We start from the raw sequence: 72,089 nt of genomic DNA, 5'->3' as shown, positions 1-72,089 counted from the left end.
CTGTTCGTTAAAAGACTATTTATAAATTTGTTGCATAAAGAAGATCCTACAATTACACTATTTACTCAGTCTCTATGTAAATTAAGTTTAATTAGTTTGTTTTTTTCAATGAAATACAAAAGGTATAAAAAGATAGTTATACAAATCTAAAGAATATTTCAGTTCCTGATCTTTGTGATTCAACCCTTTCTTATTACATTAATAATTAAAGACTATTTATAAATTTGTTGCATAAAGAAGATCCTACAATTACACTATTTACTCAGTCTCCAGCTTATCACTTACATGCATAAAATGATGATACATTTTATGTATGGATGTTATCATACCCCCTACCAGTGACATTTCAGGAGAAGGTATAAGGTCTTCATGTGTCTATAGAAATGTTGGGAACTTTACCATTTGTGTGTGATGATAGTAATATCATATTGATAACACACAATATTGATAAGTTAATATGAAAATATTTAAATGTTTGGTGATATTAATTTGGTTATATATGCCTGTTATCAAGCGTAAAATGAATAAATCTATTTTTGGAATTATATTTTAAAAATGAGTTTTTCAGTATTTTTAGGGATTTTTCTGACCACTAATTCTGAAATAAAATATTATTTGAGTCATAATGTGATTCTTCCTGGATTTTTCAACATTATTTTCTGGGTTATATTTAATTTAATTTAAATTTGAAGACATGTGCCATGTGTCACCGTTTGATTGGTCGAACAATGACCAATATTAATTATTGTTAATGATTGGGAACATCCAATCATCAAACAGATAACTGTTATGGCATTGTGATTAGAAATACCATAATGGCATTTAATGCGAGTGATTCTCTTTCATGCTTTTTTAATTGTAAAGGCGATATGGCCCAATAAAGAAAAAGAACATTTTTTTGCAATAAATGCAATGTAGAGACTAAGGTGAATGGAATCAAATATATATATAGTTATCATTTTACTGATCAACAAAAGCAGTGTGTATGGTGTGTCACGCCACACGTGGCACACCCATATCCTATTTTAATTGGCATTTTATAAACCAAGTGTTGATGCGGTATGCTCTGATGCGTCGCCATGTCACACACACATTGACTTTATTATATGAATATTATAATTATAATATTAAACCATTATACTTTTGTTTTATCTTTTCCTAGACGTGACATATGGCATGACATGAGCAGTCAATCAAGGATGACGTGGGGCAATGATTGAATTGAATACTATAATAGTGATGATAAGGATAAGGTGAGAGAAATCTTTGGATTAAATTGATGGCTAGGAATTGTCCAACTTTAGGGCTAGATATCTGATGATCCATAATTTTGATTGAGCTGAAATTTTGGGGGTAGCATATTATTTCTGTTCTCTATCCATCCGTATGGTTGGATCTATAAATTGAGTTGCATTTTGATGTAACACAATGAGCGCCGGGATCGGACGGCTCGTGTTACAACATAGATTAACGATCAATGAATGAAATGATTACAAAGTATGCAACCTTTTGAGCAAAATCAACGAGAACTGTCATTACAATCTGCTGATTAGTTTGTCAATCAACTTAAGTATCAAGAGTGGACCGGCTCAGCCAGACTCCCAATGACCCGATAGGATCAACTTGATGTCTACGTAGTGAGGGACACGACGTGTCCAGAGGCGTCCATGACCTTCATTGATAGGTGACCTAACAGTTATCACAAGAAAATTCCTATCCCTCGACAAGTAGGTGGCTAGTCCTATATCTCAATGTTAATACTGGACAGAGGAGCATGTAGCGGAAGACATCACTGAAAGAAGTAATAATACCACAATTTTAAAAGGGGGAATGACGGTACCTGATGGGTCGAAACCCGGAAGTCCGTGGTAAGGAGTTGTCTAACATGTGATATCCAACATCGTTGGTGGAGGATCAGATGTGGGCAACGGAGCACGTGGAGCGTGCGCGGGTCGACGCTTGGACAGCGACTACAATGGCCGCGGCCAACAAAAGACAGTGGTGATTCTGTGCGCAGGCACACACAGGGGGCTTGCAGGGGCGCGCGAGGCACGGGGGCGCGCGGGGCACCAGGGCACGCGGGGGGGAAGGGGGGTGGGGTGCGGCAAGCGCGGGGCAAGGGCGCAGGAGGCCCGCGGGTGCATGGCATGTGTGGGAGTGGCAACCAAGCGGGGTACGCCAGTGTGGGTGCGCACGGGCGCACAGGCGCGACATGGAAGCGCGCGGACGCGGAGGGCTGGGCGATGGCGGTGGCGTTTGCGGCGGTAGCAAGGACCACTGCCAAGGCGACGATGGTGGTCTTAAGAACAGTCGAAGAGGAGGGTTATTGGCTCTTCTTGAGTCAGATCCCAATCAAGAAACTGAACTTCTTGATGCATACCTTCAAGAATAGCTACGGGACGCGGCGGTGATGGTTCCTCCACGGAATTCTCGACGTGGGAAGGATGTTGTGGCAGGCAATCCCCATAATCTATGCCAGGCTAGAAAATGATAAAAGATAACTTCCAAATGGGAGGAGGCGGGAGCCCAATCGAAGATGAACTTTCACTTTTTTTCAATTAAACTCCAATTGGCTCCTTGGGCATGCCTCCCTTTATATAGTGGAGGGAGGATGCGCAAGTGGGGCCGAAATAGGGGAAAACTGTCTCGTGACGTGGTTTCCCCCTAAAATGTACATCAAATCGATATGAAACAACGAAAGAGCCCAAACACGGCCGCCCAATCCGAATCGTGCAGAAAATATAAATACAAGAAAACAAATGCATAACTCACAATCATTGACGATGTCCAGTACCTGAGCAAGGGTTGCTGACATTGGCTCGAGCTGCGCGACGAGGTCTGCTGGCGTTCCGTGGCTTGGTCAGTGTGATGGTCCCCCATCACATATATTTGTAAAAAATATATGTAAGCTCACTACCTCCTTTACAGGTAGATTGAAAGAAAGTGAAGTTTGAAGGTGCATTAAGAGTATTCTTGGTGTTTTGAGTGCTTGGAGAAGGTCAACATTGAAGTAGGTGACAATCGAAATTAACATGTTAGTTTTCATTGGAATTTCATGCACTTTATGAGTTTATTCTCCTTGAAATTATGCAGAATAAATGTTGTGAAAGCTTAAAATGATTTCTTTCACTGTTATGATGAATTTTCAATTTTTATTTATTTTATGGTATTTTAACATAATATTATGAGATTAATTTCACAAATCAAATAATTTCAAAAGTCAGAAAATATTTATTCATATTTATTTAAATATTTAAAGGTTTTTATAATATTTTTAGTACGATGTTATGAATTGTTTAGTACTTTTATGGAATATTCTAAAGTTAAACTCATAAAGAAAATAATTGTATAATTTCAGAAGATATAAATTTGTATTTATTCAAATATTTTTAATGAATTAACTGATTTTTCCTCTCATAAAGGATTTTCCCATGCTAGAAATTGGCCATAAAATTCAGAGGAGAGAGAAAATTGGATGATTCATATCACTCCAAACTGAAATGATTATATCTAATGATCTAGAAGGAGCTTTAAGCTGAAATTGTGAGGGTAGTTCCACATTTCCATCCTCTATCCATCCACCATCTTTGCTATAAATAGAACCCCCCATCGTTGTAAAAAAATACCCTTGGAGTGTGTTCCTAATTATGATGAGTAGAGTGATTTGCTCATTCAAAATCTCATTTGGGCCGTTCTTGTACTCCAAGAGCGAAGGATTGAAGGAGTTATTTTCAGATCAAGACACGAATAAAAAACACCACTTGGCCCATTGGACATGTAACATCGAGATTAGTGTAATCATCATCTTTTTCCAACTCACGCACACTGCCTTCAACTTTGTCACTTGTCGGTGCGTATCCGCCCCAATCTCCATCCCACCAAGGGTGGTAAAATTGTCATTACATGTACCCCCTCCATCATTCATCATAAACAACACGTTATTGCTTTCATCCACTCAATTGACATCCATCTCTTTCTACTGTCACCCCATGCTCCCAAACTGTCAGCGCTCAAAATTAGCATTAATAAGTATTTTTACCATACAGGCATATTAATATTCTCAAAATTATTCTATAAAATCTGAATAAATTAGGTTAAATTGGAACAATAGTTTCTGACCCTCCTATGATTATTTTAAATTGTGTTTCACTAGTTTGATGCTGTTAAATTATATTTTTTCCTAAAATCAGTATAAAATACTAAAAAAGAGAAATCAAATATGAAATTCACTTATTCAATACTTTCTCTCTTTGGATTGTACTTGTACTCGATCTATGCTTGTGAGGAAATTATAAATATTGTTGTATAAATCAGAAGCCTTAAATGACATATTTAGCCCTAATTTTTTATTCATCAATATAGAAGATCATTTGCATCAGGAAGATTCCTTGATTCCTGTGTAACATAGGGATCTAAGGTTAGTATCTTGCTTTACATTGATCATTCTCAACACATTCACTCAGATAGGTAATATTCATCATCACTATCCACCATAATCCATCACCCATCACCATCTTTTGTCATCGACCATCAACATGTCACATATCATCTACTCTGTCACGGTCTCATCGTGTGCTCCCCGTTATATTAGGGTAAGGAAACCTAAACCACTATCTTCATCTCATTCATCATTCAAATCCTACTTCCACCCCCTTCATCACCACATCTCATCTCGCCATAGCTATCACATCTTGCCTTCAATCCCTCCTTTCTTCTATCAAAGCCTAATTTATTAAAATCTAAATCTGATATATCCTATTATCGTTTCCCCTAAGTTCTCTTCTCATCTTATCATCACCTCTTCACATCTTCCTTCGTCCTACTCTCTCGTTTTTAGTCTCTTTGTTCACAATCCATTATCTACCACTCTTTTAATACTCATCTTATTCTTATTAAATAGGTGATATACCTATATGTATTCCTTCTCGCCCTCTCAAATTTACCCCATGGAGAAAGCTGTTTCCATAAGATATGTTCCTTGTGGAGACAATCCATCCGTATCACTAACTAAAATTATTCATGAGTTAATGTTTAAATTTTTTAGTGATTAAACTCAAATCACAATGACGTAATTTTACCCTAATTTTGAGTTTATCAATTACCTAAAGTGATTCAGGGCCTCTACAAAGGACATATTATTGCGTTCATAAAATATTAATTATGATCTAAGCAACAAGGTTTATTATATTTTCCTTATTGTCACAGAATGAGGTTTAAACCCCAGAAAGCATGTAATAAATTAGTAAAATTTCAATGAAAATATTATTATATTCTTAAAAGTGTTTAAAATTTTTTTAGTTCTAAAAAATGTTATTCTAATTAAAATAAATAGAATGAAGGCAAATGGAGAATTTAGATCAAGATAAATATTTGTTTCCTATAGTTCCAACTACCTCCAAGACCAATGAAAACACCACATCATACAAGAAGTCATATAATCCTAACAAGTGGATGAGAAACATGTAATAAAGGGGTCAAAGATAATAAATCTCTAGGATAAAGTGAAAGAAATAGATGAAATGAAGATCACAAAGTACATATACATGCACCTTTCTTGGAATATCATAAAATGTTATCATGTAACTTGATAAACAAGAAACTATGCTTAACTATGTTTTTTAAGTTTTGTGATTTACAAAAAAAATTCATAATTTTCCTTATGAACACATAGTAAGGCTTCATTTGAAATGTCCAGTTGTTTTAGTCATGGAAGATGGTGAAAAATCTAGGCTATCCTCAAGGATTATACCATACGAAAAAGGAATGAGAAATAAACCTGAAAAAGACAATATTATACTATCCTCATCGTCCCATTCCTAATGGGCTGAGAGGGGCTTTGTCTTCACAAGTCTTGATCAAAACACCTCTCCTTTTAATTATTCACTCTCAAAATGCAAGAACATTCACAAAAAAACATTTCGAATGAGTAATTCACTATACCAATTGTAATTAAGAAAATACTTATGCATAGAGGAGATAAAGACATAACTACCCTTAAATTTTGAGCCCAAAACTCATCATAGATAGTTGGATATGATGTTTGAAGTTGGAGAAATTTGAGCTGTTGATTTATTCTCTCTCCTTTTTGATCATCATATCAAATCGTGAGTGTGGTGAATAGTAATTGTATTTCCTATACTTTCTGCATCAAAATCTGTTTAAATATTGTCCGCATAAAAAAATTAGGTGCATTCATTTTGAAAACAACGCTCTTTTTTCTATTGGATATACACTGTATTATCTAAGAATTAATAATAAATATATTTAAAATATGTCATACTCCTTGGGCAGGATGTATGATTGGCCAATCCAAATCATTCACCAGAGTAAATGTTTGGCCAATTCCAAACATTGAACACAACCCAAATGAATCAGATTGCGACATATGGCAGAGTGGAATAATTCGAATGTTTTTTTTTAGAATTTAGACACATACTGGAAGGAGCCTCGTAAGGTACATCAAATATAGCGTTGACCTTGGTCCATGCTATGGAAGAGCAGCGGGAGAACCAGAGCTAATCGGCTATTGTGCTACTGACCATCAAAGAGACCTTAATGACAGAAAGAGAACAACTGGTATGATATTCATTTTGGTCCAAATCTTATAATTTGGCCCTTGTATAAGCAAAAACTTGTGGTTCTTTGTTCGTTCAAGGTTGAGTATATATCCATGTCAGGGAACTTGGTTGGCCAGAGTGATTTTAGAGAGGATGGGAGAAAGTACAAAGCCTACATGAGTTATAATGGGCTGAAATTCTGTGACTACCCTTGAGAATAATCCTATCTATCACAGTTTCCCAAACACATCTGCAAGACTTTTATTTTCATTAGGGCATGTCTTGAAGGTCCACCAGTTTTGTGTCAGCTTAGAAGATCAGCTGATTAACATACTTACAAAGACTCTAGGAAGGCTGAAGTTCTTCAAGCTGCATATCAAGCTCTGAGTTAGAACTATTAATGGATAATGTCAAGATCATGGGGGAGGTTATCTAGGTGATTTGAAAGTACTGTCATCTCATATTGCTTTTCCTTGTTATATCTCCATCGTTAAAGTGTTAGCTCTTGGTATAAGTCACACATCTCTGTGATCTGGTTTTTAGACACTTTCCTCAATGTTTTCTTCATCATTTTTATTCTCCCCCTCATTCACCGACTTCGTTCCTCTGCATTACCATGGAGAGGCCACTTGGATTCCATGGCAATGCTTGCTGTAATCTATGAAGTGAGTCAAGATATATGAATGAGTTGCCTTCATAGTTCACTTCAGCAATTGCCAGCATAGAGAAACTATCCATTTATAATAGAATCAAAGATATCCTAAATATTTATCCAAATAGAAAAACCTAAAATGAGAGAAAATTTACAATTTATTATGTAGTTTAATTTTGATACAGAGTAAAATGCAAGGATTAGTTTAATTTTAATCACAATGAATGAGACACGACAACAATCTGCTCCTGTCTTCTCTTTGATCGATGGGAAATGAAGACCATTAAATATTCCTCATTGTGGTCCATGGCACCATACAGAGATATTTGTATGTAGTACTTGATGGCCCACATTCTCCCTCTCCCTTTGTGTCTCCCACCCTATCTTTATCTCTCCCTCCCTCATTCTTTCTTGCTAGAACGAGAGGAGTATAGTGCAAATTATGAAAGATGATAGGCATGAGGAAACAAACATAAAAATACATCTATTAATCTCAAAACATTGAAATAGGAATGAGTCTTAATAGATGTATATTTTAGGAAATCTATTAATCTTAAAACATTGGAAATGAGTCTTCTAAGAAATGTTTATGAAATGTTGTTTAAGGCTTCTGGTTTATGAAATAAGATTTATGAAACAGCACATGATGAGCAAGGGTTGTATTTATCTTTAATTTATATTTTTTGGATTGTATATTTATTTTAGGAATTAAATCTAATTTAATTAAATATAAATATTTAATTCAAAATAATTCTACGAAGTTCAAAAAATATTAATCATATTTAATCTAGTTGATTCAAATTTTATAGAAGATTTTTGAGAACTTAGTCCAATTTGTTAGTATAAAATTATTAATAAATATAATTTAAAGACCTTAGCCAGCGCATCGGGCGTGTTGGGGAATGGTTAACGGCAATGGACATGAGTGGAGTTGAGTGGAGGAAAGAGAACTGCCGCTGATTGAGGCAAAGATGAAGGCCAACCCAAAGGTGCCTTTTCATAAGGATGCGGGGTGTATATGTATAGATCCAAGATGATGGATGGATGAAGGGGAGAGAGACTAATCTAATATAAAAAATTCAGCCTGAAACTCATTCTAGATCAACAAATGTTGCCTTTTGAATTTGGATCAATGTCGACCCTTTGTTTTCTCTCTCCTCATCGTGTATCACCAGCATGGCCGAAAATCCTTGGATTTTCCAAAGATTATGTGTTGTAATCTGCATTTTAAAATTCCTTCTGCTGACAAGTGCCTCATTTTTTCAAAAAAGCGTTTATTATTGGCATGATTATTCTTATTTTAGCTGATGGGCCCAGTCAAAAACTGCCATGTGTACCTGAAAAAAGGAGAAAAGTAATGGCACATCAAATGCGCCTTTTTCACCACTAATTTTTTTTTCTGCTATATGTCAGTGCATTTACTGTAAAAAAGGCCTCCTTTTTTCTATTAGCTGGGATTTATTGATTGGATAAAATTGGAACCATTGATTAACCGACACAATCATATGATGAAATATGAAAAAAAGAGATTGTGAAACCTGGATAGCAGAACAAATCAAATAACTAATATGTGTCAATGCATTTACTGTAAAAAATACCTCCTTTTTTCTATTAGCAAGATTTTTTGATTAGGTGAAATAGGAATCAGCGATTAACTGATTGCTATATGTTGCCATCTGAATAAATCAGATCATGAAACTTGGCAGGACAGAATAAACCATACACGTAATATTTCAAATACTGAAAAAATATAAATTATTCAGAATAAAATATTTTCCTTAGGATTTTAATGCCAGAAATTTCTGCAAACATACCAGAATAAAGGATTGACAGCATTTAAATAATTCCACATATCAGAAATAAGATTAATATTCTAAAAATATAATAAAGGCTTGAAAGTATTTAAATAACTCCACAGATATATTTATTCTGACTAATCAAATTATTTCCTTTATGAAACTAATCTCAGAAAATTCTATTAAAGTACCTTAAAATAAAAAAATACAGAACTTCATTATAAGAATGAAATAATTATTTTAATCTTTAACAACATGGATTTATATTTATTTTAATGAAAATAAGCACATAAAATACATAAAATTACTAGTAAAAATAGAAGAATCTCTAGAAGAGGAACATCGTGGAGGAGGATCGACCGCTAAGCTGGACTGGCTGAGAATTCAAGTTTAATTTATTTTAAGTTAGAGCATATTCAAAAGTAAAATGATTTCCCCTTTATCCCAAACTTAAAGGACATTGTATAACTATTCCATCGGGGGTTTCTTGGGAACCTCATGAATGAAAAAACCCTCATATTCCTTTCTTGAACGGGAATGAACTTCTTGCTTCATGGTGTGGATCTAGCCCCTTCAATCTTCTGTGGATATTCATTTCAGAAGAGATCAAACATCTTTCCTCTACGGAGTCAAGATAAGTGATTCTTCAGTCTTTGCAAACCTTCAGAGCAACTGAAACTTATAGCTTGATTGCGATTATGGGCTTAATACAAATGGGATAAACTTCAACTCTAAACATAAACAATCCCCAGACTAATTGAAATGTAATAATCCCGTAATATAATAATTAAAACACTTCAATTGGGCTTAAATGATAGACTATGATAATTACAATCCATATAGGAACTTCAATGCATCATCTCTCTCTACCGTAATTTGTCTGCCTGTCTCTCTCTCTCTCTCACTCTCTTGCTGTCTATCTCTCTCGCATTCTGTCTTTCTCGATTTGTTTCTCCCTCTCGCTATCAGTTTCTCTCGTTCTCTCTCTATGTCCCCCTCGCATTCAATCTCTCTCGTTCTCTTTCTCTCTCTCGCTGTCTGTTTCTCGTTTGCTCTCTCTCTGTCTCCCTTGCGTTCTGTCTGTCTCGTTCTCTTTCTCTCTCTCGCTCTCTATGTCTCTCCTTCTCTGATGTAACACGATCAGGTTCTCGTATCAAGCGATTTGTGTTACGTCAAAGGTGGGGCTAATGCGGTCATATCGTAGATCGGAGACGAGTGATGACGATGTCATGTAATGATGATGCGACAATAAAAACCTATGAGAAGTATGAATTCGGTGTCGTCACGCAGCAACACCCACTAGGTTATGGAAAGCAGGACTTAGGAATGCCACTAGGCTCCCGATGATCCGGTTGTCAGGTGGAAGGCCGGCGGTGCGAGCTCGGCTACTGCCGCTCTTGCACACACCCTCGACAATCCCAACCAAGGTCGTCCCGAAGGAGATCCTAACCCTCAGAAAGTGAGTCCTATCTATCCCTATCCTAACCCCGGCGGTGGAGAAAACATTTGGAGGTACTGAAAGAAATAATATAACGCTGATGGGAAAAGTCAGAGAACGTACCAGGAATGATACGCTCGGGTTATCGTCTTCGATCCGTAGGAGGCGAGCGACACGGTGCTGCAGCAGTATCACGATCACCGTGGCGAGGATGCAGGAGATGGCCAAGGCCCGGTCATGGGCAGGGGCGAGGCGTCCAAAGGGAAACAAAGGGGCACCCGTAGCATGGGACAACCACGGCCGGTCGATGGCGGCAGGCCCGCAGCGGTCGATGGCGCTAAGGGCCGTGGGCGGCTGTTGGCAATCGCGGGTAGTCGCTGGCGGCAGAGGGCGGTCGCTAGCGGCCGGGGCGGTTGGTGATCACCGCGCCGTGGGCGGCGCTGGCGGCCGCGGGCGGCGGTTGGCGGTCGGGCGGCGCTGGCGCGGCGTGGGCGGCCGGGCTGGGCGGCCGTGGCGCGGCGCTGGGCGCGGCCGCGGCCGGGCGTGGCGGGCCGGCCGGGCGGCCGCGGCGGCCGGGCGGCGGCCGCTGGCGCTGGCGGCCGCGGCGCTGGCTGGCGGGCGGCCGGCGCGCCGTGGGCGCCGCCGCGGCCGTGGGCGCCGCTGCCGGGCGGCTGGGCGTTGCCGCGGCTATCGCGCCGCTGCTGCCGGGCCGGCGGCCGCTGGTTGCGCTGGCGCGGCCGGGCCGCCGGGCGGCCGCGCTGGGGCCGCTGGCGCCGGGGTTGCGGCCGCTGGGGCCGGGCGGCCGCTGGCGTTTAGGCGGTCGCTGGCGCCTAGACGGCCGCTGGGGCCGGGCGTCGCTGGCGGTTGCTGGCGGCCGTGGGCGGTCGCTGGCCGCCGTGGGCGGCTGCAGGCGGCTCTAGGCGGTGCTGGAAAGCTTCAGGAGCGTTCGCCGGAGACGGCGGTTTCCGGCGAAGGTGGCGGAGACGGCGGTTACCGGCGATTACGGCAGCGGTTCCCGGCGATCTTTAGGGTTTCCTCTCTCTCTCTCTCTCCCAATTTCGGAGTGGTATTTTCGTAAATAACTTGAAAACTAAATATAACACTAAAAACCAGAAAAAAGGTAAAAATCACATTTTTTTGAGTCTTTCTTCCTTCCTTCATACTAGGGGTTTCCTTCCCCTTATAGGGGGGGGGGGTTCCATATCAGTTATGGAAGGTGAAAAGACCAACCTTAAAACAGGAAATAAACCAACAAAACAAAACAAACAAAAGAACAAGGAAGATATTTCCTTGAGGCTTGATGGTCCCCCATCATTCTCTCTCTCTCTCTCTCTCTCTCTCTCTCTGTCTCCCTTGCGTTCTGTCTCTCTCGTTCTCTCTCTCTCCCTCTCTGTGTGTTGTAGAGAATCTTGGGTAGAGATTGAAGAAGAAAGAGAAGAAAGATTGAAGAAGAAGAGAAGGAAGAATTGAGAGAGACGAGAAGAAGAGCGGGCGCCAACAATCTTGAATAGAGATTGTTTATTAATCCACAAAAATTACAAAGGTGTTTGTTCGTATTTATAGTTGTAAAGTGATACTAATAACAGTAATGTTTCTGTTTTAATCATAATCGTTATAACTTGTATAACGGCTATATCAAAACGAATAATGACCGTTAGATTAAAACGGAATATTTCCTATTCTATATTTTCCTATTCTATGTTTAATCCTGACCGCTAGATTTATTCTTCTATGTGAAATCCTATATTAAATCCTAGCCGTCTACTTCTCATAACTGAGTATATTATATTTGTTTTTCTTAGTAACTAATCTGATTAAGAATCCTATAGCATCCCTCGTTCTCTCTCTCGCTGTGCTGACTTCCTCAACAAGTGCTGACTTCCTCAACATGTCTCTCGTTCTCTCTCTCTCTCTATGTCTCCCTCGCGTTCTGTCTCTCCGTTCTCTTTCTCTCTCTCGCTGTCTGTGTCACCCGTTCTCTCTGTCTCTCTCTATGTCTCCCTCGCGTTCTGTCTTTCTCGTTCTCTTTCTCTCTCTCGCTGTCTGTGTCTCCCGTTCTCTCTCTCTCTCTGTCTCGCTCGCGTTCTGTCTTTCTCGTTCTCTCTCTCTCTCTCTCTCTCTCTCTCTCTCGCTGTCTGTCTCTCGTTCTCTCTCTCCCTCTAATCTCCCTCGTGTTCTGTGTCTCTCGTTCCATCTCTCTCTCTATTTCTCCCTCGCGTACTGCCTTTTTCGTTCTCTTTCTCTCTCTCGCTGTCTGTATCTCTCATTCCCTCTCTCTCTCTCTCTCTATTTCTCCCTCGCGTTCTGCCTTTTTCGTTCTCTTTCTCTCTCTCGCTGTCTATGTCTTTCGTTCTTTCTCTCTCCATCTAATTTCCCTCGCGTTCTGTATCTCTCGTTCCCTCTCTCTCTCTCTCTCTCTATTTCTCCCTCGCGTTCTGTTTTTTCATTCTCTCTCTCTCTCTCGCTGTCTGTGTCTCTCGTTCTCTCTCTCTCTCTCTCTATCTCCCTCGCGTTCTGTGTTTCTTTTTCTCTTTCTTTCTGTCTGTTTCTCGTTCCCCCTCTCTCCCTCAATCTCTCTTGCTGTCTCTCTCGTGTAGGGAACGGCGCGTCCGGGACGTGACGCCCCGGACGTGACGGGACGGTGATGAATCGTGACGGACGGTGACGTGACGAACTAGTCACATGTCACCATCACGTCACTCGTCCAAGGATTTTCAGGAAAATCGTCACCGAACCGTCACTCGTCCGCAGACCCTCGTCACCGTCACGTCACCGTCAACGTGACGGTAATTTTTTCATTTTTACAGGTTACGTATTTTATTCTTATGGTCTTATGGACCATTTGATAATGTTATTTTAAATTTTCATTTTTGTCCCCTTATTGCAAAGTTACGATCCCCCTCTCTCTCTCAAGTCTCAACTCCGCCGATCTCCCTCTCCTTGTCCCCTTACGAGTTATGACTCTCCCTCTCTCTCTCAACTCCTCCAATTCTCCCTCTTCTTGTCCCGTTACGATCTCTTTCCCTCTCTCTGTCTCTCGCTCGGTCGCTCCCTCAGTCACTCTTCCTCTTCTCTGAAGTTCGCTCCGTCTCTTTCGCCCTCTTCTTCTCCCTCTCCCTTTCTGGATCATTCCGTCGGTCCCCCTCCCCGTCTCTAGTTGGAGCATTGCCACTCCTTCGGTTCTCCCTCTCTATCTGTGGAAGAAGTTATTTTCTTCTCTCGGGCGGACGGGGTATACTCATGTAATTTTTTTCTTCTCTTCTCCGTTTGTATTTTTTTGCTTGAAAACGAGATTGAAAGTGGAATAATTTTTTGCTCGGTTCTCGTCGTGCAGGTTGGAAAGCTAAGAAACAGGAGCACATACTTTCGCAGTTCGCACATAGTTTATTTGGAGCAATTCTAATAGGCGGCATATTCGAAGCAATTCGGAGAAATTTTAGAGGTATGTGTCATCATTCTGTAGCATTCAATCTGTAGCATTCAGTATCATCATTCTTGCTCAAGAATTTGCAACATTCAGTATTAAGTTCTGCTCCCTGTCTATCAGAGTATTCCCTACATCTCATTTAAGAAAAATTATCATCAGAATGAATGAAATTTTTGTTTTAGTTTGTGATTGAGCTCATTAAACTTTTTCATCTCATAATTCCCTCTTGGTCTCTCACCCTCTCTCTCAGTCTGTCCTCTCTGTCACTCTCTTCTCTCCTTCCCTCTGTTCTCTCTTGCTCCCTCACCCTCTCATGACTCCCTCTTGGTCTCTCATCCTCCCTCTCAGTCTGTCCTCTCTGTCACTCTTTTCTCTCCTTCCCTCTATTCTCTCTTGCTCCCTCACCCTCTCATGACTCCCTCTTGGTCTCTCATCCTCCCTCTCAGTCTGTCCACTCTGTCACTCTCTTCTCTCCTTCCCTCTATTCTCTCTTGCTCCCTCACCCTCTCACAACTCCCTCTTGGTCTCTCATCCTCCCTCTCAGTCTGTCCACTCTGTCACTCTCTTCTCTCCTTCCCTCTATTCTCTCTTGCTCCCTCACCCTCTCACGACTCCCTCTTGGTCTCTCATCCTCCCTCTCAATCTGTCCACTCTGTCACTCTCTTCTCTCCTCCCCTCTACTCTGTCCTCTTCGCTCACCTTCTCTCGACTCTCTCTTTCTCTCTCACCCTCTTCCTCACTAAATTTAACTCTAACCCTCGCTCTTCGTCCACACCGCTCACCCTGATATCTCATTATTATTTTTCCATTGTGATATTTCTTTCGTCATGCTAAGAAAACCACCACGAATTGTGCACTTTTACTGACGATTGGATTGGCCTTCCAACTTTATTTTATTAATGAAGTTGTTGATTTAAATGGACATATTTTTTTTAAAGTGGAGGTTTTGAAACATGCTCGTGTAGTTAGTTTCCATTTTTATATGAGAATTTCTTGCAACTTCTTTCGCATGTTTCTCTAGGACCTAGTCGGCAATGGGCACTCCAAGTGGCGACGCGTGCGTTGACCTGGCCGTAGAGTCCTCGGATAAGGATGTACAAGAGACGACCCTACCGGTGGTAGGGCCATCACGTCCCAAACATAAAGGGAAGGCTGAAATACTGTGGTACTTCACCGAGATCGGCGCAGGCGTGTGGGCGTGCCTACTATGCTGCGACCAAAGAGTGGATCCATTGCGCAATCGGCTCAAGCGGCAAAAAGACGGTTCTACGAACATCTTTTGGAGGCATATGGAGTGCACTCATAGCAAAGTATACAACGAGATGAAGGGCATCAATCCAGATTAGCGTATAATAATCGAGGCATACGGACAAGGCGGTGTCGTCAAGAAGACGCTGGAGAAAACCAAGGAGATCATAGCACAGTTTGTCTGTCTCACGGACTCCCCGTGGGCTATAGTGGACACCATGGGGTTAAAGATTATGTGGAAGTATGCCGCTGAGACGATAGTTGACCCGCCAGGGTCGAAGGCAATCAAAGATGCGACGCGTAAGCTATATGTGAACAAGAAGGGGAAGCTCGTGTCGTCATTAGCAGATGTCCCTAGTGTGTCCCTAATGGTTGACGCATGGACCGCCGAGAATTCCTGTGGTCTTCTCGGCATCACGGTTCACTGGGTGAACGATCAGTGGGAACTATGCGAACGTGTACTTGCTATTCGTGAGCTAGTCGGCAAACACAGCGGCGAGAAAATGAGCGCAATAGTCCTCCAAGTGTTGGATGACTTCGGCTTGAAGACGAAGGTCGACAGCTCGTAAACTGGCTTCAATTTTGGCTCGTACGTACGTATTGAAAAACTAACAATTTTTCCATGCAGGTTAGTTCAATCACTACCGACAATGCGTCAAGCAATAGGCGGATGGTAGGGTTGCTCGCAAAGGAACTGAAGACGATTAACAACCGGTTCACTCGGGACTGACATGTCCCATGCGCTGCCCACATGTTGAACATCATCGTCCAGGCCGCACTACAGTCATTACGTGTATTGGTGACCACAAATCCTCCAAAGACTGCCGACAGCAGCACATCGGATGCAGCGTATGAACCAGATTATGACGCCGATACAGACGACTTGGACGCCATGCGGGAGGCTGTGGCAAGTCATGCGGAAATGATCAGCCATGATGGTGGCCTCGTCCTAGGGGATGCGATTGCCCGTGTTTGGCAAGTAGTGACGAGTATCCGAGCATCGACACAACGACGACAACAGTACGTGAAGACTTGCAACGACATGAGGAAGAATCACAACCAACTGCCGTTAGATTGCCCTACGCGGTGGAACAGTACACATGACATGTTGCATGCTGCATTGGAGAAGAGAGAAGTCGTCGATTTGATGGCGTTACAAATCATGTCGGTGACTGACAAGGACATAAGAATCTCAAGGGAGGAGTGGGACATGTTGGCAGACTTTGGCGACATTTTAGGGCCCTTTTATCTGACAACAAAGTATGTGAGTGGCTCAAAGACAGTTAGAGTCGTGGAAGTGATCCGCATCTTGAAGGCATTGTTGCGACATGTCGACACGATCCTGTCGAAGTTTGATATGGCCACGATTTTTGCATCGGGGAGGAGGATGACTGCTGGACAGATTGCGTCCATACGCAGAGCTTGTGAGAGCATGAAGTCAAAGATGTTAAAGTATGAGATGTTGATTTCGACGAACCGTGCGACGACGACAGCTGAAATTTTGGACCCTTTCAACAAGGGAGTGTTGTTTGACTCCAACGACATTCAGGAATCACTTGCATTTCTCCGCCAACTTATGCCTCAACACAGTCAGCAAGAACTTATCTATAACGACCCCGGGGATGAAGATTGGCTCACCAAACTTATTGATGGCGTACCACCAGCTAGAGAGAAGGAACGACAAGTGCCAGCGCCAGCCGAGGAATTGGAGGCGTATCTGCAATCAACGAAGAGAAAGGACAATGAGACAGCATTGGGATGGTGGGCACGTATTGGTGCACGATCCTACCCACGACTTGCTACACTAGCGCAAGAGTTCCTCTCAGTCTATGCGACTAGTGCGCCAGCAGAACGTTTATTCTCGACCGGACGTGCAGTTGTCACTTTCAAGCGAGCACGTCTTAGTGCTGAAAGCATCGAGCTCCCCGTTACAGTGAAGTGCTGGTTACGTGCCGAGAACAGTCTGCTGTGCGATGGAGATAGAGGGGAAGATTCCCTTGACGATGACGCCTAGTGTGAGTCTTTGGTCTTATTTCCTTCCAGCAGTGGTCAATTTTTTCCAACGTAACCAATGGTTTTTCCACAGGATTGGCGGTCTTGGTGGTCATTTTTTTGCAGTGCCGGCAATTTTACAGCAACGGTCATTTCAAAATTTACATTGTAAATTACTTCTAACCGATTACATATTCTTGTCAAAATTGATATCAATGATTCACGTTAAATTTATAATAATGTACTGAACTCAAAAATGAAATTGTTAATTAACGCCAATGTTCTACGTGTGTTTTTAGGAGGGTGGATGACAAATGGACACGTCTTTCATTCCAGCACCATGCCCCTCGGAAATGACCTGATCGCTGGGGTCTATTCGAAGATGATATTTTTGTCTTTCAACATCGGCAACTACAGTTCTTTGATAGCGCCGCCAACTCCCCATAAAAATAAGAATATTGTGTTCGCTAGGTCGAAGTTACTTACTTGCCTTTTTGACTCTCTCCCAATCTGTTTCAATACAGATTCCTTCTTCATAATAATTTTTTGGGGTTATATCACGGTGTGGCCCGAACTTTTTCGAAAATTCGAGTTACAACCCTTACTTTTTTTTTGCCACGACACAGCCCAAAGTCCCATTTGGTCCGCAACCTGTGACGTGGAGTCTACGTGGCTGCCAGGTGGAGTTCCGGCGGAGTCCACCTAGGCGGAATCAACGTGGCAGCCACGTGGATTCCACGTCACAGCGCGATTTGAAGAAAGAAAGATTTTAGCCCGCCCAATGTGAGTCACCCGGGAGAGAGCTGAGAAAGGCGACGAAGGAGAAGGAGACGGTGGAGAAGGAGGAAGAAAGGGCGCGAGGGAAAAGGGGCTTCTTCTTGGCTACGGGAATCGTTGCGAGCTTCTTCCTAGCTACGAGAGTTCCACGAGGTAGGGTTTCTCTGTTCCATTCATGTAACTTTCTCTATCTCTCTCTAGATTTCATGGTTTACTACTTTTTTAGCTACGTGTGGGTTGCTTTCTCTCTCTCTCTAGATGGACATACAATACTGCTTCTCAAAATACCGATGATCTTCTATCTTTATCTTGAAGCCCATATTTTATTGCTCTCTCTTCGATTCATGTAACTTTCTGTGTCTCCCTCTAGATTTCATGGTTTACCGCATTCTTTAGCTACATGTGGGTTTCTTTCTCTCTCTCTCCAGATGGACATACATTACTGCTTCTCAAAATACCGATGATCTTCTATCTTTATCTTGAAGCCCATATGTAACTTTCTCTGTCAATTTTAAGATCTTGTTCAATGACTTTTGAAAGTTCTTCTCTCTGTCCCTCTCGTAAATAAAGATTACCCAGGGCTGCTATTAATTTTTAGCATTCTGTTCAGTAACATTTGGAAAATTGTTCAGTCTCTCTCCCTTTAATGAAGACTACCTTGGGCTGTTTGGTTGTCTCTATGTAAAACTTTCAAACTCCATTCTTGCAGCTTTCTCTCATTTTTCACATCTTGTTTAGTGACAGTTGAAAATTTTACGATCTCTTTCTCTCTTAAAGGAAGATTTCCTTGAGCTGCTCTTTTGATTAACAAGACATTGGGAAATTGCAGTCTCTCTCTTAAATGAAGAATCGCTTGGGCTGTTGTTTTTTGTCTCCGTGTAAAACTTGCAGACTACAGTCGTGTAAATTTCTCTATCAGTTTTGACATCTTGTTCAATGACATTTGGATAATTTTAGTCTCTCTCTCTCTCTCTTCATCGAAGATTATTTATGACTGTTACTTTTGCCTTCATGTAGAACTTTCACACTCCACTCATGTAACTTTCTCTATCAGTTTAAACATCTCATACAATGGCATTTCAAAATTTCAGTTCCTCTCTGCCATAAATGATGTTTACGGTGAGCTACGTTTTTTGAATCGGTGTAAAAGTTAACTTTCTCTCTCGTCTTTTCATCTTACCATGTTTATTTTTTAAATTTGTGTCGTTCTCTCTCTTGCATTCGTATAAGTTATCTCTCCCGCATTTCCTTTATCTCGCTTGGGATAAATGTTTTGAGTTCACTCGTGCAATTCTCTCTTATTATGTGTATCATTATTCTCTCTCTCTCTCTCTCTCTTTATATCTCTTGGATAAATAAGATTATTTTCATTACAAAGATGTTGGTGTTTCTCTATTGATCACGGCGGATATGGTGTTTCTTTCTCATACTTATTGGTGAGAACAAGAAGTGTGATCCCTATTTAATTTATTTTGAATTTGTTTTGCTTTCTGTTATGAAAAATATGAAGAGTTGTCCTCTTCTCATCATAGTCATCTATTTTTTGCGCTTTTAGGTGTTCTTCTCTTCTTCGACAGTGGACGCTTGGATTCAAGTAATGTAAGATTTTATTATCTCTATTTTTCCTGCACGTCTTATAATTTTAATTTTTAATTATTTCCAATGTTATTTGAGATATATTTGTACATCGCGATACTAACCCTCTTCTCGTTGATGATTCAAATTATTTTTAAAATTGGTAATGTACTTTTTTTGGCGTTGAACTCTCTGCAGAGTTATAAATATGTCTGTGGGTTGTATAATCTTTTTATAAAACCTGCACGACGAAAACTTATGGTGTTAACGCATGTTCTATTACTATTTACCATCCGTCACTTAACATGGCCGATGACGAGTGCAAGGTGTTCAGTTCTGAGTATAATAGCGATGATGACTCAGAATATGATATATGTAAGGAAGTTGAGGAAAGTGACGTGTATTTAAGTGCACCAGATGAATATTCCAGTGAGGAATGGAATGACGAATTGGTAGACGGCGACGGAAATAGAAACAAAAATGTCCAACAACAAACATTTGTTGCTGGATATCATAGCGAGTATGACGATTCAGAGGATGATATGTTAACCCTCGATGGTACCGATGACGATGATGAAAATCGAAGGTACAGATACAGGGGCAAGACGTATGATCCGAGATGCCCCACTCAGAGTTTTATATTTCAGGTGGGCATGAAGTTTGAATCGGCGTCGCAATTTAGGGCAGCTGTGAAGGACCACGCTATTTGGAACGGATTCAACATCACTTTTCCGAGGTCCGGTGACCGGAAAGTTGAGGTCGTCTGCAAGGGAAGCTGTCCGTGGAGGATATACGCTAGTTTGGATGCTACGAGAGAGGCGTTTGTTGTGAAAACGCTTAACGATACTCATATGTGCAGTAGGGGGCCGAGGAATAGCCAAGCTGATTATCACTGGGTTGCGAAACACTTCTTGGAGAAAATTCGAATGAATTTGGATTTGAAGGTGACAGATATGATGCGGGAAATAAATGATCTGTTCGGAATCACTGTTTCAAAACAAACATGTTATAGAGCCAGAGCCGAGTCGCGCATGAAGCTTCTAGGAACATTGGACAACCATTATCACATGCTTCCTGCATATGTTGCCGAGTTAAAGAGGGTAAATAGGCATGGTACTTTTGAGCTGGTTCTTGATAGAGCGACCCCAGATTCCTTGGTTAGGTTTAAGAGGCTCTACATATGTTTCGATTCGATAGCAAGAGGGTTTCTTGAAGGCTGTAGACGAGTCATTGGAATGGACGGATGTTTTTTGAAGGTGAAAATCAATCTTCGTGGACGTGGTTTATTCAGCTACTGATGAATGATCTAGGAATGGTGGACGAAAATGGCTGGACGATTATTAGCGATCAGCAGAAGGTACTTAACTTACTCGCCCATAGATATTTATTTCTTTGGACTCTTATCGCTTACTGTCAAACACGTGTAGTACATTAATAGATGTGTACCGTCTAACATTGTGCAGGGACTGGAAAATGCAGTGTCCTCCTTATTGCCCAATGCAGAGCATAGGAATTGTGCTTGGCACATCTACGCGAATTGGAAGAAGAAAGGACATTCCACGACATTTTTGAAGAACTTATTCTGGAAAGCTGTGAAGGCCACCACGCACGCAGATTTCCAACGGCTGATGAGGGAGATGAGCAGTGTGAACCCACAAGCCGCGCAAGACTTTCAAGATATAGGTATAAAGAAGTTTTGCAGGGCGTACATTAATGAGGACAGAAGGTGTGAGGTGATCGACAACAACATTTACGAGTGCTTCAACAACTACATCATGCAGGCCAGGTCTAAGCCAATCATCGACATGCTGGAGGAAGTCAGAGGTGCAGTAATGCAGAGGGTAGCAAAAAAAAGGGAGTTGTTTTCAAATAGAACTGATCCGTTATGCCCTCGGATAAGGGAGGTGGTCGAAGAGAACAAGAAGAAGTCCAGGAGATGCACTCTTATGCATGCAGGGAAGTATCAATTCGAGGTCACAGACTTGGGAAGCAGGTTTGTGGTCGATGTACTTCACAGAACATGTAGTTGCGGATATTGGGAGTTAAGGGGCATTCCATGCCCCCATGCTATATGTTGCATTCATTGGGTCAAGGAGGACCCCGTCATTTTTGTCAGTGAATGGTTCAAGAAAGACGTATACCAACTAGCTTACACTTATGGTATCCCGCCAATGAATGGCAAAAACCTATGGAGTGAAGTTTATGGGAGCTATGTATTCCCTCCTCTTGTGAGGAGACAACCTGGAAGGCCCAAGCTGACGAGGAGGATTGACGTCACTGAGAAAGAACCCACGGTACATAGATTGTCGAGGAGAGGCCTGCACATGACATGCTCCCTCTGCCACCAAGTTGGGCATAATCGGAAGACATGTACCCAACCAAAAATGGAAGCTGGAGGCCAGGTACAGTTTCAATTTTATGTCTAACTTTGTTTACATGTGTCATCGTTTTTTTCTGAACGTTAACCAGTTAACTTGTTTCACTAATCATGCAGGGATCTCAAGAAGCTACATATCTGCCAATTGTTGAAGACCATCGCCGGTGAAGTTGCAATTCGGCTACGAAACACAACGTGCTCAAGCTTATTAATCGCTCGCCCTAAACAAACATTTGTAGAACAGGATTCAGTTCTCGGTTGATGATACGAACTTTGTTATCCAATTCCACAGAATTCTCGTTCATGTTCGCCGTTGATTAATCCATGCATTTCGGTACTTATTCGTCCTTCCTGTTCGCCCTTCTTCTTCGTCGTGGCCCATGTTTTCATAGTAAAACAATAGGTTCTTACGAACTAAATCGGCCAGTGTCATGCCTAGTTATAGTACGTATTCTCCAATAAACCAACAAATTGTCTTCCAATAAAACATATTTCATCATGTTCCTCGCGACCTCAAAATTGAGTCACAGAACAGAATATAATTCACAAGTCTGCGAAAATGATACGTCCTCATTCACAATTCGATACAAGTGATCCATCATGCTTGCGAGATGTCGGCAAAATTGATATGGCCTCATTGAATGCCCGGGGCACATCAAAGGGGGCGGGCAGGGTCGAGCCAAGCAGTCCACCTCCGGTCCGTGCTGGGTCAACCTCCAGGCATGGTCGAGCTGCATGCTCCCCGTCATTAGCTCTCTGATAGGCTGATAAGTTGCATGCTCCCCGTCATTTCAATGCCTCCTTCACCGTCCCCTACTCTCACCCAGCAAGAACATATTTTAAATTCAAATTGCCAATCAAGAATAATGTTTAACTTTATTGAAATGATGTTTATTAATAATAAACGCATGGTGCAATATAGTTGTTTGTCTCACCTGGGACAGAATGCAGCCCGGCTATGGGGAACTCAGTCTCCTACGTTGAAGTTTTTTATCTGTGGGGAACACAAAATCCAGCCAACTCACTTGCTTTTCTTGCCTGAAAATTTCGGTATCAACCGAGATTGGAAATTTGAAATATGTTTTTCAATAAATTCTCAAACGACATGGGTGCATATCTAAAAGCGTTAAATGAAAGAGAATAAAATAAAGGCAGGTTCACATCTGTAGGAGGAAAAATAATGTTAAACTGTAATGCGCCTTGGCCAGATCCTGGGGCTGTAAAATTTCAATAGCAGAACTAAGTTATCGTTCATCGACCAGCTCAGAAATCTGCGACTGGAGAAAATCCTTAGTGACACTGCTCAAATAAAGATGAGATTTCAGAATTGCAATCAGATGTACATCATCAGTCGTCTGGGAAAGGCAGGAGAAGTTATTCTGTGGTGTTTCTCCTTTTTTGATTGATTCTGCTTTCTTCTGGAGGGCTTCGTGTTCCTCAAGGTAATTTCTAGCTACAACATCTTCAAAGGTGCTCGACAAACCATGGGAGATTTATGATCTTTCTTTTGCCTATATTGCTGCAACTGAATAGAAATGAGGATAAAAAATGAGAAAAATAGCAGGAAATATCCGTAAAGAGCAAGAAACTGATGCTTGGAACAATGAAAAAGCAACATGAAAGGGAATTGGGGCAAGAAAAACCTTCTTCCATCCGGCGGCTAATAGATCCGTCGTGTTCTTCTTTCTTTCCATTAGATCTTGCAGCATAGGCCAAGAGGGAACCGGGGGGTCAACGATTCAATCCTCACAAGAATCTGCTCTGAAAAGAGACCCACCAATTAAAGAAGCAAGAAATTGAATCCTGAAGCAACCTAAATCCATGACAACCGCAAGAGAAAAGGCACAGATCTACCAAGAGAAAAGGGGACGTGGAAAGAAGGCGTCAAACCTAGGACGAATCAAACTAAGAAGCAAAACAATCAAAGATGAATCTGTTCATCAACAGATCCATCTGCCAGATAACTGTACTGCTTAAAATAAATCTTGATTCAAATCACGAGAAACCAAATTTCCAACAGAATTTGACAAAAAAAGCATATGAAAACAAATTCGCTGCGTCTGGAGAATTGATTTCTTGGCAAATTGAAGACAATGCTCCGATCCGCGGGAATTCTTCTTCCCCCCCTTCTCCTTCATGCAAGAGTTCTACAAAGAGAGAGATTGAAATTTGAGATCCAGTCAGTCCGCAGTCTACCATCACTCGTGGATCAAAGCAAAAAAGAATCGGCGAGGAAGAAGAATTGAAGATCAAATTTCAATGAACCCTAGAAAGCAAGCGCAAATGAACGAATGGGTATGGAAGAGCATGAATTTGGCTCGCCCATCTCCTCTTTATCCCAGGGCACCTCCGTGGCCCGAGAGCAGGCGTTGATGACGGTGTTGTAGGTGAGGACCGTCGGCGCGACAGAGTAGGGCGGCCGCTTCAGCCGATCGAGGAGGGCGAGGGCGAGGGCGTGCTCGCAACGATTCCGGCGCCGACGGCGTTGATCAGCGCGGAAGCCCCTTCTCCTTCGCGCTCTTTCTTCCTCCTTCTCCACCGTCTCCTTCTCCTTCGTCGCCTTTCTCAGCTCTCTCTCGGGTGACTCACATTGGGCGGGCTAAAATCTTTCTTTCTTCAAATCGCGCTGTGACGTGGAATCCACGTGGCTGCCACGTGGATTCCGCCTAGGTGGACTCCGCCGGAACTCCACCTGGCAGGCACGTAGACTCCACGTCACAGGCTGCGGACCAAATGGGACTTCGGGCTGTGTCGCGGCAAAAAAAAAGTAAGGGGTGTAACTCGAATTTTCGAAAAAGTTCGGGCCACACCGTGATATAACCCCTAATTTTTTTATATTTTGGCATTTGCTCAACCGTTATAAAACATTATTATACACTCTATCTATCACTACTGAGTTAATAAATGGCTCAATAAATTAATTTATCACGTCTTAACGTCTGCCTCACCACGTTAATTGTTACAGTAGTTATTTCAAAAACTTAAAAAATTTCAGGTTTAATCCAATTTTTTCCGGTGAAAAATAAATTCCCAACCAAGCAATTAAATTTAACGTCACTTATATGATGTCAACAATTTTGGTATCCTAACATATTTAACCAAAAGATATTAAATACTAGATACTTCCAACACTATATAAATTTATTAAAATCCTCTAGTAGGATAATCCTTTAATTATTTTCCACATGTAGATAAAATTTTACAAAATGTAAAAACAAAACTTTTATTTTCGGTGGACTTTGCGTTTATGAGTCCATAATTTATCGGCCAACAAACTAATTGGTACAAACAAATTCTTGCAGCCCCTGTCAAGCCTCAACAAATTAGTTGTCAACCTGCATATAAAAAATATCTAAATGTCCCATTTTTCTGTGAATAAATATTTCATTAAATTAATTAAAATTTCAATAAATACCTTAAATTATAAACTACCTACATGCAAAATAATAAGGCCATAATTTTATTATCATAAAATTTTAAAACATACATCTCAGTTTAAACAATTGGGTCATTACCAAATAATTACTATTATATTATAATTGTGTAATAAAATCCGTCACGGACGTCATCCGTGACAGAATAATCGTCACTTCACCGTCATGGGCTACCCGTCACCGTCACCGTCACGAGACCTCAGATCCGTCACCGTCACTGTCACGTCATCCGTCACGTGACCGTCACGGTGACGTGTGACGTGACGGAGGACGACTGACAATCCCTACAGTTTCATGCTCTCTGTCTGTATCTCTCCCTCCTTACGGTCACTAACTCAATGGATTTGAAATGCATAATCGATAACTTAGTATTTTTTTGTACTCACATAGACAACAATAACAGCGATCTGTCTCTGTCTGTCCGTCTCTCTTTCTCATTACTGTCATGAACAATTAATCGATTTTAAATGCGTAGGCAGTAACTTGGTCTTCATTTGTATTTATAGAGACAACAATCGATTATTTGTATTTATGGGCAGTTGGTTATTTCTCTGAAATGTGCATTGACAATCACCTTTTAGAGATTAGTCTCCTTTCCGAGTTCCGAAAAATAGGTACAATCAGTTCTTAAGGCGCGTGGGCCTCTGATAAGAACTTCGTTTATGGAGCCAGTGACTCGTAATTGTTGGAGCTTTTTTGGAACAAAATACACGAGAGCTCTGACGTCTCGTATACTTCCCGTTGACATAGAGAGGATCAATAGAAATAGATATCAAGCACAACCTCTCTAATAAAAGATAAACATACGTTGGGGAGTCAAGACTTTCTTCTTCTCTATTTATAAGGGAAAGAACCCAGTAACAAAAGGGTAAATACTACGACATGTCATGAACTTTTACTTTTGTAAAGGAAGTAGCATAAACTTTCAGTTTTGTAAAAAAAATAGCATGCACCAATGAGAGGAAGCCATTTGGCGCTGCTTGGTTTTTTTTCCACCGCCAGTCAAACGCTGACCTGGATGCCTCCGTGGCGTCCAGGTGGACTCCACTGTGGCATCCACGTCACCGGGTGACCGCCGAGGACGCGGGGTTCCGTCCGCCCACAACGCCGCCGTCTCCGTCTCCCGCCGCCGGCCCACTCAGTCCCCCGCCGCCGCCGACGCGCGTCTCAGGCCGCCACCGACGCGCGTCTCCGGCCCCCATCTCCGGCCGCCGACGCAGCCCCTCTTCCTCCGCTGCCGACGCCGCCCCCCCTCTTCCGCCGCCGTCGACGCCGCCCCTCTCTGTCCGCCATCCACGCCGCCCCTCTCCGTCCACCGTCCACGCCGCCTCTCTCCGTCGGCCGTCTATGCTGTCGACGGAGGGGAGGAGGAGGAGGAGGGAGGAGGAAGGAGGAGAAGAGGAAGAAGAAGAGGAAGAGGAAGAGGAAGAAGAAGAAGAAGAAGAAGAAGAAGAAGAAGAAGAGGAAGAAGAAGAAGATGAAGAAGAGGAAGAAGAGGAAGAAGAGGAAGAAGAGGACGAAGAGGACGAAGAGGAGGAAGAGGAAGAAGAAGAAGAAGAGGGAGAGGGAGGGGGAGAGGGAGGGGGAGAGGGGGGGGGAGAGTGAGAGGGAGAGGGAGAGGGAGAAGAAGAGGAAGAAGAAGAGGAAGAGGAAGAAGAAGAGGAAGAAGAGGAAGAAGAAGAAGAAGAAGAAAAGGGAGGGGGGAGAGGGAGAGGGAGAGGGAGGGGGAGAGGGAGAGGGAGGGGGAGAGGGAGAGGGAGAGTGGGCCGGAGACGGAGGCCGGAGACGCGCGTCGGTGGCGGCCTGAGACGCGCGTCGGCGGCGGGCGGCGTCGGAGGCGGGGGGCGTTGGCGGCGGCGGGGGACGGAGTGGGCCGGCGGCGGGAGACGGAGACGGCGGCGTCGTGGGCGGACGGAACCCCGCGTCCTCGGCGGTCACCCGGTGACGTGAATGCCACCGTGGAGTCCACCTGGACGCCACGGAGGCATCCGGGTCACCGTTTGACTGGCGGTGGAAAAAAAAACCAAGCAGCGCCAAATGGCTTCCTCTCATTGGTGCATGCTATTTTTTTTACAAAACTGAAAGTTTATGCTACTTCCTTTACAAAAGTAAAAGTTCATGACATGTCGTAGTATTTACCCGTAACAAAATTATAAAATAAACGAACTTATGTCGGTAAAAACGTTGGTAAAATATGTCGGTAAAGCAAGTCGGTAAAATCGTTCACCGACACTGGTAAGTCTCTGATTCAGCATCCCTGACAGTAATGCCATAAGAGTTCGCGCAGTAACTCAGCAGTTGGTTATTTCATTTAGTTGTATAAATTCTTCGACATACAATTCAGCAATCACTCTATTTCTTGTTCTATCAATTCAGAACACAAAGCATCCTCGGTCTCAACCTGTCGCTGCGGGAGCCTTAAGCAATCTCAGAAGTGAGCCAAGATTTGTGGAGGAGGTTCCTCCGCTGTTCGCTGCAGCAGCAGCTTGTTCCTTCCGCTGGCTAGCCCGGCGCTTCATCTCCTTCCCCTTTTCCCCTTCCATGAGCTCCAAGATAAGACTCCTCACCTTCTCCCTCTTCACATCGCCGTCAATCTCCATGCCAATGCCCCACTCCGCACAGGCGTAACGGCAGTTGGTCTGCTGCTCCGCGAAGAAGGGCCAGCACAACATGGGTACCCCGGCGGAGATACTCTCTATCGTCGAGTTCCACCCGCTGTGAGTTAAGAAGCCGCCCACGGAGGGGTGAGCGAGCACCTTCTCTTGTGGGCACCAGTTAGCCAGCTTGCCTCTATCTTCCACTTCTTTCAAGAACTCCTCAGGGAGAATGGCTGTCTCCCCTTTGAGAAGATCAGGCCTAATAATCCAGAGAAATTCGTAGTCGCTGCTGGCCAAACCCCAAGCAAACTCCATAAGCTGCTCGGTGGTCATCACCGTGATACTTCCGAAGTTAACGTAGATCACGGCGCCCGGCTTTTTCCTTGAATCTAGCCACTTAAGGCAGCTCTCGTCTTCCTTCCACAGGCTGGAGCTCAACTCTGCTCGGGGGCGTTTGCTCGGCTGTTGGAGGAGGAAAGAGAGCGGCCCAATAGCGTATACGGGCGGGAGAACGTCTGTCATAGCCTTTAAAACAGTGCCTTCCAGGCTCTCGAACGTATTGAGAACGATGGCGGCCGCTCTTGAAGCCCTGTCCGTCTGCTCGATGTTATAATTAACCATGAATTCATCTGGGTTCGTTGTTCTCACAAAGTTCGGCAGATCCTTAAGCCGTATGTTGGGCATGCCCGGAACCCATTCCAGTGGCATGTCAAGATAACCGTTCGTGAGGTACGACTCATCTGCACAGGATAAAGATTCGACTTAGCTAGACTGTTCAAAAGAAACATGAGAGAAGATAGAAGACGTTCCCCTATTGATATCTCTTATCGAATTTTGAAACTGATATCTCCTTTCTCTATTTATCCTGAACCAGAATAATGAGGTCACGACGATAACGAAAACGAGGTTCCCATATCGATATCTCCTTTCACTATTATCTTAAACCAGAGTAGTTAGAGGTCACGACGATAACAAAAAAGGAGGAACCTTCGAGGGAAAGGTATTTGTTATCGTTAATCTTAGAGCGAAGAGCGGCGAACCTTTGAGAGGAATAATCCCTCTGCGAATGAGTTCTCTGGACTGGAGATAGCCCATGAAGCCGCAGGCGCTGGTCGTCCAGAAGAGCACCTCGGGAACGCCAATCTCCTCCGCAGCGTCAAGGGTAAAGCTCATGACGCCGTCGGAGACGATACATGAAACGGGGGGGACCTTGCTTGAACGGTTTAGACTGGATAGAAGTTCCGAGAAGGGGCGTAAGCAGGTCCTTCTTATGGAGTCGCAGAGAGTAGGGATGTCCTGGGTTTGCTTCCCCATCAGAAGGTGGGAGGCCGTCGGGAATGGTCTTGAATTGGAAGTCTGGGAGGCCGTCGACGGCGGCGGGACCGACGGACTTTATGAGGCGGCGGTGGTTGTACTCGGTGTGGACGAAGGTAATATGGAAGTCTTGAGAGTGCAGCAGCTCGGCTAACTTCATCATCGGATTGATAATACTCACAGCGTGTCGCTTCTCACAATCACCTGAGATCGAACCCATCTCTCTCTCTCTCTCTCTCTCTCTCTCTCTCTCTCTCTCTCTCTCTAGGGTGTTTCGCTTTTGGTGATGATCTGTGGCAGTATGGACGTCGTCGGCGAAGAGTAAGTCGGGTGGGAGGCGAAGGGGTTGAATTTTATGGTGGACGGCGAGAGAGAGGGAAGAGAAGATATTTCCCCGGCTTGGACTCTGGTGATTGGGTGAAGTCCGATCGGGCTGATGGGGCCGGCGTGCTCCACGAGGCCACGAGCACGAGGAGCGTACTAAATGGACATTTTTTAATTCTGGTCCCGCCGGCCATGCTGGGATTTGAGCTTGATGGAGAGACAGAGAGAGGGCGAGAGAGAGAGAGCAAGATATAGAGAGAGAGAAAGAGAGAGAGCAAGATAGAGTGGAAGAGAGAAAGAGAGAAGGAGAGAGAGGGAGCAAGATATAGAGAGAGGAAGAGAGGAAGAGTGAAAGAAAGAGAGAGAGAGCAAGATAGAGAGAGAGGAAGAGAGAGATCAAGAGAGGGGGAGAGGAAGAGAGAAAGAGATCAAGGGAGAGAGAGAGACGAAGTGAGACAGAGAAAGAGAAGGAGAGAAAGAGAGACCGGAGAGAGTGAAAGAGAGATAGTGAGAGATACCAAAAGTCTCGGCCTGGTCTTAGTAAAAACCTGGACTTAGACTTGAAGTTTGGTGTGGTCTTGGTGTAGCTACTGTTTCAGTCTGGTTGAATAGTCAATGTAAAAGTCAACATAAATCATATAAAATATTTTTTTAAAGTGAATCTGAGAAAATTTTTGAAGTCAAACTTCAAAAATACTGACGGCCCCATTTATAGGGGTCCCCCGAAAAGTGGTATCTGTTTCTTCTACTTATCCCACCTTCGCTCCACTTGGTTGTCTCATCGCATCTAACTAGAACAAGAGTGAGATGAAGAGAGGGTAAGTGTAATAAAATAACGACTCACAAAGGGAGAAAGAATAAGGGAGTGAAAGAATAAGGAGAGTGAGAGGGAGAGAATTGAATGAGTGACTGAAAGAGAGTCTGAGATGGAGAGACAGAGAGAGGGAGGGAGAGGGTGAGAAAGAGAAAGTATGAGAGAGTGAGGGAGAGAGGCAGAAGATAGAGAGAGCAAGAGGGAGACAGGGAGAATAAACAGTGAGAGAGAGATAAATATATCCATAGAGATAGAGAGAAATAGCGCAAGACACACAGACAGAGAAAGGAAGAAGGAAGAAAGCATAGATACAACAAGACGACGGGAGAAACATATATATATTGTCACAGAGAGAGAGCAAGATGCACAAACAAAGAGAGGAAGAGAGGGAGTGAAACCTTATTGACTTGGCTGCTGCGGTGTCACAAAAGGTGAGCAGTGGTGGTGGTGTTGGGACGCTGGCACATGATAGATAGTTGAGAGATTTTGGAGAAGGGGGACGACAAGCATATTCTCTCTCTCAATAATATTATAATACCAATATCAATTATATTATTTTTACCAGGTTTATCTATTGTCTGGTTCAACCTGTGAATCAGAACCAGATGGGACATTTGGTCAGCCCTAAAAAGACCGATCACTGGTTTGGTTTGGTAGTCTTACCAACTTTGGTCAGACCATGACCTTCCCTAGAGAGAGAGAGATAGAGAGAGAGAGAAAGAGAGAGAGAGAGAAAGAGAGAGAGAGAGATGAAGACCGATAGATAGAGGGACAGAGAGACATAGAGAGAGAAAAGGAGAGAGTGATTTTGTGGCTCACAAGGGAATATAGATGGGCGTGCAATATGATGCAAAATTTTGAACCAAATAGGCAAAAGTTTGGACGCACCAAACACATACAATGTGTAGTGCAAACTTGTGTGGAAATTCCCTCCATGATGGTAAATATAAGGATGTTTCACTTTTTTCCTTTTGTCATTTTTTCTTAGGATGGGTACATTTGGGGTCCATTTCTTATTCTTCCTATAGGGATGTTGTTTCCTTGTGGAACCTAACTGAAGATTATGTCCCTAGGAGTTTTTTTTGCTCCAGTAAAGGAGCATTTTTTCTGGTTCATTCCCTTTCCTTTCCTCACTCTCACCAATCTCTATCCCTTGGTTTATTATTCCTTCACTTTGGAACCGCTCCCTTGTCTTTGGGACCATTAGAAGGAACCGTTCTATTGCATATGAAAAGCTCACACCTAACATTGTAGACAAATAATGTTGACTCTATCATCCCAATAACTTTTATTGGTCTTTTAAATTAAATAACTATATCATCATGTAGATTAATTAATGTCAGATCGATTGAACCCAATTGACATGTTGAGTCTCCAATCTATGGGTTGCCAAGCTATACGCCATGCTCTAGAATATAGTTAAATCTATATGATCGACTCACTCATGGAACCTGTTTGTCATCGATTACCTTTAACGTTTAGTCCGTCATCCACTTGATGCTCCTATGATGACTTAAAGTATAGTTGACTGCCACACCCTGATAGATTATCCAAGTTACTACTGATACATTTGGAAATCATTGGCTTAGCCAAGGACTTCATCGCATTGTCTCCTCCTCGATGGAGGGTGGATGATCCCATCTTGATCACTCAATCGTTTTTGCAAACTCCTTGATGCACCCAAACTAAGATTATTTAGAATTCGATGATTCGAGACTCGTGGGTCATAATCAAAGTACAATTATCCATCCACAAGACATCTTTGGTGTCTCAGGTCTAAGGATCAATTACACAAATGTGCCATGAATCAACCTGCTAGACAGTTTGGTATAATACCATTCAAGGATTCATATGGATCTATTCAGTGAACTCTTTCCACTAAATAGAACCTATTATCTATCCTTAGTGTCTCCACAATAATGGCTATGGTACCAACCGTATTCACCATATGAGTGATTCTCGATAGTGAAATTCTATCTAGATACTTTGATGTCCTTATCGAGTATCCTTGGAATAAGAACATTTAGAACAAATGCTTACAGATTAGTGATATATGTATTATGATTTAATCATTAAAATCTGATCATGCATTAATGGATACATTATAAGCATCACATGTGCACTATAATGAATATATTCTATTAATGAACATTGAACAAGATATGAAATGTGTGATTGACTTTACGTCCGCAATATTTCCATTATTAATTATAGTCTAAATCATATATCTGTTTAGCTGTCATATTGATCTTGTCCAGATCGGTATTTTCCATATTTACAATAACTTCGTGGAATCGTTTGAACACAAAAGAAATACAATTTACATACATGTCGTTGTTATTTTTCATAGCTATTGTCATCAAGGATTGCTTAGTTTTTCATCATTTTCGATGCCACCACCAATTTCTGCTCTCACTAAGGCGTGTGATGTAACACAAAGGATGCCGAGATTGAACAGCTCGTGTTACACCACAAGGAGGGTGGGAGCAGTCTTTTTAGGCAGTAGAGATGGTACTGTGGGTGAAAGGCAAACGATAATGTGACGATGAATTCCATGAGAAGTATAAACCAAGTGTCGATGGACTCCAATGACAACTAAGTTAGGCTAAGCATGACGTAGGAATTCCACTTGGCTCCGTGGACCCGGGCGAGGGGTTGAGGCGATGGTGTGAGCACGGTTACTACCGCTAGTGCGTGCACCAATGATGCACCAACCAAGGTCATACCAATAGAAATCTTTCCCACTATACATTACTCCTATCTATCACTACTTTAACCCAAACGGAGGAAAAACGTTCGGAGGCACTAAAAGAAATAATGTAACACCAAAAGAGAGATTATGAGTGTACCAATATCAGCAGTGTACGGGCGATGTGTGACTCGACAGCAGTGGAAGGCGAGCAGCAGGTAGGCATGACGGTGGCGTGGGTAGGAGCGGGAACACAAGTAGGTGTGGTGTCTCAAGTAGGAGCAATGGCGTGCGCGACGACGGGCACTGCAATGGGTGTGGCACTAGGCGCAGCAATGAGCAACGCGATGGCAGCAGGGTGCGGCGGCAATAGGCCGTAGGGCGGCGTGAGCGACTACAAAAGTGGCATGGGCGGCACAAGCAGTCACGTTGGGGGCTCATGTAGCCATGGGTGCGGTGCAGGCGACCGTGGCAGTGGGGCGGGTGGCTGCATCGGTGGCTTAGGTGACAATGGCTTTGGCATGTGCAGTTGCAGGAGCAGCGCGCAGGCGGCCGCGGGCTAGTGGGAGAGACAACGGAGACAGTGCACAGGAAGCGCAGTCTCCCTACAGCACTGGCAACCGATGGTCCGGCAATGGTAGCGGTAGTGGGCGCTCCGGCGATGATGGCAGCTGCAGAAGACCTAATTTCCCTTTCGACAAGATGTTATAGAGGGGGGCTATTTTCATAAATAAACAATAAAACCTAAAAAAGACATTAACTAAGAAACACCTAAGTTAAGGGAAAGACCAACAAAGTTCACATTTTCATCAATTTTCTTCTTCTCTCTCTTCCGACAGTCCCCCCTAAAGTGGATACATATGGGCCTTTCCCCTTAGAAATTAAGGGGAGAACGCATAAATAAGGGGTCTTAGGGCCCCTAATAGGAGAGAGGCCCACAAACAGGCCCACACATGGGCTCACACAGGCACAAACATGTAGGACCGTATGGGGGCCCAAACATGTTTGAACAAACACACGACACGTACATGACCACACATATAAGGCCTACGAAAAGAAAGATAAGTGAAAAATAAAGTCAAACCATCGAGGCCCGTTGACTAGGATGACTGCTTTGAAGGCCAGATTGCATGCGTCATCCCTCACTCGACGAACTGGTCGAGACAGGATCTTCAAAGTTAGATGGTCCCCCACCAGCGTGTCCACCTCCTTATTCCTCACCATTGCGGATGCTACATCCACATCACTTACCCACACTGTCACTTGTTGGAATAAATCCATGGCGATTTCTGTCACAATTCATGAGACTAAAACTCCATTCCGCTCAATCTTCTTGCTTGGATTCTCATCATCTTATGTTACCAGCTTAATTAGATTTCATGATTATGTTTTATTAAAAAATTATATAAATTTCTTGAAATTATTTTATGACGTAGATCATTTAGGAAAATTATTTTATCATCTTTTTTATTTAACTTTTAAGAAAGATTTAATCATGAAAAACATTTATTAAATTTAAAGTTGACTTATTAAATACTTTTCCCCCCTAGATTTAACCCGTATACTCTCCATGTTTTTGATAGAAAAACTAGAAATACTGTTGTATAAATCAGAGACCTTAAATAACAAAACTAATGCCCTATTTTTGGTTTAACAAACTGATCACTCTAAAATGGTAAACAATTACATATGGTCCTAGTAAGCAATGAGATATTAATATACTGTGAAGATGTGGAACCTATGTCATCCATGACGGATGAAGTGCTTCCTATCATTCAAGATTCTGTAATTGTGTTGAAAGCATGGAAGATGCTCGCGTATCTCGCCAGGTCAGAGTGGAAGATCATGGAGTTGACTAACCAGCAACACCACTGGTGTTCTAGATCTGGAAACATAGAAACTGATGAGGGTCTTTCATTGGTCATGTGTTTACTAGCCCTTGTGCAATAATGGTGGCTTGAACACAACACATCCTTAGTGTGTGATTCAGGCAACTGAGCTTTATCCCCACAGGTGGGACATGCTGAGCTTTCCTACGTTGGGTAGGGTATACGATATCTATCTCTCTGCTCAAGTTTTGAAGTCCTCGCGGTGGTGTTCTGTCAGCCGCATAACGTATACTTCCCACTTCAGAGAACTTCCTACAGTTATGGGCGACAGTACAGGCACGCCTGAGAGCGCGCTGTACTGTCCAGTAGTCCTGTGTTAATGTAGGCCTCATATGCCCATTCTTCAATTCAAAGAAATGACCGTTCGGATAACTTTCAAGTTTCAATCACTAGATCTAATCTAACTCGAGAACAAGATACACGAGGATATTTTTTATGCGGTCGAATAGAGTCCATAGATGGCGAGTGCCCATCACTTCGGACGGTAGCTATTCCCACATCGCCTTTCATCAAATGCTCACAACCTTCCCACAACTGGAGAGATTCTGTCTTTCTCCTTCCAAATTCCAATCCGCATTTCGCTAAACTCTCTCTCTCTCTCTCTCTCTCTCTCTCTCTCTCTCTCTCTCTCTCTCTCTCTCTCTCTCTCCGTTTCTCTTCGTGTCTCGTTCTTTCGCTCTCTTTGTCTCTCCCGCTCTTTGTCTCTCTGTCTCTCTTTGTATCTCTCTCTCTGTCTCTTTTCGTCTCTCACTTTCTCTCTTCCTCTCCCTCTCTGTCTCTCTTTGTCTCTCGCTCGCTCTCTCCCTCTCCCTCTCTTTGTCTCTCGATCTCTCTCTCCCTCTCCCTCTCCCTCCATATCTATCTATCTATCTATCTATCTATCTATCTATCTATCTATCTATCTATCTATCTATCTATCTATCTATCCATCCATCTATCTATATATCTGTCCATCTATCTATCAATATCTGTCTATGAATCTATGAATCTATGAATCTATCTATCTATCATATATATATATATATACGTATATATATATCTATGGACCATTGAGCATAGATTGATTATTGCATCATACCTTTAAATAAAATTGATCGTATCAAGTGTATTTATTAAATAAAGAAGAGTAAAATCAGAAACACCTTACAAGCAATAACATTATTGCAATGCTCCTTGAAGGTAAAAAGAGTACCATTTTGGATATATCTCAATGGTCATTATTATGTCCATACTGACTAATAACTTCTTTCACATCATTTAAGGCAGATAATAGACCGAAGTTTCTTACTAGTTTTGGCCGGTATAACGTCTCTAACATACCATATTTTTTCTGTATGCTTCAGCACATCAATATGACTATCACAAACTGCTTTGTCAAGAAGGTATTATGCCAGGCACGCATATATTTCTGTTAAGACGAACCTTAAACAGACTTATCTTCATGACTCAAAACTCGCATACAGCACCTCAAAGCCTCAGGCATCAAGAGCTAGCTAATGAAAATGCACGGCTCAAGATTAAGGGGGCTAATTCTTGGTCAAAAAATTATGTACCTTAACAAGAAACGGAGGCTCGCTTAAAGCACTCGCTTTTTGGCGGAATCCAATGAAATATCAGTTGTGAGGGGACTGTCGAAACCAGTAATGGCTTAGTTTCCGAAACAAGGTTTGATTATTTCACGAAGGTAGGAGTTGGCGTTCAGTGTTTGGCGGAAATGGATTGTAAATCTTGCTAGATAAAAACTCTTCTTGATCTTACTCCTTCAGTTAATGTTTCTCATATTTTACGACGTGAAACGAATTTTTGCTTAAACACTACATTTAATGCCGCTGGAATCTTACTATAAATGAAAGCAATATTATTCTTCAGTTCTGTAATGGCTAAACATCAATAGTTTTAGCGACTAGGAAAATAATACCGATGAACTTTTAGGTCGACACGTTTCACAATTTCTCCACTTTATTTGAGTTTGACATTTCTTTAGGACGTCCATTTCTCTACGTATCACCTCTACTACCATGGTGTCTAGAAAAGACCATCTTACTTGCAAAAGCCTCATCGTTTGATCCAATCAGTCGACGAAGTTATCTATCCAATCTAAACGCTTCCGATGAATATACTGGCTCAAAAATTTTGAAGCCAGAGAGCCATGAGCCAGTATTGCATGTTGGACAGTTAATATTGACTTAGTTAATTTAGGAGTTGGTGTTTTTGAATAAGTCAACAAAGAACAAGTCAGCATGGTATAGGGTGATGTGGAGGCAAAACACTGGGTTTCTTGGAAGACCAAGTACATGGACAGGTGTGTGGTCATGCTGAGTTTAAATCCATAGCCAGTTATGGGGGAGTGCCTATAAATATGTATGTGTTCCACTGCTGTTGTTGCTGAAGATATTCCAGTATCCCTCAACTCTATCAAAACTCTCAATACTTATCGTTTCCAAGGATGAAGTCTAGGTCACAGAAGGCTCCAAGAAAGACGGATGTAGGTCTTAAATGCCAAAGATACGTGGCAAGCCAACATTAGTTCCACCTCCGCATGTAACCCGCTAACTCTTATATAGCTTATCGTAGTTCGCGATGGCAACCTCTCCGCAAATATCAGACAAGCATTCCGAAGGGCCGAAGCCGAAAACCCATAAAAACACGATAACAAAGAGTTGCACGAGTAGTAGTGAGAGATGGGTTCGATCTCCAATGTTATCGAGAAGCCCCATGCCGTCTGCATTGCCTACCCAGCGCAGGGACATATCAATCCGATGATGACGCTAGCCAAGCTACTGCATTCGAGAGGGTTTCATATCACCTTCGTTAATACGGAGTACAACCACCGTCGTCTCCTCAAGGCTCTCGGCTCCGCCGCCCTCGACAGCGTTCCGGACTTTCAGTTCAAAACCATCCCCGATGGTCTCCCCCCGTCCGACGAGGAAGGCACCCAGGATATCCCTTCTCTTTGCGAGTCCACCATGACTAACTGCCTGCGCCACTTCTCGGAACTTTTATCCAGTCTGAACCGTTCAAGCAAGTTCCCCCCTGTTTCATGTATCGTCTCCGATGGCGTGATGAGCTTTACCCTTGACGCTGCGGAGGAGATTGGCGTTCCCGAGATACTCTTCTGGACGACCAGCGCCTGCGGCTTCATGGCCTATCTCCATTACAAAGAACTGGTCCGCAGGGAGATTATCCCTCTCAAAGGTGCGCGGCTACACTCCCTTAATCTCTTCTCATTCTCTTCTCTGTTGCGTCGGCTCCCTGCGTAGAGCTCACAGCAGAACGGACTTAATCAAATCTTAAACTCTGTCTCTTATGGTTTACATGAAACCTCGGATGGCTGTCGTTGACACCATCAACTCTCGTCGCCGTTTACTCGACGTGAAGAGAAGAAAATAAAATCACTTCAAGGACAGCGTGACCATGAAGTTCCCGCGATTGAATCATTGAAGTTGTGTGAATGTGATTCTCGCATTACTTAACTGGCACCTTCCTCTCATACAGATGAATCGTATCTCACGAACGGCTACCTCGACACGTTTGTCGACTGGATACCGGGCATGCCCAATATACGCCTCAAGGATCTACCTTGCTCACTGAGGACGATGAGGCCGGAAGATTTCCTGGTCAAGTTCATACTTCGAGAGGCGGAGAGAGCGTCCAAAGTGAATGGCATTGTGGTCAACTCATTCGAGAATCTAGAAGGCCCAGTTCTGAAGGCCATGGAGAGAATGTTGGGGAGGTTAATCTTGACTCAGTAATTTTAGGAGTTGGTAGTTTTTAATAAGTCAATAATGACCAAGTCAGCATGGCTTAAGGAGATGTGGAGGCTACAGCTTATTTTGAGGAGCTAAAGAATGGGTTCCTTGGAAGACCAAGTACATGGACAGGTGTGTGGCTATGCTGAGTTTAGATCCGTAGGCAGTTATGGGGGAGTGCATATAAATATGTAGGTGTTTTCATTGTTGTAATATGCCGTGTGCATCAAGGTTCCTTTCTCTCTCAAAGTGTTCTTGCATCTTGTTTCTCTGTGTGAGATCAAGAGAGTGAGGGCTTAAAACTTTTTTTTTCTCTGTGAGATAAAGTGAGTGAGTGCTTGTCTTTCCCTTCTCTGTGTGAGTTGGTGAAGTGAGAGAGCCAGGTTCCAACAGAGAATACTGTCAGAAAAAGTGCAGCATCCTCGAGCACACCTGTACAGGTGGCGAACGACCAAACCACTGACGTAGAGAGGCACTCGAGTACCTCTGTACAAGCATCAGACGACAAGCCTTCCGAAGACACAGAGAAGCTTCTAGAACGGTGTACGGCAACTGCCACCGGCGCAAAGTCGACATGCGGCCCATACCAGATGCGACACTCTTCTGTACGGGTCGCGCCCTCCCGAGGGGACAAACAGTGGCGACGTCCATCTGGAACCTTCTCTGACAGCCGCCATGATGCCAGCCTATGCCGTGGCTAGTACGAATGGCGGTGGTGCATTTACTCCCCACCGCCTCAACAACCCTATAAATATGTGAACTCCTTTCACTCGTTGATTTAAGGGATCTTCTTCTAGTCCCATTCTCTCTTCTTCACTCTTCCTTACGCATTCCTCTGTCTCCTCTCGACAATCTCCTACTTCCATTTTTCAACATGGTATCAGAGCTACACGATGCTGCGAGCGCTTCCACCGATGATCTTCCACGCCCTTTTGCCATGCCGGTCCCTCCATCCCCTCCACCTGGTGTAGATCATCAAGCACGAGCTGCCACTACTCCTGTTGCTACGCTCAAGCTCACAAAGACCAACTATCTTCTATGGATGATTCAAATAGTGCCCATCATAAAGGCACAATGGCTTGGGCGACATCTCACACACCCTATGCCACCTGAGGAGGAAGATACTGATGACGAGAACACTCCTTGGAAGCGTAGCGACCAACAGGTACTATCTACGATTATTTCGTCTCTATCTGCCGAGCTTCTCCCAGTTGTCTCGGGCTATGTCACAGCACAAGCGGCATGGGAAAAGCTCAGCTCCGAGCTATCCTCCGCTTCAGAATCGCGGATAATGGAGTTGACCTCACGGTTTCACTCCATTAAAAAGGGCTCTAAGTCCCTTGATTAGTACATCTCTGAGTTTTGCCATCTTCTGGCTGAAATAGTCAGTGTCGGCGAGTTTTTTGCTGATCGCACTGTGAAATTTGTTTTCCTTCGAGGCCTCGGACCCAAGTTTCGCTCTTTTTGCACCGGAATTACTACTCTTAACGAAAATCTCTCTTTCGATGATCCCCTCGCCTCTCTGCGAGTGGAGGTCTCACTGGACAACTTTGAAAGTGACGACGAGGCTACTCTGACTCCCATAGCGCCTATGGCTAATCAAGTTCAAGCACAACATTCTCAACAAGCCGGCTCTTACCGCGACGACAACGCTCGCCTGGGTCAACGAACTGGCAACAACAACAATCGCGGTCGTGGAGGGCGAAATGGAAAATTCATCCCAAGATGCCAACTGTGTCTCAAGCAAGGACATCGTGCTCCTGACTGTCGATCCCTTCGGAATCAGTCTACTACGGCACAGTCAGCTCCGGTGTTTGGACGACCACCACAAGGGTACACTGCTTCATACGCTGGTTCTACTGTTCCAGCACGATCACACCCGTATCAACAAATGTGGTATCCAGACAGCGGGACTACTCATCACGTAACAGCTCAACATCACAATCTGACCAATGTCGTTCAGTATGCCGGATCAGAACAGCTATACGACAATGACAAATTAGGCGGACACATTCAGAGCAACGAAACCCCTTCAAGTCATACACTCTGACTTGTGGGGACCAGCTCCGCAGGTATCTCATCTCAGCTACTCCTACTGTGTGACGTTTGTTGATGAGTATAGCAGGTACACTTGGCTGTATCCACTGAAGGCGAAAAGCGACGTATAGTCTACTTTTATTACTTTTCAACGAATGATTGAAAACTTGTTCACCACAAAATCCAATACTTCCAGTCTGACTAGGGAGGTGAGTATCAATCTTTGACTAATCATTTTTGCACTTGTGGTATAAAACACCAGGTCTCCTGCCCTCACACTCTGGAGCAGAATGGCACGGCTGAGCGCAAGCATCGTCATCCTGTTGAGACTGCCTTAAGTATGCTTTATCAAGCTTCACTTCCACTCAAGTTTTGGGATGAGGCTATAGCGACAGCATCATACCTGATCAACCAAATGATCACACCAGCATTAGCAAATAAGTCTCCCTTCGACGTCTTATTCGCTAAATCACCAGATTACGCTTTCTTGAAGGTATTTGAATGTTTATGCTTTCCCAACCTTCGCCCTTACCAGAAAAATAAACTTTCACCTCGATCTGAACAATGTGTTTTCTTAGGCTACTCTTCTATGCATAAAGGATATCGCTGCCTAGCGATATCCACCAATCGGCTCTACATCTCACGAGATTTAATCTTCAACGAGACTGTCTTTCCCTTTTCTTCATCGTTTAACAAGCCCTCAGCTGCAGATGGAATTCTGGGGTCCAAACCCGCTGATGAGAATCATTACACGCTCTCACCCCTTCCTCCTACAGACAATGCGGTGAGTCGACTAGTGTCGAAGAAGGATTTTTTCCCTCGGAAGGCAGCAGGCTCAACAAGACTCTAGAGAAACCGTCCAGTCCAACTCTATCTTCGTCCGGTTCATCGGATACACCTTCCTCCACTCCACCGCTTCGTACTCGTCCCATTTACAATCTCCTCAACCTCCCTCACTCATCGACGGAGCGAGCTTGAGCTCTCAAAAATGCAAACGCTCTCCAAGTTCAGGTACTCCGTGAACCTAAATCTATTAGTTAAGCACTCACCTCACCACTCTGGAAACAGGCAATGGACGCTGAAATGACAGTGCTCCATCAGAACAATACATGGATTTTAATCACACCCCCACCTGGAATCAACGTTGTTGGATCCAAGTGGGTTTATAAATGCAAGCTACAAGCTGACGGAACGTTGGAAAGATGTAAGGCTCGACTCGTAGCACAAGGATTCAGCCAACTAGAAGGAATAGATTATCATGAAACGTTTAGCCCCGTAGTAAAAATGACTGCTATTCGTCTCCTTTTGAGTATATCACTTAATCGGAATTGGATCATAAAGCAACTAGACATATCTAATGCGTTTTGCATGGGGACCTAAAGGAAACTATTTACATGCGCCAGCCGCCTGGATACGTTAATAAATCATATCCTAATCATGTGTGTCTTCTTAAGAGGTCTCTTTATGGACTTAAACAATCCCCACGAATGTGGCATCAACGCCTATCTGATTTTCTCTGTCGCAATGGTTTTCTTAGTTCTAAAATGGACACCTCCCTATTTTTCCGAAATTCTCCCCTTTCTCAAATATTTCTATTAGTCTATGTTGATGACATCATCGTTATTGGTTCTAATATGCCAGATGTTTCAGAAATAATTTCAACTCTACAAGGTACATTTCCTGCCCGGGACCTCGGTTTGGCCAAGTACTTCTTGGGTATCGAAATCCCACATCAAAACGGTATCTCTCTTTCTCAATCTAAGTATTTGTCCGAAATTTTACAGAGGACAAATATGGGGTCATGTAAACCCACTAGTACCCCTACTACCTGTGCCGAACATTTATCAATGCAATCTGATAAAAGACTAGACCCCAAACTTTATCGTAAAGTTGTTGGGAGTCTACAATATCTTACAATTACACGGCCGGACATTGCTTATGCAGTTAATAAAGCATGTCAACACATGCATGATCCACATGAAAATCAATGGATTTTCGTGAAACATTTACTAAGATATCTTAATGGCACAGCTCGGTGTGCCCTTAAATACACTCGAGGTGCCTCTGAGCATCTCCATGTCTATAGTGACTCTGACTGGGCCGGTGATCCTATTGACCGCCGATCAACTCATGGTTACTCCATCTTTCAAGGCCCTAATCTCATTAGCTGATCTTCAAAGAAACAGGCAACGGTCTCTCTCTCCAGTACCGAAGCAGAGTATAAGGCAATAGTGCATGCAACTGCTGAAATCATCTGGGTAGAGTCTCTTCTTACCGAATTGGGTCTACATTCAGGTAAATCACCAACCCTTTGGTGAGACAATTTAGGAGCAACTTATCTCACTAAAAATCCCATTTTTCACTCCCGAACCAAACACATTGAAATAGCGTTCCATTTTGTTAGGGAGAGAGTTGCACTTGGCAAACTTCGTATCTCCTTTATTTCTACTCAGGACCAACTTGCAAACATACTAACAAAACCTTTGGGCAAGAAGCGCTTTCAGACCCTCTCCTCAAAACTACACGTGGATACCCCGCTCGTTTTGTGGGGGCTTGTCAGAAAAAGTGCAGCGTCCTTGAGTACACCCGTACAGGTGGCGAACGACCAAACCACTGACGTAGAGAGGCACTCGAGTACCTCCGTACAAGCGTCAGACGACAAGCCTTCCGAGGACACAGAGAAGCTTCTAGAACGGTGTACGGCAACTGCCACCGGCGCAAAGTCGACATGCGGCCCATACCAGATGCGACACTCTTCTGTACGGGTCGCGCCCTCCCGAGGGGACAAACAGTGGCGACGTCCATCTGGAACCTTCTCTGACAGCCGCCATGATGCCAGCCTATGCCGTGGCTAGTACGAATGGCGGTGGTGCATTTACTCCCCACCGCCTCAACAACCCTATAAATATGTGAACTCCTTTCACTCGTTGATTTAAGGGATCTTCTTCTAGTCCCATTCTCTCTTCTTCACTCTTCCTTACGCATTCCTCTGTCTCCTCTCGACAATCTCCTACTTCCATTTTTCAACAAATACTTCCCCCCGTGTATGCCATTGGGCCGCTCTCTCTTCTCTCTCAGCAGCTTATCAGGAGCCTCCTTGCGGACTTGGGCTCCAGCCTGTGGAAGGAAGACGAGAGCTGCCTTAACTGGCTGGACTCAAGGAGAAAGCCAGGCGCCGTCATCTACGTTAACTTCGGAAGCATCACGGTGATGACCAATGAGCATCTTGTGGAGTTCGCTTGGGGTTTGGCGAGCACCGACTACGATTTTGTCTGGATTATCAGGCCTGATCTGGTCAAAGGGGAGACCGCCATTCTCCTTGAAGAGTTCTTCAAAGAAGTTGAAGATAGAGGCAAGCTGGCTAACTGGTGCCCACTAGAGAAAGTGCTTGCTCACCCCTCCGTGGACGGCTTCTTCACTCACAGCGGCTGGAACTCGACGATAGAGAGTATCTCTGGGGGGGTTCCTATGTTTTGCTGGCCCTTCTCTGGGGACCAGAAAACCAACTGCCACTATGCCTGTGCGGAGTGGGGTATTGGCATGGAGATTGACGGCGATGTGGAGCGGGAGAAGGTGAGGAGTCTGATCTTGGAGCTCATGGAAGGGGAAAAGGGGAAAGACATGAAGATGACGGCAATGGCGTGGAAGGATCGCGCAGTTGATGCGGCAATGCCTGGCGGGGGCTCCTCGGACATACTTCAAGAGTTAGTGAGGATGTTACAGGTACCAATCTCTAGTTCAGCCTGATGATAAACATTCCTCCTTGTTCTGTTTTTTTTTGGGTTTTAGATAGCTGGTTGTGGCCTGTTTTTAAGCAGGCAGTTTTGTGTCTTTTGACGTTTGACCTGCCCCTATATCACCTGTAAACAAGTGCTTAGTGGGTTGTGGGTTCCTTTCGCTTTCCCTCATCAACTCTCTTCATCTGTGTGTTCGTTATCTTCCGATATGACTACCTTCTGAAGACGAAAGAGGAATAGTGACAACGGAAATTCGCCAGCAGCCAATAGGAACCAAATAAGAGATTAGCAAGTAGTAAAGAAACACATACCCTAAACTCGTTAGAGAATAGAAAATAGGAAAATATAAGATTAAACACAGATGGGATGAAATATAGAAAGGACAAACATAGATAGGATCTGATGGCTACAATTTAATCAAGATATAGCCATTATACTCGTTATATCGGCTATGATTAAAACGGATTGAATAATCTAAACCGTTCGATCCGTAGCCGTCATAACTCATATAACGGCTTTCAGTTTTTAAACCTTACTATCTTTAGTATCATCATATAGTATATAATACACACCAATGTAGTTGATAATGTGTGGGAATAAAAGATCATAACTGGGCTTACGCCTGTGTCTTCCCTTCCTCTCTCTATCGCTCTTTCTCCTGTCTCTCTTCTTCTTCAAGCTACACGCGTGCGCTTACATGGTATCAGAGCCAGGTTGCTCGGCGATCAAGATGGCTCAAGATAGTTCTACCGCAGCCATTACTCCAATTATGCTGGTCGGTGAAGCCTCTACAGTAACGGTTGGACAAGTCCAAGTTACAATTCCGCCAGGAATCATCATCAATCCCCGTCTAGACTGCGAAAATTACCAAATGTGAAAGAGCTCGATGCTGCCAGTCCTATACGGGTATGATTTGATGAAATTTATAGATGGGATTTCACCTCTTGTTTTGATTGCAGATGCCCAAGGAAGCATGTAGAAAATCTTGACTTCAAGAAATGGTGGAGAATGGATAAACATGTGTTGGGTTTTCTTCACCAGACATTTTTAGAAACTGTTCGACAGTTATGGTAATGTCAGCTGATGTACAAAGGCAGGTGTTGGCTAGAGGTTCCGAAGGAGTACATTATAAAGGCAAAGTCTTCACGAGAAGCCTGGGAATGTCTGGAAAACACATTTGTCGGATGTAATCAATCTAGAGTAATGGAGCTATAGAGGAAATCTCACAACATGATAAAGGGTACACTTAACGTTGAAGATTACATTAAACATTTCAAAGAAGTAGAAGAATCATTGGAGCAGAGGGGCCATCCTGTGGATGAGTCGTCCATTGTCTACACATTTTTAAGAGGATTGTTGTCAGCATAACTCAATTTGTGGTCAGTATCAACGTTGACCTCTACCATCTCAAATTTGATGAAATTGTTGCTCATCTGAAATCACATGATGCCATGTCTATGAGCAAGAAGAAGAAAGGAACTTGTTTCCACCTATGGCTAACAATCCGGAGATTCAGAAGAGTCAACCAAGATACAATTATCAATGGAGATACGTTGGTCAAAACAGATTCTACACCGAGAACAGGGGACAAGGAAGAGAGAGAAATCAAAGATTTCAATCCAGGTGCCAGATATGGTTTGAATTCAGCCACAGAGCAAGAGAGTGTCCAGAATTTCATCATTCTGTTACAAGAAGTCAATAGTCTCAAAATGCTCAAGCATTCATAGTAGAAAACCATGGTATCCAAATAGTGGAGCAGCACACCATGTAACTGCTGAACAGATAAATCTGACTCAATCAAGGCCATACACTCAGAATGATCAGCTACAAATCGATAATGGGTTAGGTTTGAAAATTCTATCCATTGGTTCATCAAATTTACCACTTCTAATCAAATATTATACCTTAATGATGTCCTTCATGTACCAGATGTCACAAAAATCTCTTACCTGTTCATAAATTTACTAAAGTTAATAATGCTTTCATTGAATTTCACAATTTTTACTGTCGTGTGAAGGACAAAGCCACCCGCCAAGTACTGCTCTGAGGGACATTTAAAAATGGACTATACCATCTTGATAGTCAACATCTATCAAAGTGTGCTCTGGTGGGAGAAAAAGCATCATCAGAAACGTGGCACTCTCATCTAGGACATCCTCAATTTCTCATTTTAAACTCAATTTTGAAAAAAATTGGTCTTCCCATTTATCCACGCATTTCAAAATTTGTTTGTGAACCCTGCAGTCTTGTTAAATCCCACAAATTACCTTTTGTTTCTACAGATCATGTTTGAAATATATGCTTAGAAATTATTCATTCTGATTTATGGTGACCCTCTCCTATTTTATCTAAATCCGGTTTCTCTTGTAATGTTATTTTCATCGATGATTTTAGTAAATATACCTGGATTTATCATCTTAAGAAAAAAAGTGATCTATACTCTGTATTTATTGAATTTAAAATCGCGTAGAAAAACAACTCAATGCCGTTATCAAATATGTGCAGCCTGACTGGAGTGGTGAATTTCAATCACTAAATTCTTTCCTGAAAATTAATGGTATCATCTATAGAGTCTCTTGTCCTCATACCCCTGAGCAGAACGGAACTGCCGAAAGAAAACGTCGTCATATTATTGAAACATCACTTGCACTTTTAAAACATGCAAGCATGCCTAAATAATTTTGGGATGAAGCTGTTGCCACTACGGTATTTCTTATTAATCGTCTCACCACTCCTGTTCTTCGAAATAAGTCTCCGTATGAAATATTGTTCAAATTTTCCCTGATTACACTTTTCTACGGACATTTGGTTGCTTATGTTATCCGTATCTCAGACCATATGTTCAAAATAAACTTGAAGACAGATCCGAAACTTGCATATTTTTGGCTACAGTTCTATGCATCTGGTAAAAATGCCTCTCTCCAATCAGGTAAACTCTATATATCTCTCGACATGTTGTTTTCTATGAGGATTCATTCCCTTTTAAAAATGAAAAACATCTGTCAGAAGGCATTTTATGTTCTTGTCCATAAACGTTTTTTTCAAAATACTAAAGATAAGTCTTATTCACTGTCTACACAAGTATCTGATTGTCTCAAAGATCAGATAACACCCAAAGATGTTGTGGACTTAGACAAAGTTTCATCTATAGAGCAGCATTCAGGAATAAAAAATACTCACCTTGATTCCATCAGTACTCCTCATTTGAACAAATATCATCCATATATTTTGGCTAAGAAACATCGTGATATTATCTTGGCATTTGATTGTACCCCTGAATCTAATGAAAAATTTAAAGTAAAGCATCTTTTGGATATTCATGATGATCCGATTACTAGTCCTAAAGAATCGCTCTTATGTTCCCATATACGACATCCAATCCCAGCCTAAACTAAAGCATCTTGTGTTCATATTAAGAAACCCAATATCTCTGAACCTACTTTGTTTACCTCTGCATCCAAAAATTCAAATTGGATGCAAGCAATGACTCTAGAATTTCAAGCACTCATGAAAAACAATACTTGGACACTTGTCCCTCGTAATCCAAGTGTTCACATCGTCGAATGTAAATGGGTCGATAAGTTAAAATTTAAACCATCAGGGGATATAGAACGGTATAAGGCTCGCTTAGTTGCAAAAGGGTATAACCAACAAGAAGGTTTTGATTTCAATGAAACCTTCAGTCCGGTTAGACTAATGCTATCCTTAGCTGTCAGTCAGAACTGGCATATTCATCAATTAGATGTCTCAAATGCCTTTCTTCATGGCGATTTAGATGAAACAATCTTTATGGAACAACCTCTAGGCTGTAAACATAAAAACTTTCCTGACTATATATGTCGACTGAACAAATCATTATACGGTTTAAAACAGTCTCCACGAGCTTGGTTCACCAAACTCTCAGGTAAGTTACTCACACTTGGTTTTTCTGGTTCAAAGACAGATACTTCCTTAGTTTTCAAACGTGTGCCTAATCCTCTTTTCATTTTGATTTATGTCGATGACATTTTAGCTATGGGCCCCAATATTCTTGATATTAACCTTCTTGTGACACAATTGCATCTTGAATTTGCAATTAAAGATTTAGGACCAGTACATGTTTTCTTAGGAATTGAATTCCTAAAAAGTAGTAATGGATATTTCCTAACACAATCTAAGTATATTTTATCTATTCTTGAACAAAAAATATGGAATACTGCAAAACCCTATCTACACCATGTGCCCTTTCGGATTCTACAACATTAGATGCTCCTCTTTCTGATGGAACACTCTATAGACAAACTTGTGGCTCCTTGCAATATTTGACTTTGATTATACCAGATATTGAATTTTCTGTAAACAAAAATGTGTCAGAAAATGCATTCACCAACCACTGGTCATTGGCAATTTCTAAAACACTTGCTGCATTATTTAAAAGAAACAATTCACCATGGACTTAATCTGTATAAAAACTTAAATCTTACGTTAAATGCATTTAGTGATGCTGATTGGGATGGCAAAAAAATCGATCGAGGATCAACAAGTGCCTTCTTGTTATATATAGGAAAAAATCTTGTTTCATGGAGCTCTACGGAACAACAAACAGTAGCTCGCTCTAGTACAGAAACAGAATATAAGGCACTTGCCAGTTGTGCAGCAGAGATTTTATGGATACAATCAATTCTCAAAGAAATCCAAATCCATCCTATTCAGAATCCAACACTATGGTGTGACAACATTGGAGCTACATATTTAGCAGCTAACCCTGCTTTTCATTCCAGAACTAAACACGTAGAAATAGATTTTCATTTTGTACGTGAATAAGTAGCTGCTAAAAACATCCAGGTCAAAGTTATCAAGGGAGACGATCAGCTTGTAGATACCCTAACAAAACGGATACCTCAACCTCGTTTCAAGCTGCTTCGAGACAAGCTCAACATTGGGGATCGTATGTTGTGCTTAAAGAGGGGTGAAGACGAAAGAGGAAGAGTGACAATGGAAACTCGCCAGTGGCCAATAAGAACTCAAATAAAAGATTAGGAAGTACTAAAGAAACGTGTACCCTATACTCGTTAGAGAATAGAAAATAGGAAAATATAAGATTAAACATAGATAGGATGAAATATAGAAAGAACAAACATAGATAGGATCTGACGGCTATGATTTAATCAAGTCATACCATTTAACTCGTTATAACGGCTATATAATTAAAACGGATCAAACAATCTAAAAAGTTTGATCCGTAGCTGTTATAACTCATATAACGGCTTTCAGTTTTTAAACCTTACTATCTTTAGATTCTTTGATGGGGGATCATCTCGCCGCCAGCACAGAAAGACGTCAACAACCTCGTCAGGCAGTTTTTAAACCTTACTATCTGACGCCCGCGATACGTCGTTCAAGTACTCCGCTTGACTACACATCAGCAAGCGTTTATATTTTATCGTTTATTTCGAATGTAATTTTTCTTTTCGAATTGTGGACGGGCCTATTTATGTTTTGGGCCTCGTCCTTTTGAATGGTTTTATTTTTGTCATATTGAGAGGGCTGCTCATCAAAAGACAGTTCCATCCTTTTATGGCTGATTGGGCATGCCTTTGACCCTATATAAAGGCCAGCATGCCCAAGAGGACCCTCAAGTGAAGTTGAATCAAAGTTGAAAGTTTGAGTGTCTTTTCTTAGTTTCCTTCTTCCATTCGGTAGACAGTTTTCCTAGACAGATCGTGGGAGATCATGGCCACCTTCCCACGTCGAAGGCTTTCATGGATCGTTGCCGTCACCCTCCCCATCACCGTCTGATCGCCATCGCCATCAAGAATTGGTGGTTCTTGATCAGTTGACCGATCATCCATGCCCTGCCCGCATGCCCACGCCTCGCTCGAGCGTCCCCCCGCCTTGCCCACTCGCCCGCGCTTGTCCGAGTGTCCACGCCCTTTTTGAGCGCCTACACGCCCGTGCCTGCCCGCACGCCCGCGCATGTCCGAGTGCCCACGCCCTACGCGCGTGCCCCGTGCCTGCCCGCATGCCTGCCTCACCCATGTGGTTGCCTCTGCTCGTGCGGCCATGCCCTACCTGTGCGTTCGCATCTGTCCATGCTCTGCACCCTGCTATCATGCCCGCACCTGCCCGTGCACTGATAAGCCTAAAATTTGCGGTGTTTTAATCCCTAATTTGTCGTTGTTTGATTAGGCTTATGCAATGAAATTTATAATTCCTTTCTCAATTTAGATTTTAGTAAAATGATGAGTAAGGAGTCGAACCCTAGAGAGGCAGTCTGCAAGAATTTCTGAGTCAATTAGTGAATTTAAGTGGAATTTCAATGTAAGAGACTTGAAGAGAGAGAAATTTAAGAGAGTTTATGAAATTTTTAGGATTAAGGTATTGAATGAGAGAATTTTTGAATGAAATTTTGTGTGGAAGTTCAGATTGATGAGAATTAAAGAATTGAAACTTGAATTTTGAATTTTAGAGAGAGAAAGTGAAAGTTTAATCTAGAGAGAGAAAGTGCATGAAATTTGGGGATTTTTTGTCTAAACAGTCAGATCTGTCAAAAATGACAGATCTAACTGATAGAAAATGTTGAATTATGATTAGATCTAACTCCTAAGATAGAATTTTTGGTTTCTAACCAAAGATCCTCTGCTTCTCTCTAAAAATTCATGAATCTAGGGCGTATACCTTTCGCCTATGCCTTGGCGTGTTAGAACTTCAAGAAATCACGAATCTGAAGAGGTATGAAGACTTACAAGACTTTGGAGAGGCCCCAATCCGGATCTGAACTGTTGAAATAAGCTGTGTCCTCCAGGCCAATTGTATTGGAGCTCCAAATCAAAGTTCAAATTTCGCCACCTTCCTGAGCCCAATTTATAGTGTTCTTGGCTCAGAAAGGTGGTTACGAATATTACAAACAAACCCTGAAAATTTCAGGTCATTTGGAAATCAGGATGAAAAGTTATGATTTTTGAAGTTTTTAGGCTTGATTTTCTCTCTCCTCTGGTCGAACGGTTAGAGAATCCACGTGGCGCTCTGATTGGCTGCACGTTTTTCTTTTCTCAAGCGCTAAAGCGCCAAAATTCGCCACGCACTTCTGTGTAACAGAATGCATACAGCGCATGGTGAGTTTAATTTGCACGTAATATATGAGTACAAAGCGCTCAATGCCTCCAATTGCGCCACGTGCCCCTCTGTGTGCGTGGCGCGCACGCTACGCACAGAGGAGAAAATGATTTTTAATTCAAAAAAACTATTTACTCCGCTTTGTAACAGTAACCGGCGACGTGGCGCTGCAAGTTGCGCCACGTCGCCAAAAAAATTCAAAGAAAAATAGAAATTCGCCTGAAATTTATAAAACCCTGCGGCTTTTTTAAACCTGAAAAATGCCCTTAAAAGTCCGAAAATTGGATAAATACGCCTGTGATCAATTAAAAATCCGAGAGTGATTTTTCAATGAATTAAATATATTTTTGGCTCTAAATCACTCCAAAAAAATCTGAAAAAATCAGGAAAAATCAGAAAAGTTATTAGAAAACATTTCCAATTGAAATAAATTCATTAGAAAATATATTTCTACTTTAAAAATCATTTTTCCTAAAAATAAAATCCAGAAAATTGTGCATAATTAATTAAAAGTTCATGAAATTATATAAAATCAAATTTTTTAGAAATTGCTTATCTTTTTAATATGATAACATGCAATATGGATCTTTTAGATAAAAATTTCTTATAAAATCCCTGATTTTGCATGATAAAATTGCATGTTATCATACCCCCCTACTTAAACATTGTTAGTCCCTTAGCAATGACATTTAACTCTCTTTGACATTCCTTGTTTATCCATGAAAATAGGAATAAATGTGCATGAAGTGTTTCGAGTATCAATCACATATTGAGAAGAAAGTAACCATGAAAATTAGGCATTAACCTTCGTAGGAATGCAAGGATCAAATCTTTATCATCAAAAGATAACTAATCAAATCAGGGAAATATCCGAGACTCCTTATGTCTAGATTCACTAAGATGATTCAAGGCCATCATTAGAAGAAAGGAAGATTTTGAAAATTAATTCCCCCTCCCTAGATTTTGGACTTTTATTTCCCTTAGGCTATAAAAGATTTAGGGCAAGGTGCTTGTCTCATTTCTACAAAATTGCAGTTTTTTGGAAAAAATTCTTTCAAAATTCTCACTTAGCTAGTTGCGGGGGCACTTATTTGCGGCTGAGCCACTTATTTTAATGTACATGTGCCATTGCAACTAACCCACTCTTTTTTTGTTGCAATTGTAGCTTTGACAGCGTAGTTCCCTTGAAGATTTTCACCTTTTGGGGTTTATTACGTCCTTTTGTCTAGGGGGGAAGGAATGACTTGGTCAAGCTAGAGTGTTTTTGAAATAGAATTTTTATGAACCTTGAAGTCTTAGTGGTTTACCAAACCTTCAGGAATCTCAAGGATTTCTCACCCATTTCAAAAAGTTATCTCAACAACTTAGAAATGACTCCCACATTGCCTAAAATCATAATTTATTCCTCCTTAGCATGCTCATGATCCGCTTGAAAAGCCTAACTTCTCTACACATATTCTTATGTCAAGAATAAAAAAGTTCTATCAAAGTTGGGTTATGGTTGATTACAATCGAAGAAGCATCTACCTCACCACTAGGTAAAAAAAATATGAATTATTCCTCTCTACTAGTCATTCATGGTCATAAATGCAGAGAAAAAAATCGAGTGGTAGGAGTTGCAAACAGTAAGTGGAAGATATTTCTCAATTGCTTATCACTTAAAAGCAAGGAAAACAAATAAAGCAAGCAACATGCCAACACAAGGAGTAATCCTTCAAAAATTTTGCTTCATTCTTGCAATTGAGATAAAAAATAATTGAGAAAAGCGAATATATTCCCAAAGTAATTAGAAATAGTGATCTTACCCATTTAATAAGGTTTTCTAACCCCTCTCTCCCCTACTTGGATGATGCAATGTCCTCATGCATGAATAAGAATTTAAATTTCATAAGGTAGGGGTTAGAAATTTCAAACCGATTTAAGGGGACATTTCTGACAAATCCAAGGCGTACTAGATGTTTTTTCTGCTGAGATTGATCTTCCTGTCCAAATCAGATGACTGGGGAGATTTTAAGTATAAAATGATCAAGCTGAAAAAATTAATCCAAAAACATGCAATGGAATTATTTTTCTATATATATATATATATTTTTTATTTATTTATTTTGCTTTTTAAAGTGTGATGGAATTCTCCAAAAGACTAACAGATGGTGGTTCAGGCACTTCAAGCTCCACATATGGTTTTAATCTCTGTCCATTCACCTTAGATGTTTCACCTGTTTTTGGATCCAAAATCATAACAGCACCATTATCAAACAGAGTGTCGATAACATAAGGTCCATCCCACCTTGATTTAAGTTTCCCTGGAAAGAGTTTTAACCTAGAATTATAAAGCCATACCTTCTGTCCAACAAAGAGTTGCTTATTGCTAATCATCTTATCATGAAAATTTTTCATCTTCTCTTTGTAGATCTTCGAATTCATATACGCTTCATTCCGTAACTCTTGGAGTTCATGAATCTGCAAAAGACGATTCTTCCTGCAATATCTTGAGCAAGATTAAGCTTCTTAATAGCCCAAAAGGCTCTATGCTCTATCTCCACAGGAAGATGACACATTTTCCCATAAACTAACCTATAAGGTGACATCCCTAGAGGTGTCTTATAAGCAGTCCTATAGGCCCATAAAGCATCATCTAATTTGATAGACCAGTCTTTACCACTAGGGTTAACAATTTTTTAAGGATATTTTTGATCTCCTATTTGTTTTTTCAACTGGTCCATTGGCTGGAGGGTGATATGGGGTAGTCACTCTATGATGAACCCCATATTTTTTAAAGAGATTTCTTAAATGGACATTGTTGAAATGACTACCACCATCACTAATAATTGCTTTAGGAAATCCAAATCTGCAAAATATATGACGTTGAATAAAAGTTAATACCACCTTATGATCATTTGACCTTGTAGGAATGGCTTCCACCCATCTTGAGAAGTAGTCAACTCCCACTAAGATGTACTCATACCCATTGGAGTTTGGGAATGGCCCCATAAAGTCGATTCCCAAAGATCAAACAGTTCAACCTCAATGATGGGCTGAAGTGGCATTCTGTCTTTACTCTTGATATTCACTGCAGCTTGGCACTTCAAACAACTTGAACAAAATTTAAATGCATCTTTGAAAAGATTAGGCCAGAAAAATCCGCTATTTAAAACCTTAAGTGCGGTTATCTTATGAGCATAATGTCCCCCACATAAGGATGAATGACATGCTTCTAAAATATGAATTTGTTCTTCTTCTGGCACACACCTTCTAAACACATCATCCACACCAAGTTTGAATAATTCAGGCTCATCATAGTAGTAGTATTGTATATCCTTAAAAAATTGTTTTCTATCATAAAAATCCCAATCTTCAGGTAGTAAACCAGTCACTAAATAATTCACTATATGAGCATACCAAGGAAGCTTTTTAAACTCTACTGACAAAATATGCTCATCAGGAAAAGAATCATTGATTGGAATTTCATCACTAGAGCGTAATCTCGATAAATGATCGGCTACTAAGTTCTCACGTCCAGGTTTATCTTTAATCTCTATGTCAAATTCTTGTAAAAGGAGAATCCATCTAATTAACCTAGGTTTTGTTTCTTTTTTATTAAGCAAAAATTTTAAAGCAGAATGGTCAGAAAAACTGTTATTTTACTACCTAGGATATAAGATCGGAATTTTTCAAGGGCAAATACTATAGCAAGCAGTTCTTTTTCAGTTGTAGTGTAATTTACCTGAGCCTCATTTAGTGTTTTGCTTGCATAGTATATCACTACTGGCTTCTTTTCAATTCTCTGTCCCAGCACAGCTCCCACGGCAAAGTCGGATGCATCGCACATTATTTCAAAAGGGAAGTTCCAATTTGGTGCTTGGAGTATAGGTGCTTGAGCTAGTGCTTCCTTAATCTGCAAAAAGCATTTTTAGCATTATCATCAAATGTAAATTCAGCATTTTAGAAGTGAGTTGAGTTAGAGGTTTTGCTATTTTTAAGTTTGGAATGACTCTCCTATAGAAGCCAGCATGCCCAAGAAATCCCCTAAGTTCTTTGAGTGTTGTGGGCAGGGCTAGGTTCTGAATTTTTTCCACTTTTGCCCTGTCCACTTTGATTCCATTTTTGCTGATGTGATGGCCCAGCACTATCCCTTCCTTTACCATGAAATGGGACTTCTCCCAATTTAACACCAGGTTGTTCTTGGCACAAATCTGCAAAACTCTTTCAAGATTACTCAAGCAATCGTCAAAAGATGACCCAAAAACAGAAAAATCATCCATTAAAACTTCGAAACCATTGCCACTTAAGTCAAAAAACATGGCTGTCCTGCATCTTTGAAAAGTTGCTGGTGCATTGCATAACCCAAAAGGCATTCTTCTAAATGCAAAAGTTCCTACTGGGCATGTAAAAGTTGTTTCTTCTTGATCAAGTTCATCAATTTCGATTTGATTATAACCCGAATATCCATCAAGAAAACAATAATATTCATGTCCAGCTAATCTTTCTAAAATTTGATCAATAAATGGCAATGGGTAATGATCTTTCTTTGTGACAGCATTCAATTTCCTATAATCTATACATATTCTCCAACTAGAGGCAACTCTTGTTTGCACTTCTTCACCTTTGTCATTTTTTACAACGGTTAACCCCGTTTTCTTTGGCACCACATGAATTGGGCTAACCCATGGGCTGTCTGATATAGCATAAATGAATCCAGCATCTAGCCATTTCATGATTTCTGTCTTAACAATTTCAGCCATAATTGGGTTAAGTTTCCTTTGCGGTTGCCTTATAGACTTAGAATTTTCTTCCAAGAAAATTCTATGTCTACAAGTATTTGGGTTGATACCCTTAATATCACTTAACCTCCATCCAAGAGCATGATCATGGCTTGATAAAGAAGTGAATAATTTCTTTTCTTCATCAGCTGAAAGGGATGATGATATTATTACAGGTTTACTATTACCTTGCTCTAAAAAATAATATTTTAGGCATGAAGGTAATGGTTTCAATTCAATTTCAGAATGCAACCCTAATGGTGAGATGCTTGAATTATTAGAATGCAAAAACTGCAAATCACTATCAACAAGAAATACTTCTTCTATACCTTGATTCAAATCATCAAAATAATACCCGCCATTCTCAAAATCATCATAAGGTGAACACAAATCATGGAAAGGTAAATTATCCTCTATTTTCTCATCCTCCACTAACTCAACAAAACAAATGTCATTCCTAGTATCCCGGGGACCTTTCATTAGTTTTGGAATTGAAATCTCAATAGTTTCATTTCCTACTTTCATGGTGACCACTCCTGTATCAAAATCGGCATTAACTCTTGCGGTGGCTAAAAAAGGTCTTCCCAAAATTATAGGAGCATGACAAAGTTTTCCTACTATTTGAATATCTACAACAATAAAATCCACTGGGAATTTATATCCAGCAACCTGTACAATCACATCTTCCACTACCCCATATGGTTCTCTAATTGATCCATCCGCCAATTGTAACTCAATCGCAATCGGCTCTAAATCTCCAAATTTAAATTTATCATATAAGGCTTTTGGCATTATATTGACACTAGCACCAGTATCTAATAATGATTTACTAAATACTAGTCCTCCTATCTCACATTTAATCAAAGGAGCTCCTGGATCTTTCTTCTTTATGGGAATATTTGCGGAAATGACCGCACTTATGGTTTCGGATAATTGTATCCTTGTCTTTTTCCTAGTAGGAGTGCATAGTTCCTTAACATATTTTGCATATGCAGGAATATGCTGGATGGCTTCAGTTATGGGTATAGTGATGGTAGCATTCTTGAATAACTCAATCAAATTGTCATTAGTGGGTTTTTGCTTAGAAGATTTCAATGCACTAGGAAAAGGTATTGGTGGAGCATAGGCCTTGGGGTTAGGATCTAATGTCTTCTTTTCCTCTCTCTCACCTGTGTTCTGTCCTCCAATTTCTTCATCCTCCTCGTTTTCTTGATCATCTTCAACCACTAAATTATCACCCGCTAATTTATCATCATCCACTTTTTCTATGATTTTTCCATTCCTAAGTTTAGATATTGCATTCACTTTTTCACTATTAGCATTTATTTCTAGGGGGTCATGTGTATATTCATAAAAGGAATCAGAAAATGTGCTATTGGAACTATCATTATCAATAATAGAAGAGATATTTCTAGGATTAATAAGAGGTTGAGTAGGAAGTTGACCTGAATTTTCCATCTTAGGAATTGTTTCTTCTATAGTACCTTGAGTTCTCATGTTGGCTGGATTCCATCTAGCTTCTTGATTTCTTTCTAGCAACTCCATCCTTCTCATCATGAGTTGCCTTTCTTCTTCATATCTCTTTTCCCTTGCTTCATTATCCACCTGCATTTTTTTCAACATTTCTATTATAGAGGCGTTATTTTGATCAAAACCTTGATTTTGTTGAGATTGATAGGGCTGGTAATTGTTCATGGTATGATCTTGATTTTGAGGAGGTAGTCTGGGCTTGAACTGTTGCCTCTGTTGGTATGGATTACTGTTTCCATTGCTCCATTGTTGCTGCCCAAATGATGATTTTTGTTGCCATTGAGATGGCCCTGCTTGCTGTCCTCCTACAACATTCAAATCTTCTAATTGTGAAGGGTTAGTATAATCCAAATTAGAACTTGACCCACCCTGATGAGGCAACCCAACACTATTAACTGATTGAACTTGCTTAAAAGGAGCCAAAGCATCACTTAAAATACACTTAAAATTTTCAGCAATATCCACTAATGATTCTTTCATTTCTCTTTCAAGTTTTTCAATCCTTTTTTCATTGTCCATACCTTTTGCTTCAAGAATTCCACCTCGTTTCCCAGGTGTATCTCTGGCATTGTATGTGCAACTTTGCCTAAATGCCCAATCCTCCACAAGATCCTCCAAGATCTTAAAGGATTGATCTGCCCTAGTGTTAATGAAACTACCTCCACTAGCTATATCTATCAATTGTTTATCTTGATAGTCTAATCCCCCATAGAAGATTTGTGCTAACTCATAATCAGGGATTCCATGATGAGGACACTTTCTGATTAATGATATAAAGCGTTCCCAAGCTTCACCTAAAGTGTCATTTCCTTGACAGAAATCTCTTATAGCTTTCTTTAATGCATTAGTTTTACCATATGAAAAATATTTATTAAGAAAGCATGATTGTAATTCATTCCATGATTTAAATTCTTTACCAGTCCCCATGAACCACTCATGAGCTCTTTCCTTTAATGCAAATTGGAAGAGTTGGAGCTTGATAAAGTCATGCGGTACACCTGCAAAATGGTAAGCTCCACAAAAATTAGAAAAACGATCCAAAAAATTATAAGGCTCTTCCGTGATAAAACCATGAAAAGTGGGCAATTGATTGATCATTGCAGGATCCACTTTGAAATTAGCATTTCCAGGCAGTGAAGCTGAAATTCTAGTGAAGGCTCTGTACTCTTTGGGAGCAGCCATCTCCCTTAAAGTTCTTCCTCCTTGATCCACGTTTTCTTCTTTTTCGTCTTCCAATACTCTTCTTCTTTCGTCTTCCATTTCGTCTTCGAATGTCACCTTCGTCTTCCCTCTGCTGCTTTGCTGTTCAATGTCCTCCACTAACTGAGGTAGAAGAGATCTTCTACCGTTCATGTAACAGAAACTCAAAAGAAACTGTTAACCTTCCAGTGAACTCAAAAGAATTTAAAGAATAGCACAAATCTTTAGAATTGACAATTAATATCAAGAAAATGAATGAATCTTGAAAAAAATTTTAAACTCAATTGACTATTTCAGACAGTTCAGAAACAGAGTTCCTCTGTATCAGAATTGTCTCAGAAATCTTGTAATCACTGTGCCTCCCCGGCAGCGCGCCATTTGATAAGCCTAAAATTTATGTGTTTTAATCCCTAATTTGTCGTTGTTTGATTAGGCTTATGCAATGAAATTTATAATTCCTTTCTCAATTTAGATTTTAGTAAAATGATGAGTAAGAGTCGAACCCTAGAGAGGCAGTCTGCAAGAATTTCTGAGTCAATTAGTGAATTTAAGTGGAATTTCAATGTAAGAGACTTGAAGAGAGAGAAATTTAAGAGAGTTTATGAAATTTTTAGGATTAAGGTATTGAATGAGAGAATTTTTGAATGAAATTTTGTGTGGAAGTTCAGATTGATGAGAATTAAAGAATTGAAACTTGAATTTTGAATTTTAGAGAGAGAAAGTGAAAGTTTAATCTAGAGAGAGAAAGTGCATGAAATTTGGGGATTTTTTGTCTAAACAGTCGGAGCTGTCAAAATGACAGATCTAACTGATAGAAAATGTTGAATTATGATTAGATCTAACTCCTAAGATAGAATTTTTGGTTTCTAACCAAAGATCCTCTGCTTCTCTCTAAAAATTCATGAATCTAGGCGTATACCTTTCGCCTATGCCTTGGCGTGTTAGAACTTCAAGAAATCACGAATCTGAAGAGGTATGAAGACTTACAAGACTTTGGAGGCCCCAATCCGGATCTGAACTGTCGAAATAAGCTGTGTCCTCCAGGCCAATTGTATTGGAGCTCCAAATCAAAGTTCAAATTTCGCCACCTTCCTGAGCCCAATTTATAGTGTTCTTGGCTCAGAAAGGTGGTTACGAATATTACAAACAAACCCTGAAAATTTCAGGTCATTTGGAAATCAGGATGAAAAGTTATGATTTTTGAAGTTTTTAGGCTTGATTTTCTCTCTCTGGTCGAACGGTTAGAGAATCCACGTGGCGCGCTTTGATTGGCTGCACGTTTTTTCTTTTCTCAAGCGCTAAAGCGCCAAAATTCGCCACGTACCCCCCTGTGTAACAGAATGCATACAGCGCATGGTGAGTTTAATTTGCACGTAATATATGAGTACAAAGCGCTCAATGCCTCCAATTGCGCCACGTACCCTCTGTGCGTGCGCGCATGCCTACGCAGAGGAGAAAATGATTTTTAATTCAAAAAACTATTTACTCCGCTTTGTAACAGTAATCGGCGACGTGGCGCGCTGCGTTGCGCCACGTCGCCAAAAAATTCAAAGAAAAATAGAAATTACTGAAATTTATAAAACCCTTTGCGGCTTTTTAAACCTGAAAAATGCCCTTAAAAGTCCGAAAATTGGATAAATACGCCTGTGATCAATTAAAAAAATCCGAGAGTGATTTTTTCAATGAATTAAATATATTTTTGGCTCTAAATCACTCCAAAAAAATCTGAAAAAATCAGGAAAAATCAGAAAAGTTATTAGAAAACATTTCCAATTGAAATAAATTCATTAGAAAATATATTTCTACTTTAAAAATCATTTTTCCTAAAAATAAAATCCAGAAAATTGTGCATAATTAATTAAAAGTTCATGAAATTATATAAAATCAAATTTTTTAGAAATTGCTTATCTTTTTAATATGATAACATGCAATATGGATCTTTTAGATAAAAATTTCTTATAAAATCCCTGATTTTGCATGATAAAATTGCATGTTATCATGCACCGTGCTCAAGCCTGTGCGCCCAACATCTGCATGGTCGCCTGCAAGCTAAGTGCCCACACACCCGCCTGCGCGCCCACCCGTGCTCTCAGCTCAACCACTACTATTCTATTACTCCGTTGTCAGATATTGCCATCAGGGTCTACCGTTATCCCCTACGTTCGCAATTGGTTATTTCTTTCAATGCTGTAGACCTGTGCTCCATGCCTCCGAGAGTTTGACTTGTCATACGCCAATAGAATATAGGCCTTGTTGTGAGAGATAAGACTCTCTTTGCGGTAACCCACTAGTTAATTACGAAGGAGGATTAGACGCCGATGGGTAATTAAATTTACCCCTCAACTCGTAGCATCTACTTGGTCCAAAGGGACGTCAAGGAGTCGATTGTGATCCAATCAAACTTCATCGATTTAATTGAACGCTGACCTTTTAATAGACTTTCTTCGTACTTGTCGTTGATTTTCAAGATATCATCATATTAACCTTGCATCATTGTGCACATTTGTCTTCCCTGTGGTGTAACATGAGCCATTAGATCCCCGCGCTCATCATGTTACATCAATCATCATAAAGTATATAATACACACCATTGTAGTTGATAACGTGTGGGAATAAGAGATCATAATTACCAGGCTTACACCTGTGTCTTCCCTTCCTCTCTCTATCTCTCTTTCTCCTCTCTCTCTTCTTTTCTCTTCTTCTTCAAGCTACGCTCGTGCGCTTACACCTTCAACCTGCTCTTCGGTTGGCACGTGGTGGCACGGGAATGATTCTTATCACAGTCTGACATGGGGAAATGAGGCCCTTTCCCTTGGATGAAGCAAATATTTCATTATTCAATTTTTAATAACCACATATAAAGGTAGTTTCTCTTTCAGCAAGGTAAGTATATTCTTGAATATTGCCCCCAAATTAAAAAACACTTCTTTTGTGAGCAAACCCTCCCCACAGATTCTACCATTTTCTGAAGCAAATATCTCACACCAATTGTGGATCAGTCTTCAGCCATCAAATTCTGCAAAATTATTTGGTTAAATTTTAAGCTTTCTTCCCAAGGATTTGGGAGATTTGCATAAATAACAGTCTCATATCATGAACGAAGATGTGATTGATTCATAAACTCAAATTGATGCCAAACTGCCCTCTAGGTGACGAATAAAATTAATTTTCCCACATAATGATATGTCCAAATTTCAGGGTTTCTGTGTAATTATTTTGATTTACACTTGAACAATAATATTTAGATCCATTTTTTTACATAAACACTCCAGAGGGACCCATCAATTTAACTCAAGACATGAAAAAAGCATATTTTAGCATTTTTTGGATTACATTTTGATCTATATAAGTTTCCCAGATTTATATTAAATCATACGTTTACTGCAATTATATATTCCTCATTTTATTAAATATTTTGATGAAATAAATATTTTATACTTTTAGAGACTTTTCAAGAACAGATTCGAATATAATATATATATATATATTATATTACTTTTGATTTTGAGATATTTCTACAACATTTATTTGAAGGTAAAAACAACCATAAATGGCTACTGTTTAAAAATATAAAACTACCTATGCGGTAATTGGGAGGGGCGGTTTGCAGCAATGGGTGGCAGGCTCGAGCAGGCCCTGCTTTCATTGTCACCCGAGTCATGGGGGTCTTTGGGAATAGTTCAAATCCCTAACTAACTCTACACTTAATTAAAATTTGGTAATTTTTGGTTAAGCCTTACGAAGCTTAGAGTGCAGCGGCACCATGGCCACAAATGCACAACTTTAGTGGATGGAGGTCATGTGTGAGCAATGGTGTAGCAACAGAAAAATATTTCATTTTGGAAATGTATATGACCTTTTTAATCAAGCTCTAGGTGTTGTAACTAGAGACAGTGTAAGGTTTATAGAAAGCAAGAAAAAGTGGAGCCCATAGAGAATTGTTAGAAAATAGATGGATAGTGAAAAAAATAATGTAAAATGAATGAAAATTAGATGAAATGGATGGGGATAATGATGAAGTATTATATAATTTTTTTTCTGCTGATGCTCATGTCTAGAGTCTCAATGACTCCTCCAAAACTTGGATACTTATATTTCCAAGATCAGGCATTTTTTCTTGCTTGTAAGAAAAGGATGAGCGAGTGACAAACATTTCAATCAGGTTAAAAAGCCAAGATCTAGGAGAGCCTTGTCTTGGTGGTTGCCCACTACAAAGGCACATCCATAATGAGACAGAGTGAGATGAATGGAATACTTATACATGGACATGCTTACTAAAAATTCGTTATATTATGTTTCTTATCTTTCTATATGCCCTTTCTTCTTCTTTGTTAATTGGTTGAGGCTCCATCAATTGAACTGAGTGCTCCTATTCAACAAGAAAGTTATGTGAATTAGTTGGGGGATACATAACTTGACCAAATGATAATGTAAATATGTACTAATAATTATATATGATTAGGCCTTATTTAATTTTTTTTTCTACATACATATTGTACATTATTTATGATTAAAATGGAGAAATTATCTATTGAGTCATTATTTAATGAATTTATTGATTGATGAGGATAACTACATGTCATTATCTTGAAAAAAATATAATATTCATACATTTTCTTGGACTCTAATTGGAATACATGATTTAAGAATATGAAGAAGCCCAAGTCATGCCCTGTATCAGAATAAAAGAACCCATTTCACTGGCAATGAGAAAAGGCCCCATGATGTAACACAACATCCGTAAGTGAGCGGTTTGTGTTACACCACAGGGGAAATGGTGCGGTTACAAGATGTGAACGTGATTGAATGATGTGCACTTTTAAAATTCAACCAGGAATACAAGGTTAAAATGAAGAAATGGCCGTCAAGAAAGTTAGGGAACGGGGGGAAAATGTATCACAGGTGAGCTCCCAATGACCCATGTGATCAACTTGAATAAGGACGAGGTGAGGGATGTTCGTTGTCCAAGAGCATCCACATCATCCACAAAAAAATGATCAAATCCAACACCGTCAAAGGAATGTCCTACACTCTTCAAGTGGGTAATTTTATATTCTTATTTAACTACTCTCGAGGCATCGGAGGAGTCGTAAAACCAACACTGAGGGACGTAATGATACCACAGAAATAAGGGGAAGGGAATAGTGACCTGTAGCTGGATCCGAGTAACGGCAAACCGTGATCATCGATGAAAGATGAAGAAGCTCTCAAGGAAGAATTAAATATTGGAGGAGAGCACAAGCACCAAAGGTCCCCTTGGTGATCGCAACAAGACTCTTCCACAGTGGTTGCTATCTGGTCACTTTATATTGGCTGGAAGTCAACCTCGGACAGGACTCCAACTGTGGCTATCGAGTTCCAACCAGTACAATATTTTTTTCTCTAACGACAGCCTGAATGACTCCATGACTCTAGACCCAATTGCCTGTCCGAGTGTGGAACGGACAAGCAACCAATCCCATAATCAATTCTGGAGACCATCAGCTATGTTCCAGAATAAATATCCATGCCATGGGGAGACAAATAGAGGAGATTTCACATGGATGGTTTCCACAGTCTCGTGGAGAGTCAATGGCGTCGATTAGTGCCACCGTAATTCTTCACTTCAAGAGCAACAATCGACGTAGCACTTAGAACCAGAATCTGGAAACGGAGAAAAAAACCAACAGGCAGATTTGGGAACAATAATGATGATTCCCAGTAGAGAGGCATCGGCAATCAAGAACCGTGGCCCAAAATAATCACTCTGCAGGGACAACAGTTCCACCGATAGAGCTATGTTCGGTAGTTTCATTTTGGATAGTAGAGTCGCGCCGGCGGGAGGGATCTTCAGCTTCAGAAATCGTGAGTCAATCTCTTCTCTTGGTCTTCTGCCAGCCGTAAAATGAATTGTTCCTCCTTGACTTCTGTCTTATTCAATATCACCAAATCGATCCAGGCGACTCGAGGAACCTAGAAGGTGATTGAACATATACTCTAGAAAGAAATTCAACCTGGTTCTCTGTCCAGGATCATTCTTCAACACAAGACAAAGCTCTAACACAAACAACACTAACTGCCAATTCAAAATTAGATCTGAATCTTTGTAAGGAAAGACAAGCCTCCCTTCCCACGTCCACCCCCCACCATTATAGAGAGAAATGCAATTATGGGATGCCCAAATGGGCCCTTTATAAGGGGGAAGCTTATTGGGCTTCCCCTTAAAAAGGATTCTTTAGGGGGACAAGAAGTCCAACATGGATGTCCTCCCCCTAATGGCAACTAAGTTAACCAAACAAAAAAAACACATATCAGGGAGCCTGTACTCACACAAGAGGGGTCACCCTACAATCAAAGACGCCGAAAAAGACTAATACAACACAAAGATGGGGCTCGTATAAGAGGAGCGAGCTGCCATAAAACCACAAAGACACATGACGCGAAGCAAAATGACGCGAATCCGGCTTCTCAAACCTGGTAGCAGAAATTAGGATGCTTTGCATTGGCTCGGGTTTCGCGAAGTGGCTCATAACGAGTCTAGACGCGCTCGACTGGATGGTCCTCCATCAACCCACTTGACTCGTTCAAGAGACCATGTTGAAAGGATGCATAATTTGTTGAACACACTCCCTAATTTTCAATTGGAAGGTACTTTCCTATCGGAAAATAAATGAAAATGTGGATAAATTCACTAATTTCCTAGATTTTTAGTTAGATTCAGGGATGAGAACATTAGGACTCTTCTATTTAAAATTATGTTTCCTCCTTTTTGTATCGCATCCTTGGACTCTGTATCAATTTATTGTTTGCATCCTTTTGGAATCTATTATATATATATTTTTATTTCTTAAGTTTATTGGATTGATGGAAAAATGGTCTGAGTCAATTGATCTAGAGAAGAAAAAAGCCATCTCGAACACTGAAGAATGTGACAAAATTGTTTGGGTGCTCTTTTTTATTCTTTATCTGGTAATCTTACCTTTGTTGGCAGGTTATCATCCAAGAAAATAGCTTAGGTTACCAAGCATACATCGAAATTATTCATATAATAAATTTTACAGTATTTTGAAATACCGCTGATAAGCTAAATTTTACTATAATTAACTAGGTTAATTACTATCATTGTTGTAACCAACTTATACATGATGAGTACGGGGTTCTTCCACAGGGAAGCAGAGTTCAAGGATTCAATTCAAGCTATTTGGAATGCAGTTTTAGTAGATTTAATCTTGATTAGATATGTTCTTTAGTGAAGAGCATATTTCCATGGCTAAATTGGGACGATTTTTTTTCATTTCAATTTTAAATAAAGGATAGATCCTTAGATATCATAAGGGAAGACAATTGAGAACAAGTAGGTAGGAGAGATGAGAGAATATAGGTCCTCACTTCATTCAACCTGATCCTTAAAACAAGATCCAGAATTGGAAGTGTAATGAGATAAAAAGAGTACTTAATATAGGGTTCCTAAACATGAATACTTGGTGAAGAATATAGAAATTTAGAGGTAAGTGAGGAATAGATAGTTCATACACTTTATACAATATTCTTCTATCTGATAATAGAATTTGATCATTAGCTAACTTCCTTGTTGAATCAAGAAAGGAGCTAGTACATTTTGCCCTACCCAAGGCGATTTAGGAGAGCACAAATAAATGAAGATGGAAACAGAAAATCAAATAAAATACCAAGGAGAGCTTCCCTCTGAGTGTAGATTGTGGTCGAGCATCCAAGAATGAAGAGAGAGAGAGAGAGAGAGAGAGAGAGAGAGAAAATAGGGTTTTATACCTAGGGTAAAGGGGTGAGACCGTTCCAATTTTCCCCCTAAGTATTCCTTATTTTTCTTTACCTTTTGGGATCTTCTCGTCGATCTATTCTTACGGATGGAAAGATGATACAATGGAAAACCAGCCCTCAAAATTTGAGCTCAATCCGACAGTTGGATCTTCAGATATTAACATTTGAAATTGGAGCAATCCAAGGCGTTTTGATCCTCTGGGCCTTCTCTCTCTCCATGAAATTTACAAGAGACCCCTCTGCTTTTGAAAATTTTTATTTGGAAGCTGCCCTAGAAATTTAGATATAAGCCCCTTTGCTCCTATTTCACCTGGAAAATTACAAAAACCCCTCTGCTCTTCCAAAAAAAATAAAATACCAAAGGCTTCAATAAAATAACAGATTTACGACTGCAAAAACTACCAAGAGCAGTTTTAGAGTCCTTTTCTTCATGTTCTCCACTAAATAATTTCTAGAAAAATCTCAAAAAATAGTAAAAATGGGAAAATTTGGGGGAGTATACTAAAGACAATTTGGTTTTATTTTTAGTATGATAACATGTAATTATAATCATTTAAGTGCAAATAAAAATGCGATATGTATGAAAGTAGTATTATAAATTACATGTTATTAATCAGGTACACAGCCCCCAGTGTTGGAGGCTCCTAGGAAGAGTATGGGTATAATCAACTGACAAATCCTAGTCAAACATCCGAGTCAATACTGATGTATTTGGAAATCATTTGAGAATTATTATTTGATATTCTACTTCCTTGTCCAAAGGGCTTTATCGCAAAATCTTCCTTGAGTTGTATTCGCTTATACCAAGAGTAAATGACCCCATATTGACCATTCATTTTTCTTCATGAACTTATTGCTACTCTCAAACCAAGACTGATTATTATTCCATGATTTTAAACTAAGGTAGGGTACTGCAACTCATGTGACCAGTGCAATCATGGTAAGGTGTTTGGTCAGGTTCAAAAATTTAAATGCACATCACACACTCACCAGAAAAATTATATTTTACACCACACAAAATCCTATGTGCTGAGAATGTGTGGTTCTGTTCTACATTAAAAAAATAAAATACATTAGCTCCTCCCCTCAAATGTTTATCTTCTCTTACCCTCATTCAGTCTTGTCTCTGTCTCTGTCTCTGTCTCTGTCTCTCTCTCTCTCTCAATTATCTCTCTCCTGCTCGTGTTATCTCATTCTTCTCTCTCTTTATCTCACTCACTCTTCTCTCCATCTTGTTCATTCTCTGCTCATCTTCTCTACTCTCTCTGTGTGTTCTCCCCCAGTCTATGGATCAATTATTCTTCTTTCTCCCTCTCTACCTTTTCTCTCCCTTAGTCTCTATCTCATTTAGTGCTCCCTCTCTGACTTTCCCTCGATCTTCTCTCTCTATCCCTTCTTCCTATAACTTTTCTCTCTTTTGTTCATGCATGTCTCCCTCTTATGTATTGCTTGTTTCTCTCATGCTCTCATCTCTCTTCCTTTATCTCCCTCGCTCTTTATTGCTCATCTCTTTTGCTCACTCCTCTCTCTCTACAAGTTTCCTCTCTCATTCACTCGTCTCTCAATTCCTCTACAGCTCTTCTCTCTTCCTTGCTCATCTCTCTCTGTCTCTCTCTAGTGCTTTTCTCTCTCTCTCTCTCTCTTAACAAACATCCAAAAATCTTGTGTGTTTGACACTCAAGGCCCATGTATCATTACATTCAATAACTTTAATGACTCAATAACCTTTTATTGGGTACACCTTATTGATAACATGCAAATTAGTGTAGAAATATCTTACATAATCATTAATATCTGCAGCTAAATGTCCGTATTTGAATGTTATCATGCTGAAAATTGCCTTTCCTGTAAATTTATGATTTTCTAAAATTTTATGGAAATTTTAGAGATTTTTTGGCTTTAGATTCATGAATAAATTATATTTACAAGGTAAAGACTTCTTAGTTAGAATTATTGATGATGTTTCCTAACTTTACTAGACTTTTTTCTTCATTTTCTCACATATCCAACACCAGATTTGCAGAGAGATTCCTTCCTTACCGTGGAAGGCAATATGAGATGCTGACATCTGGAGGAGATTGAAAATGAAGAAATCAGATTCCCATGGTTCATGAAAATTTCAACCTTAATATCTCAAGATCCGACTGTTAGATCGACCTGAAATTTTAAGGGTAAATTTGTCTTTTCCTGTTCTTTACATTCTGGAGGGATTTGTAAAATAATGTTAGGAAGTGAAGAAAAACCCCTTTGAACTTGTGCAAACCCTATTTAGCCAGGAAAGACACAACAAGCTTTTGAAGAAGTTTTTTCTGAAGTTCTTGAGTTAGTCTGATGAGTTTCTTCTTCCCCTCTTGATCATCTTCTTGTATGTTGTCAAAATGCCAAGCGTGGTTGATATATTCATGCTCTAGGAGAATTTATTGAGGGGAGAGCATCACATTAGTTCAAGAGTGCAATCTAAAATCAAAAAATAATATTACCTACATTGATGTCACACGTCATTGAGGACGTCGTCCGGTCGGCACCGAGTATGATGACTTGGTACCAATAAAGGGTGGTGATATCGAATGTCGACGGTGTCATCGTCCGACGGATGAAACCCTTACAGGTTGATGTAACTGCGACGTGATGAAGATGTGTTATATGTGTTGTACGTGCAGGCTCTGACACGAGGGAGGCGCCGAGCTCTGAGCTTGGACGGGGTCATCAGGTGTCCGTGATAGTGGCCTCTTGAACCTCATTGGTGCAACGAAGGCGTCTACGGATGAATAGATTCATTCCGTAGGGCTCGCACGTAACGGACGGAATCGTCCGTATCAGTAAGACACTCGTGACATCATAGTTTCTCAATTATTCCTCTCTCACCTACCTAGCCCAAGCGTAGTGGAGTCAAATTGAAATTATATTGCAAGAGATATGTAAACGAATGATTGGAGAGGATGGCGTACCTTGTCATCGCAGATTTGTTGACAGTCGGCGGCGGTCGAAGCGGGTGCGGCGGAGAGGTGCTAGAGAGTGGACCGCAGCTCGAGGGGCGATGATGATGTCGGAGCATTGATAAACGGTAGAGGAGAGGAGACGGTGGAGCGATCACGGGGATAACATGGCTCGAGAAACTCTACTAGACCCGTCGGAAATAACGTGCGCTAGTCAGCCCAAAGCGAGTAGGTAGCAGGTGTGAGTGGCAATGATCATTCACCGACGGGGTGGGAATATGGGCAACGCCCGATAGCTGCAGGCGCACCAAGTCATCACGAGCCGGTAATTGGCGGGAACAGGATCATCGCCTCAGTGTCGTAGGTGAGGGGGGGATGGCAAGCTCTCGGTCAAGGTGTCTCACCCAAGACCGGCTGTGGTCAAGAGAGGCCTCGACGAAGGACTCCATGTTGGTTGTATCACGGCCAAGGCAGGTCCTCTGGTCGAAAGAAGTTCACGGCCAATGGACCCAGCCAGTGGAATCCTTGACCAGAGTGAGTCCTCTGTCAAGCAATAACGCCTGATCATTCCCAGTCAACATGGCTCACGACCGACGATTTCCCATTCAGGTAGATTCACGGCGGATGATTTTCCCCTCGGCTAACCAACGACCAGGTCGACCGATAGAAATTCTGAATGGTAGTGGACCATGCAACGTCAGAACAATCAATCTCCCAATGTCAAAACAATCAATCTCATAGTCCCTCATACCACGGGAGAAGACCGATTGGAGTCCAAATTCACCCGTGCAACGTCCTGGTTGTGATTTTTGAGCGCCTCGGCAAGGAGGAGGCTGTAGAGCTGCGATCCTTGAATGGCAGGTGCAGGAGAAGCGCCACGGTTGTGATTTGGGGACCCCAAAATCAATGGGAAATTCCCAAATGGAAGGTCGCAATTTGCCCTTGTAACACTCTGGTCACGATTTCCGTGCGTCATGGCAAGGAGGAAGTTGCGGCGTGGCAAACGTTGACCAGCGGGTACAGAGGAACGGCCGTGACAGTCGAGATTCAGGGACGTGGGAATTCTCCACGATGGAGGGGGCTGAGTAGGGAGAATAGGAAGAAAGCGAGGGGGATGGTCGACTGATTCTTCCTTACCTCCTTCTAGTGGATTCTCTCCTTCTTGGCGGCTTCAATGAGCTCCTCTCCTCCCCCCTTTGTTGATTTCTCTCAATGCAGGGGAGGTGATACCAGAACAAAACGTAACAACACTTCAATAATACTTCTTCCAGGTCTCCCTCTTAGGGCGCTGCCCTCTTCCCTTATAAAGTGGGAGGAAATTGGCCCTTAAGTGGGTCAATAAATAGGGAGGGAAGTCTGGTCGATTAAGGGGGGCCCTTATATAATGGGCTCCCCCATTACAAAATAAAGAAAATGGAAACATAAAAAGAAACAAAGGGGAAACGAGGGAGGAGGGGTCCGAATTGCTAAGGAGTCACCCCCCACATGACGGCACAGACATGCGACGTAGACCGGACACGTCGCAGTGTGATGAAAACAGGACGATGAGAACGGGAAAACACAAAACACAACTAAAAATGATGTGAATGAAAATGCGATAACGAGCATATTTTCACACGGTTGTTGATGACAGTGGCAGGCGGCATGAACGACATTGTTGATGATCCTTGATGGTGTGCACCATCATACATCCTATTCAGCATTTATTACTCAGTTTCCCTTGACGATCTAGCTTACCCCAAGGGAGAATCAAGATCAATAAGGGGTAAGTTTTCTTTCCATTCATTTCTTCATGTAGGTATTGATCCTTTCAAGAGGATCAAATCCTAAACACCACAATCATTCTCATCATTCATTCAGGTGATCTGAATCTTTAGGAGAAGGTTAAAATTTCTTGATCCCCTTCTCTCCTTTAGTATCCTTTCTCTATTTATTAGGCATTCCATTCCTTGATGCAATTTCTGATGGAAATATATGTGGCCGACAAGCCAATCACACATTGCATGTCTCTTTCCATATTCATTAATATAACATACTCATTATAGTGCACGCGTGATGCTTATAATGAAGTCCATGAATATATGATCGGACTTACTCAATTATGATGAGATCATAATATGGATCACTAGCCATTGGGGATGTGATCTAAAATTCTTATTCGAAGGATACTCAGAGAAGGACATAGAAGTATTCAGATAGAATAGCACTATCTAGCATTACTCATATGATGAGTATGGCCATTCGCGTAGTCTTTAGTGTGGGAACAATAAGGATGAATAGTGGGTACTCTTTAGTGGAAAGAATTCACTGAATTGATCCATACAAATGCCTGAATAGTATTATAATGAACTGTCAATCAGTTTGATTCA

The 72,089-nt window shown here is 41.3% G+C and overlaps 1 protein-coding gene and 1 pseudogene across 2 annotated transcripts; one reads left to right on the top strand and one right to left on the bottom strand.

Moving 5' to 3' along the window:
* Nucleotides 1-27,551: 27,551 nt before the first annotated feature.
* Nucleotides 27,552-29,511, bottom strand: LOC144701798 (7-deoxyloganetin glucosyltransferase-like; annotated as a pseudogene). Its single transcript, XR_013581105.1, has 2 exons — nucleotides 28,911-29,511; nucleotides 27,552-28,610 (listed from the first exon to the last, which is right to left on the bottom strand). The product of XR_013581105.1 is annotated as a 7-deoxyloganetin glucosyltransferase-like (transcript).
* Nucleotides 29,512-37,180: 7,669 nt separating this feature from the next.
* LOC144701799 (7-deoxyloganetin glucosyltransferase-like) lies at nucleotides 37,181-44,530 on the top strand. Its single transcript, XM_078573565.1, has 3 exons — nucleotides 37,181-38,095; nucleotides 38,396-38,614; nucleotides 43,709-44,530. Exons 1-3 carry the CDS (start codon nucleotides 37,582-37,584, stop codon nucleotides 44,431-44,433), a joined length of 1,458 nt encoding a protein of 485 aa, XP_078429691.1. The 5' UTR covers nucleotides 37,181-37,581; the 3' UTR covers nucleotides 44,434-44,530.
* Nucleotides 44,531-72,089: the final 27,559 nt, after the last annotated feature.

This window comes from Wolffia australiana, chromosome 4 (assembly GCF_029677425.1).
Source record: "Wolffia australiana isolate 7733 chromosome 4, ASM2967742v1".
Classification (NCBI taxonomy): Eukaryota; Viridiplantae; Streptophyta; class Magnoliopsida; order Alismatales; family Araceae; genus Wolffia; species Wolffia australiana.
The sequence above is the reverse complement of the archived record's forward strand: the minus strand, read 5'-3'. Positions and strand labels throughout refer to the sequence as shown.

Coding starts and splice junctions, on each gene's coding strand:
- LOC144701799 (XM_078573565.1), top strand. CDS start 37,582: ATGGGTTCGATCTCCAATGTTATCGAGAAGCCCCATGCCGTCTGCATT. Junction 38,096..38,395: donor GGAGATTATCCCTCTCAAAG/GTGCGCGGCTAC, acceptor CCTCTCATACAG/ATGAATCGTATCTCACGAAC. Junction 38,615..43,708: donor AGGCCCAGTTCTGAAGGCCA/TGGAGAGAATGT, acceptor CTACTTCCATTT/TTCAACAAATACTTCCCCCC.